The 55052-nt window shown below is 28.5% G+C and overlaps 4 protein-coding genes across 6 annotated transcripts; 1 reads left to right on the forward strand and 3 right to left on the reverse strand.

Annotated features, from left to right (window-relative positions):
- Positions 1 to 25409: 25409 nt before the first annotated feature.
- On the reverse strand, positions 25410 to 25838 carry LOC119688289. The gene has a single exon (XM_038102968.1). It carries the CDS (start codon positions 25836 to 25838, stop codon positions 25410 to 25412), a length of 429 nt encoding a protein of 142 aa, XP_037958896.1.
- A 3690-nt stretch (positions 25839 to 29528) lies between these two features.
- LOC119690012 lies at positions 29529 to 43049 on the reverse strand. 2 transcript variants are annotated; one of them, XM_038104983.1, is made up of 5 exons: positions 42951 to 43049; positions 32912 to 33553; positions 31870 to 32044; positions 31598 to 31811; positions 29529 to 29736 (listed from the first exon to the last, which is right to left on the reverse strand). In XM_038104983.1, exons 2-5 carry the CDS (start codon positions 33548 to 33550, stop codon positions 29529 to 29531), a joined length of 1236 nt encoding a protein of 411 aa, XP_037960911.1. In that variant the 5' UTR covers positions 33551 to 33553; positions 42951 to 43049. The 2 variants fall into 2 exon arrangements, with proteins under 2 accessions (XP_037960911.1, XP_037960912.1); XM_038104984.1 differs by lacking the exon at positions 42951 to 43049 and adding an exon at positions 36632 to 36951.
- Positions 43050 to 50093: 7044 nt separating this feature from the next.
- On the forward strand, positions 50094 to 53146 carry LOC119661905 (spindle assembly checkpoint component MAD1). 2 transcript variants are annotated; one of them, XM_038071415.1, is made up of 6 exons: positions 50094 to 50415; positions 50484 to 50662; positions 50723 to 50940; positions 51497 to 51859; positions 51934 to 52062; positions 52126 to 53146. In XM_038071415.1, the coding sequence occupies exons 1-6, from the start codon at positions 50136 to 50138 to the stop codon at positions 52127 to 52129; spliced, it is 1173 nt and encodes a 390-aa protein (XP_037927343.1). In that variant the 5' UTR covers positions 50094 to 50135; the 3' UTR covers positions 52130 to 53146. The 2 variants fall into 2 exon arrangements, with proteins under 2 accessions (XP_037927343.1, XP_037927342.1); XM_038071414.1 differs by lacking the exon at positions 52126 to 53146 and having other exon boundaries at positions 51934 to 52098.
- Positions 53147 to 54178: 1032 nt separating this feature from the next.
- On the reverse strand, positions 54179 to 54799 carry LOC119661860 (probable 26S proteasome complex subunit sem1). The gene is made up of 2 exons (XM_038071365.1): positions 54593 to 54799; positions 54179 to 54530 (listed from the first exon to the last, which is right to left on the reverse strand). The coding sequence occupies exons 1-2, from the start codon at positions 54687 to 54689 to the stop codon at positions 54382 to 54384; spliced, it is 246 nt and encodes an 81-aa protein (XP_037927293.1). The 5' UTR covers positions 54690 to 54799; the 3' UTR covers positions 54179 to 54381.
- Between the last annotated feature and the right edge of the window lie 253 nt (positions 54800 to 55052).

Below are 55052 nucleotides of genomic sequence, written 5' to 3' on the forward strand. Positions count from 1 at the left end.
TAATTATCAGTGGACAATAAAACTAGATACATCAGTTAGTTTTATAGCCCACTTTAAAATTGCAGTGAGCATTATTAAGTAATAAATAACCCATTTAAATTATATGGTTTTCTTCAGCATAGTACTAAAACAGAATAGATTTGATCATAGCAGTGATGCATGAGTTTCAATTATAACTGAAGAACACGATATTGTATGTGCAGATCAATTATTTTTATAGCCAACTTATTGAAACCAGTAGCAGAACAGTATGTTATTGATGTATTGTCCAATATTGGACACGTTTTCAATCTATTCATTCTATTTTTATGCTGTCGTACAATTTTCAGACAGAAATGGATACCGTTACAATCTATACCATAAAATGCCACAAAAATTGAAGCATTTGCTTTTGAAAGCAAAGTATATAGTTGAAAAAATATAACAGATAGATATAGCAGTTGTTTTTATACTCAACATATACAAAACGCATAAACAGCGGTAATGATATCTATTAAATCATATTCTATCAATACTTTCACATAGTATTTAAACTAAAATACTTGACAGAAAATTTTGACATAAAAGTCATACTCTCACTGTTAAAAGCAGCTCGCAGGTTGCTAACAGTGCTGTTCACAGGGCACTGTTTGCTACATGCTCTAAAAATGGGGTTAATAGACAGCGATATTTGCAGAAAGTGTAGAATACCGAAATCTAGGAAAGCGGTGGAGCAAATCTGCCAGCATTGGGGATAGTAAAACAAAAATAGCTAACCAATCCATCGTTCAGGAGTTTAGATATCGCCATGAAAAATAACTGGCCAAATTGTTAAAAAGTGCCAATTGCTTTTGATTTGGCAACGCTACTATCTTTGTAAATGGACTAGACCCTGATAAAACTGAAACCCTATTTGAAGTGAAAAAAATGAAAATATGTTTACTGTAATGGTTCGAAATTTTGTATAACTTTATTGAAAACATTTATATAGCATACATTCGCAGACCAATGAAGAACCCAAATCAGCTCCAATTGTGGTGCATGACTTCTTATGATCACCATTAATATATAAATTTACGTAAAATCGATTTGTTAAATAATTTTTATTTGTTAATATCGTTGCTAATAAAAGGACGACAGTAAGAGCTACAGTAAGAGCTGATTTAATATAGTCTAGCAAATGAAGACCCAAGAGCTTAAATGGCTAGCATATATGTCTAGAATGCAAGGTGAACTGTTAGTTACAAGAACTTTTAAAATGGTACCATTAGGAAAATACGAAAATGGTAGATTTTAGTGAAAGTGGAAACATTAAGTACTGAATCACCGATTGCAGCTTTATATACAAAGCTAGTGCAGCGCATGAAACGTAGGGGATACTGGTGAAGAATGCTATATACGGCCAAGGCTGACATATGACCGTGGCAAATTAAGTAAGTAATTAAGTAATGAACGAATGAAGATTCATATTCGTGGGGATATAGTTCACGCTAAGAGTAGTGATATCAAAAATTCGTAACAAATTCAAAAAAATTAATTCCAAAAAATAGAAAAATACTGTATCCTAAGAAGTTCCAGTTCAAATGGGCCGCACCGTTCATATGTATGTATAAATAATTTTGTGTGAGATAATTTACTTTATTTAATATCGTTTCAATTTAATTCGCGTGAACGTCTGTTACTAGACGTTTCTTAAAATTCTGATACACAAGTTCAGAAAATTTTTATAAATAAATTTTTCACTGATTAACCGCGTGTCAAGAACAAAAGTAGGCCCAACATTATATTAATTTATATTTTTTTCCTGAGATTTTTCAGAAAAAATTATCTTATTTTAATATTCCACCACTTTTTTATATTTCTTATTTTATTTGGTTTTTTTTTTTGTTTTGCATATAAAAATTTTACAAGAATTTTCCATTCTACGTGATTCTGTTATCGTATTTGTTTGTTGTTGGACTATTTTGTTTTGTTGTTTATTTTTTTTTTTTGTTTTTTTTTTTGTTTGTGTTGTGTTTCTTTTAACAGAATTATGTTTGGTGAAATAGTTTCAATGCTGTGGGGTGTTTTTAATTCTGTGCCATTGAACTCATTTCTTTTGTTATTGTTTGCTGAGTTTTAATTCTAAAAGTTAATGAATTGCTGAAGTGTTTCATTTTTGTATTGAAATTATTGTTGTTTATGTTTATGACAATTTGTTAATAATAATATTTTATATACAAAAAAAAATTAATCTCTTATACTGTCACCTTGTTTATTGTTTACTTTTTCATATTACATTGAACAAGTCAATATGTTTTTCTTTAACAACAGATAAACTTGTTTTCTAAAATAAATTTTTAAAGAGTGATTAAGTATTTTTTATAAACAAATTAAAATATTTCCATTAAAAAAATTTCCATTAAAAAATAATTATAAACAAATCACAGCGAAGTTACGTGATCTAGAAATATTAATTAACCTTTTTTTAATTCATTTTTTTATTGTATTATTTATGTTATTAATGCTAAAAAGAATGATTGAGTAATTGCTATTTCCAACATTTAAAACATTTAACTTTATAATAAATACTAATAATATAGACTTCGAGTTGCTTTTTACATACACATACATATATTTATCTATTTTTAATTTAAAATAAGTTTGTAGTTAAGCTATCTATTAGTATTTTCATGCGTCGATAAGAAAGATCTTTCACTGATATACTATTGAATTTTCAAGACATTTAGACAAAAAGAATTAAGGTTATCGCTTCATTTACGATATCGGTGCAAGCTTTTTGGAGAGAATCTATTACATATCCACAATACGCTTTTCTTTTAGAGCAATTTTATGTTCCGATAGGTTATATGCTTCTCTGATGTACTGTTAAAATCACATGACATTTGGGTAAATAAAAGCATTGTTAATGCTTTTGAAGTAACAGTTCTTCAGGATGTCGGTACAAATTTTTCGGATAGTATCTATTGTATATCTACAAAACACTTTCATTTTATCCGCTAATTCATTTTTCAAAAACAAAATAGACGTATTATGTCAATTTAGATAAATAATATTTGATTATTCACCCAAAAATTGAGCGCAAGGACCGACCACTACACACTTTTTATTGACCTAAATACGGGATCGAAATACAAGTAATTGATATTGTAATTGGCATCAAAAACAAAATAGACTTATTATGCCAATTTAACAATAATTAGTATTGTTGAAATGTTCAATACTAATCACATAAACTTCAATGAAACTGTTTACTGAACTTTAACGAAATCATACATTGCTTGAGTGTGATTTGTGATTATCATGGATTTTGATTGGCAGCATGTGTTCCTCTTTATGTATGTTCCTCTACATTATGATCCTTACAATCTAACCATTTTTTGCCATTATTGTTTCAATGATTACTTTTCTCGACCAATAAAATTTGGAAATGGTTCTGATTTTGCAACATCTTCAACTTTCAATGGTAGTTGTCCTTGTCAAAATTGATCTACGAACAGTTGTATTCAGTGCCAACACTATTCACAGTGTAATGTGTTTTCAACATATTTACTTCAAAAATGGGCACGATAAAGAACCATGAACACATATTATTATAAGGATGTACTGTCTCATTTCTTGTATAAATAAATCGTGATTACAATCGTAGAACATAAAAAGATTGAATGCTGTTGGTCATTAGAATACAACTGAAATCACTTATAGTATACAAAATGTTTTTACGAATGCATTTATCTGAGCATAAATAAGAGACCTCTTAGTGAATATGAAAGATGATTCAAAATGGATTTCGATAAAGTGAAATGCAAGATATATACGAAATGGAAGAAACAAACACTCATGAATTCATTTTCATACATAATTATAGTATATAATTACTAGATAAATAAAACTGATTAACTTTGCTAATCATCAATTTAAGGTTAGAAACAATCAATTCCATTGCATAAACTTAAGAAACTTTTTAAATTTGTCAACATTTCGAAAACTTCTTAATTGTAATTTTATTGTAGATTATCTGATAAATTAAAAAAGTTCTTGAAAACTTCTGACTGTTCTATTTATTTTTTTCTGATAATTTGTTCAAGTATCACTTCAGAAGTGTTTCATTGAAACAGAGCAACTTGTCAACATTTCCTTTGATTAAAATCATTTCTGTTATTTATTATATCAAAGATGAAACTGCTGATTAGCGATTAAAGAAGTCTGATATAAAGTCATAAAAACCCAAAAAACTTTTGAAATTATCAGATATTGAAATAATCATTTCAAATTTCTATTTTAAAACAATCAGAAGATTTTCATTTTATGAGAAAAATAAATTTGCTTTATGTATTCTACGCTGTAAATGGATTATTTGGCATTCTGTATATACATATGTATGTAGTTTAATTAAAATGTCAGCAAAATGTTTTATAATAAATTACTTTTTAATTATTTCTAATGGCCACTTTAATCTTATTTGGTTTTTTTTAATATTCGTACTAATTTTTATTACATCTTATTTAAAAATACTCGAAATACTGATAACCAAATAAATACAGACAGATAATTGTATTTAGATAGATAGTATATGCCTACTAAGTGGATGATCCATATATGTATGTTTGTATATCTAAATACATATGTATGTATATGTGTATTTAAATTGATAAGAAATAAAATAGAGTTGAAGAAATGATGTGCGAATTTCCATTAATCCGATTTACGGACTCTGAACATTCAAAACTGATACGATGATGACGGAGAACGCGACTGATAAACAGTCCTAGGGCTGTCATTTGCTTATTTGCTTGAGCATGCTTTTCGCTGTTGCTGTCTTCCAGACAAGCACGCGTTCAGTACGTGGTTGAATTCCGCCTAATGAAATCAAATTCAAATTAAACATTTAAATTATTATAAATATAAACATTAAATAATATTTTAAAATGAATCAAATTAGAAAAGAACAAAAACAAAAATTTAATATTTTGCGACTAACATTGCTGCGAATATTGAGAACAAAGCTGTATTTCCTTTGAACTTCTTACCTTTTCTTTAGAATTTAAAATTATTTAATTTGCGTCATTTTTTTTTTTAATTCCAGTTATTAATTTTATTGAATTAATTTTAATTAAACTAGATTTAAATACAATCATACAAATACTAAAAAAAAACGTAAACAATAAAAACACGGACAAAACCGTTAAAACAAGCATTATTCATTACTTTTACTTTCTCTTTAAAGAACAAAAAACCTAAAAATAAAGACCTCATTCAGCATGTGAACATGTTAATACGACTAATTTGTGCCCTACAAGAGAGTATATACAAAGTATCTATCATGAAAGTATATAATATACTTTGTGTTGTTATAGAACAACAAATAGTACATTTTCAAACCCGAATATTTAAATTTTATTGATCTTTAAGATTTCTTTCGTTCTAGAGAACAAAATAATAAATCCTATAAAATGACTATAAATAAATATTTAAAAATTTCAATCCGCTACGTTAATCACAGAATATATTTTTTATAACAGAACTTGATCTTCAATTACAACTTACCACATTACGCCAATAATATTGTTCTAATAGTCTAGTTTGTTCTAGTTTTTATTTTCCACTCTCCTACTCCTTTTGCACTATCAATTAAAAAAGTATTCTTTGAGAACTCTAACGCAAGCGCTTTCTAAAATCAATCGAAACAATAATATTCCTTGTGCTTTAAGCCCCCCTTTTGGTTTCACAGGCACGTCGCTTTGATAAATTGTTTCAGTAGAATCAACTATTTTGAGAAATATTTTTCATGGTATGCAATCAAAAACTTTAAAAATTTCTAAATTCCGTTTTCATACATAATTGAAGAAAACACTTTTTAAAAGACTAGAAATGTCTTTTGATCAACCGAAAACACAAAAATTAGAGTTAATTTTTAATATAAAAATAAGTGTTTTTTATATAATAATATATTAATAATTGGCATTATCATTATGTTAGGTATGACAGTTCATATCAAACAAGGATATATTGCAATGAATCATTCATTCATATTGTTATAAGTACCAGAAAAATTTTAAGTCACGATTAAATAGATAAAATAAATTTTGGGTAAATAATAAATTAAAAACTCAAACCATTCCTTTATAAACTATATATAAAAGTATTTTGATATTGATGCAAATAATTAAGTTCCAATTCTCATTAAATTATATGAGCGTATCTACAAGTTTTCATATAGATAGTGTGATGACCGAATAAGTTCATATAAAAGAAATTGTTATAAAGAATTAATATGAAATTGCTCTTATATTGTTTTCTTTCACACATAAATAAAATCTAAATTACTATTTATTAATATTGAAGAATTTTGAAATTGATGCAAATAACTAAGATATAATTCTCGTTCACTTTAATAAGAGTATCATTAAAATACTTTCTGTACATAACGTGGTGTATGAATATATTAATGTAAAAAGAATTGCTAGAAAAATGTTAAACGTCGTATCAATAAAATTAGCTTAGGAATGGATAATAATTGTTTAATTTTTATGATTGATTTTTGGGGTAACCTATATTGAGCAATAACCAAAAGTAATTCCCAATTAATTGCGAACGCGAAAATACAAGTTTTTGTTGCGATTTTGATTTCTCAGGCATGTAGAGTTAATAAATGATCTTAGTAGATTTAGCTATTTTGCAAAACTTTTTTCACTCCTCACTATATATCGATATGACCTAAATTAGATTTCAAATTAATCTCGACCTAAACGAGGTTAGCTTTTGTATGGTAAATTTGTAATTAAACAATTTGTACTTAAACCTCGATGATTGCTTTAATCTACTGTTAATCATACAATGTAAACGTAGTATAACCATATAATAAAAATCAAAATTGTGAACGTTTTACACTGAGTACACTAATAAAAATACAGACCAACTAGTATATGCAATCTATATATTGATTATATAAACATCTATTTGTATTTAATGGTTTATATATAAAAATTTATAACTTTAAACCAGGATATTTTGAGAACTAAGCGATATTGATACATATCGTAATAGAAGTTGTTTTTAAAGAACTTCTGAAAGATCTATTATCATTCATTAAATTAAAAACAATGCTGTTTGAGCTTAATAGACTTTTGATATGACGTTAATATAAATTAAAATAAAAATATTGAATTTAATTTAGCCTAAATGCGTATACATCGCTATAAACCTATTGCTCAAACAATATAATACGAATGGAACTGTGTCTCCCACCATATAAAGTGTAGAGTGCTCAAGTGCAAATCGTCACAAAAGCAAAAACAGCTGATATATTTATCATTGGAACTTTTTGTTTTTATTTGATTTTGCTTTTTTAATATATATTTTTTTTTGTTTTTATTTTTCAGCTACTGTTTTCTTTGTTTACATTGTTTGTAGTGATTAGAAATCCCAGCAAATTTATTTTTTCTTTATCTTATTTAACTCAAATATACGAATGTATATATGTATGTATGTATGTAAACTCTTTATATTTATTTGTATACATTATTTTAAATTTATTTTGGATCAATATTGTACGTGTATATCCATTGTTATGTTGAACTTGTTTGTTGCCGTCTCTATTTTAGGAATTTTAAAAAATAATTTGTATCTAGACTTTGTTTAAAAAACAACAAAATAATACACATACTTAATTTTTTCTCTTTACTTCTGTTTTTATTTAGATTATATCAATTTTACTGATGAATACTTTGTTTTATTTTGTAATTTATAAACAAAAATGAATAGTGAACTTTGTGTCTATAAGAATTTAACAAAAATCTCATTTACTTCGTATATGTACTATACATATCTATATACATAAATTATTTATATCCCATATACAAATTTCTATTACAATGTAATATTTAATACCTCAAAGTAAACTCCTCTCAAAGCCACCCATAATGTCAATAAAAAATTTATACAGTAAGAGATTTTTATTTTTGCAACTCTCCGGTTTCTATTATCTCTTCTCCTGTGTAGACCATTTCAATCATTTTTAATTCTTCGCGATACGCCGTGGACTCTGCTTCCTCATTACGGTACCAATGACCCACACGCGACAACGTTATTTGTTTATACCCCTGCCAACGTCGCACCCATCACACGATCAGTTAATGCCGTATGGCTAAATCGCATATGAGCGCACGAGTTCACAAAGTGATCGCATTTTTATGAGTTATTTTGTCATTTTTATGGTTTGAAAAAAAAAAATTTTTTTTCAGTTTCATTACTTAATTTTTATTTTTATTTATATTTATATTTATAATATATTTTAACGACTTAAAATATAGAACAATGTTTGTTTAATATATTTAAATAAAATATATTCATACATATAATTTTTTTGTGAGCTATTTTTTGCTATTAATCTGTGTCTCATAAGCATGGGACTATTGTATGTTTCAGTTTCAGTGTTTGGTAGCTGCCCTAATTTAATAAAAAAAATATAGGAAAGTAGTTGTTGTGTCTAATTGTTCTACAGTGAGTTTGAAAAGTTAACGTACAAAGTAGAAATTATTATTAATATTATGTAGTGTAGAAGTACACTTCTAATTATTAATTAAATTTAAAAAAAATTGCTGAAATGGAGAAAATATATAAATAAATATAAATTATAAAACCAGGAACTTAAGCATTGAAAGTGGAAAACAGGGAAAGCCTAGGCTACTTGTGGAAAACACGATTAGTCATCGCCTCTAATTTGAGAGGCACAAGTTCTAAGCTTGTCACTTGCAGTCCAAACAAATTATATACGGACTATAAATTAATTAAAATAATTCGAATATTTCCTTAGACCACTGATGATGAATACTTGGCAATACTCGTAACAGCGTTATATCGTCAGAAAAATTGCAATAAATTAAATAAAATTTTTGCCCTTGTTTGTTCTTTGTTATTCGAATCCGTCTAACTTTTAAATAGTTTCTTTTCGTCATAAAGATGCGTCATTCTTGGCAAGAAAAAATTCACATTAAACATAAATTATGTTCAGTAAAAGTTAAGAAAAACATTTAAAGATTAGATATACTATTAGATTAAAAAAAGATTGCAGATTTGTTTTAATCTTTTGATTATAATTCAAAAGCAAATAATCGAAAAACGTAACTTGTCAAAAAAAAATATTAAATAAATAAGATGAGGTAACTATACCAGCACTCTCATAAAGTTTTTTTAACAACATAATGACTTGCCCTCGTATAGCCAAGTATTTTAAACCACCACTAACTTTTCCACTTCGGATTAAAAAAATGTGTGTAACTTTTGATATTACAAAATACCCTGTTTTATATCAAAGCTTATTATTTAATTAAGCAACATTTTTGCAGACAGTGCTTTATATCTTGAAATGTAAAAATGTGTTCCTATATGTCTTCTGTAATATACAGATATTATTATTATTAAGTTTAAGTATTTCGCACTACCCCCTAGTAATCTATTTTACCTTTCTCATTGATTCAGAATATTTCTGAATCATATTTTAGAATTCAATTTCTTCAAATCATTCTAGCATCAAACCTACTTCATCGAGCCTTTACGGAAGTATTTCTTTTGTTCATGTATCAATGCATCAAATTCAAGCCATGTACTTCAAACCATGTACTTTCAAATTTAAATCTATTCCCAACAAACCCTATAAGTTTAATATGACTACAACTACTTTAAGTTCATATATTTTTAGTTTTTAAAATCTATAAACTTTGTTTCTATACATATTTGAATAAAAAAGTTTTTAAGATACTAAAAATATTTTCCATTCAACCGGAAACACAAAAATTATAGTTTATTTTTAATATAAAAAACACTTATAATATATTAATAATTGTCATTATCATTATGTTAGGTATGACAGTTCATATAAAACAAGGATATATTTCAATGAATCATTCATTCATATTGTTATAAGTACCAGAAAAATTCCAAGTCACGATTAAATAGATAAAATAAATTTTGGGTAAGTAATAAATTAAAAACTCAAAACCGTTCACTTATAAACTATATATAAAAGTATTTTGATATTGATGCAAATAATTAAATTCCGATTCTCATTAAATTATATAAGCGTATCTACAAGTTTTCATATAGATAGTGTGATGACCGAATAAGTTCATATAAAAGAAATAGTTATAAAGAATTAATAGGAAATTGCTCTTAACTACATACTTTTCTTTCACATATAAATAAAATCTAAATCATTATGTATTAATATTGAAGAATTTTGAAATTGATGCAAATTACTAAGATATAATTCTCGTCCACTTTAATAAGAGTATCGTTAAAATACTTTCTGTACATAACACGATGTATAAATATATTAATGTAAAAAGAAATACTAGAAACATGTTAAACGTCGTATCAATAAAATTTGCTTAGGAATGGATAATAATTGTTTAAATTTTATGATTGATTTTTGGGATAACCTATATTAAGCAATAACTAAAAGCAATTACAGTAGTTCCCTTTTAATTATAAAAACAGAAATGCAAAATATTTGCTGCAATTAAACGGAAAATTAAAAAACCGAGTATTCGGACAATTTCAACCACGGTTGCCACTTGAAAATTTTTTTCTGTACCAAAATTGATTTAAAAAGGTACCATTTCTGTAAAAAAAGGTCCAACATTTTTTTGGACCTTTTTGTTTTTTCGTTCTGTGTTTTTCATAGTGTTATAAATGAAAAAAATATAAAATAGTGCAAAGTTGCATTTATAAAAAAAATTAATTGGAAACACCCACAATAAAGTTGGGTCGTCAAAAATGTACCATTTATTGAACATGAGTACCAAACGAAAAAAAAAAGTACCAATTTTGGTACTAAAGTACCATAAGTGGCAACCGTGATTTCAACATTGTTTCAAGTAACCTAATACATAAATAATTGAAACAAAATTTTTCGCTCAAGTAGTTGCTGGCTCTCAGTGGATGGATACTGACACAGGAGGTGAATTATAGTTACGTCCTCGTCTGCACAACTACAACTTAGACAAAAGTCGTTGAAGGGTAGCCCACGTCTTATTGCATACCTTCCTATTACTCACCGACACAAGAGTACTGGGTTTTTCCAGTTAAGTTAAATCAGCTGACTGGTATGAATTAAATCCCATTTGGATCAAATTACCTGTGATGTTGCAGCAATCTGCATCTACGCAGGAATTTCGAAAGAATGTGAATCCCTACTTAGGTCTGTTTTTGAATTTATACTTACATATGATTTGATTGAAAAAAAATTTTTTTTTGTGTATTTTTTTTATAAGTCAAGTAAATATACTTCTTGGTATATAGATGATAGTATATTTGGCAATAACGATCTTTCCACACACAATAAAAAAATTTCTTTTTTATGTGCGTGATTTATGGAACTTAGAAGGTTTCACATACTTGAAATGGTACCAAAAAGGATATTATTTGTATTTACTCTGTTGAATTTCGGACGGACAGACGTTTTTCCGAGTTAGGAATATTTTGGAAAAGAAAATGAAATAGGTCTAGGCTATAATAGTCACATGAAAATGTTAAGTTTAAAAATATATTACAAACGTACACTTTACTTGCATTTTTATTTGAATAGCAGATATGCATTATAAACTGAATAAATACAATATGAAACTGAAAACGTTTCAAAATTAGTGGAATGAAAGAAAACTCTTGGAAAATCAAAAGTTTAAGTTTACATTGCTCTAAAATTTTAATTTAATATTTTTATTATAATTATTTTTTACATTTTTTATATAAGAAGTAAAGCTGTATAATTTAAACTTAAATACCGAAAGATTTGTTAAAAAATTTGATTGCACCGCTATATAGAAAAGGGTATTCTACAGAATATGATAAGTACAAAACAATCTGTATATCATGAGAGGTATCAAGACTATACTGCAGTAGCTTGTAATCAAATTTTTAATATAAAATTAAAAAAAAACTCGAAAAGAAAAGCAAACGACTTAAACACACCTCAACTGGAGTCAAACCGGATCTATTCATTCAGATAAATATATCACAAATAAGAAAAATACATCGACCTGCAATATATATATCAAGAAGTACAGCTTAATGAAGTTTGGCTTGCAGAATGGAACAAAAATGAAAGCCTAGATAATTAACAAAAATGAAATCCACCTACATCAACGAAGTTTCCAATACAAAAAAGTGTGAAAAGGGAAACTCGGTAAGTCCCTTAATCTTTCTTACATTAGTCGACGACAGAAATTAAAGGACCGAAAAATAGTGTGACAAAACTAAAGACAGAGAACTTGAACTACCAGCTAGTATACTGCTAACCGAATTCCACTTGTTGACGAAATTATTCTTATAGCCAATTAAATTTTTATGCGCAATATAATCTAAATGCAGTCTTAAAGATATGATATAGTGAAAAAATTAGAAAACCAATAACCAATAAAACCAACGTTACACACATGACCAAATTTAAAAGCAAGTAACCAATCGAAAGCAATGCAAAGGTCAGAAACTATAGTTTCTTATAGACCCAACATTTTTCTGTGGCCTAGGAAAGAGTAACATTTCCCTGTTCATTAGATGAGGAGAAATTTCTCTTGTGGAAAAGACTTACAAGTATTTAAAACGTGGGTTTACAATGAAAATAAAATTAACTAACATGTATATATATATAGGTATATATGTACAATTCTGCTTCCATAACTCGAACTTCTATAACTCGAATTTCTTCATAACTTGAATAAAAATATTGTCACGTGCCAATAGGAATATGGAAAAGTGTATTCTATAAGTCGAACATTTTTTTTAATGAATCCATTTTGTTGTTATGGGAAGTCCCTTTTTCCAAATCAATTAAAACGTTCATTAGTCTTCTTAAAATCAAGTAAGAGACTTATTCAATATTTTTAATTTTTATTTGCAAACAAATGATACTACAACTGATGATCACTATCCCAAACACTAATTTCTGAATAATTTCCAAACGAAATTATACTACAACTGATGATCACTATCCCAAACGAAATTTGATAAACACAGGCAGATACAAAGACATCAGATCCATCATATTATAAAGCCCCGTATTCAGTTATTCTTAGTGTGACTTAAAACTGTCCACAGATAAAATAAAGTAAAGATGCTGATTCACTAACTCAGACATCTGAATCTCAATATACTATCCCAAACCCTAATTTCTGAATATTTTACTTCACTATAACTTCTGTGGTGTATTTGATTTCAAATAAATAAATAAATATCTTAAAATGAAATTCTAGTTTCTTTCAAAATTAAGAAAAAAATTAAAAAATTCTCTAACTCGAAGTCTCCATAAGTCGAACCTTTTCTTTGCAAAATTTTACATCGAGTTATGGAAGTTTGACTGTATATAGATATAATCTTCCAATTTTTTTTTTGTGAAAGAATCATAAATTCCTATAGTTAATAACTAGCAAAACAAAGTCAAATAAGTTTAGAAATAAGCAAATCAAAAACCTAAGTTATATTCAAGCTCCAGAACAAGAAAACTCAGATGAAGTGGAAATACTTACAAAATGAAGAAAACAAAAATATATAAACTAATATTTGAAACAAAACTGAAAGGAAAAAGACCAATACAAAGACAGGACAGAAGAAGAAAGATCTTCGGGAAAACCGCATGAAGATGGTAGAAACCAAACTGAAGAAGGGAAATGCTTTCTGATTGATATGTGTATAAAGCAAACAGCATAAAATAGACTTAATGGAGGAAAAATTTTTGAAATCCATCCCAAGGTGTAAAAATAAAAGAGGTTTAAAAAAGAGTATTAATTTCAATAATTGTTATACATTGTATACATTGTATGTATACCATATATCTTTGAAAAAAAATTATTATAGTCAACGCTTCATCTTATATTGTCTTGTATAACCATTGAACTCATAATGATAAAGTATATTTTTTTATTTTTAATAAACAAAACAAATTGTATAGAAATTTGTTTTTAAATGCACAGAATCGTTAAAATCACGTTTTTATTTTAAAATGAATTAAATAAATTTTTTAACAAATTGTGAACAACAGTAAAATGCTTTTTAGGTATTTTTAATGGAATATTATAGTTTCTTTCATGAATCTAATCTACACCTAATGTTATGCAAAAATTTATATTAATATTTGATATTAAAAGTTAACCTGCATGTTTAACTCGACAGTCTAGATTTGTGCATAATTTTATATTCAAATGGAGTGAAATATCTTAAAGTATCTGCCGCGTTCGATTCTTGCCCAACCAAAGAAGCCAGTTTCAGTTTCTGTTTGAAATTCGTTGAAATGCGCCTAATCAAATGTTGTTCGAGACCAGCATCAAAGCTGCAGATTTAATGAGACATTATCAATTCATGATTTTATTTATCATAGTTTAATTTTTTAATTAATGAAATGATTAAATTTTGTGCTTTAATTTTAATTTTTTTCAATTCTTATTCCTTCAAACAAATCAAATCGTCGATGTAGTTAACCTTGAATATCTGTAAAGTAAAATGTGGTCTCGGTAATGTTATGGACTTTTTTTAAAAAATATAAAAGAGTTATGCTTGTTGTTTAGGTTTTTATTAAATTCAAGTTTTTCACCGCAATCAATTTAGTTTATTGTTATTATTAATCGTTGAAAATAATCATAAATACTAAAATTATTAACAGTAATTATAGTTGACACGTGAGTATTTTTATACTCAGATAAAGACTTTTATTACCAATTCAAATTGACGGATATATATTTTTTACATAAAATTGTATTTGAATAATAAAATATTGTCGTCAGTGCAATTTATTTACAATTTTCAATAATACCAAATATCACCAACTAATGTTATATCGACACACTCCATTCGTTTAACTGGTACACTTAATTATATATGTATTACTCTTCTCTATCCCCTTACACTATCAAATTTCTATTTAAAGTTTAGCTAGAGAAATGAAAACCTCAATGCTAAGAACAGGAAACTGATATATAACCAAATAATTCGTCCGTCACTTCTATATGGTTGTGTAGCGTTTAGCAAAGCTTCAAACACTACTATTCACCAGTTAAAAATTGCACAAAGCCAGGCTCTGAGAAAACTTTTCAAAGTTCCTTGGTACATTAGAACGAATGACATCCTCAGGGACCTCAAGATTGATCCCATCAAAACAGACATAAAGGATAGAGCCCTGAAATTATTTGCGAAATCTGACAGACTTACTAACACCGCGCTATTAAATCTCAGAATGGTTACAGGCTCCTCGGGGAGGTATGCAGATCTAAGGTCAATTATTGCTTAGTCTGATGAAGTGATAAACAATAATCCAGTCAAGGCGCAAAGAGGGGTTTTGAAGAAACCTCGCAGTTAATAGAGAGTAAAAGTTCTCAGGTGCACTGACTTAACTAGCCTCAACATAATAATGATGAATATCGCATTAATGCTAGCTAATACTTACAATAATTATGCCAAACAAAATATTCATCTTCTCACGATGAGAAGAGTACAACAGTAAGTAAATAAGTATGCCCTTTTATCTACCCGTACTTTTTGCTGTAGATATTCCATCACCAAGCGATATAACAATATCACAACCATTTTTTTTTGCTTGCATTATAAAATTATATAAATTAATATTTAATATTATTTCTTTTTGCTTTCCACAAATCTTTTACTTATTATTTTAAATACTAAGTAATTGCTTTTGCTATCGATTTTTTGTTTTAAGGAATATGGAACCCCTTTAATCTTATCACTAAACTAGAATGCAAAAAAAACAGCCACTTGTGCAGTAGATTATAAAGGCTCTATTTAATTCATGCAATAATTTCATATAAATAATTGAAAAAACAAATAATGCTGTGATTATATGAGTACAAATGTTATTGCTTGTATTTAGTTATGTGTTTTTTTAATTAACTATCGTAATTTCCATTTGCCGCACCCATAAAGAATTTCAAACACTTCAACTACTGATAAGACACTTGAGCGCGGTTATCAATGCGAGGGTAGTCAGTAAAGTAGTAAAGTAGCAACGAACCTTTTTTATGGTCTTCCATACCAAATTATTTTGTATTTACATTTATAATAAAACTCATATGACAATGGTCATTATTATATGTACAATGATATACGTATTTGCAATTGCAATTAAAATGGAACAATACTAAGAATAATTACGGAAATAAAAATAACTGACAGGCGAAAGCGCATCTAGAGGCTGACACACTATAATATTTTCAGAATTCTTGATGGATAGTGCAAAAGGGTTATCATTCAAACAGTTTTATTAGAACGAACAGTGATAAAAATTCAACTAAAAATATGGATTATTTACATTGTGAAAATAAATAGCATTTTAAACATTATAACTGACAGTATTTATCAATTTAGAACAATACATTAATATGAATATGAATGGAATTTATAACTGCATCATATATCCGTACTTACGGCTTTGTCAAATACCTTGAAATAACTGCATAAAATGACCAAAAAATATCAACTGTTAATGTTTTTTACTCCAGAATGGAATATTGCTTTATTTAATGCTTTATATGCAACTATAAATTACTTTAATCCAACTATACACAAAGTTTAAAAAATATACTAAATACTAAATTTATACTAAATACTAAATATACTAAATAGTACTAAAAATTGAATGGTATTTTCAAGTGATATTTGTGGAAAATATAAACGCCATAAATATAATATCATTTACACAGATAGATTTGTTACAAATCTATCATATGATAGAAAGTAATAAACTTCTTTCAGTTTAAATCCATTTGACTTAGTTCCAAAAAATTGTGGGTCCGACTCGTCCACCAAACAAATCAGATCCATTATCAATTTTCGACGAAAACCTTTCTTGCGTACATTACATAGGCATTTTTTAGTTCTGAACATGACCTACAAAATCCTTTGTTTCGAACATCAGTGAAACGTTGTTCTTAATGAAACTTCAATATCAACATATTTTTACGTATTTTTTACTTTCTGTCTTCAAAATGTTTAACTGAGCAACCAAATGTCTTTAACTGTGGCGTGAATTTTGTTAAATTCGGGTCATAACATTTCGCTTGATATCCACTTGAGATAACTTCATCATGGTCAGTTGGTTTCAGTAGCAGACCATAAGATAACTTTCCATGTACCTCAAATAGCGATTTTCGCATTTTGCCACCACATTTCTTGCAAGAAACTTAAAGATAAAAAAAATACTGACTAAATCCATTCCGTCGAATTTAGATAATTTATTAGATCTTTCGTCTTTACCTCCCTAAAAACCTATTTTTTCTGAACGCCAAAGCTGAGTAAACACAGAAAAAGTGTGTATTGCTTTATTTTTCCTACAGGTTTCCAAAACTTCTGCAGTGAGGATAATGAGTAATGCATAGTTTCATAATGGATCTCAGATAATTAAAAAACTAACCATCTCTATTTACCGCCAAAGTATTTCAACTATGTGCTGAGTTCTATAAGTTCTTCTTTAAGGATTCTTCAATACTTAATTGATATCGGCTATTACAATCATTTCGTTCACATATACAAGTATTTGGCAGTACACTGACTGAGTGAACAAATATATATCTGGTAGATATTTATATATCCAAAAATGCCGCCCTTCCAATAAATTTTATTTTGTCGCATATTAACATTAATGTTGATATTAGATCCGGTATTTATACTGTTTGTGGATTCTAAATGGTACTTCTTCTTCTATCATTATTGTCATATTAAATTATTCTCTTGTAGTCTCAAAAAAATTATTTACGAATAATTGAATACAAGAATTATTTCCAAGACCACTGATGATGGGTATTTGGGTATATTTGGCTGTATGGTCAGATAAAAACTCAATTAATTAATAAAATAATAAAAATTTTATTGTTCTATTGTAAAAAGTATCCGGAATGAGTAATTTGAAAAACTTTTATAAAAAATAACGTCACAAATTTCTGTTGTTGCATCTTGGTAGAATTGTACTGTCTTACTATGCGAGCGAAATTTGCTACCTAGTGTATCAACATCACTTGAATCGGAAGCTTTTGAGGAAAGAATTTAACGATTGTCGTCGATCAGGACCGTACAAGAGACGGTCTGGTTCTGTCGTATGAATTTTTTCTGTCCTTAGTTGATGTTGATCCTTTTTTTTGAGTCAGCGCAACTGGGCACTTTTACTCTTTGATAGCTGGGGATACTACAGGGTCCCACCCATCCCATTGACTAATTTATGTATTGCCTATAAGCTTCATGATTATTCAGTGATTGATCTAAAGTCTGCGTACCTCCCCGTGCGGAGAGTGATTACTCCAAGATTAGATAGTGGTAAATAGGATAGCCTGTCAGTTTTCGCATATAACTTCAGTGCTCTGCCCTTAGTGTTACAATTACAACTTTTTAGTTGCTAGCGACCATACAAAAAAATGTTCTAAAGAACTTAAAGGCCATATCTCAATCAACCTATAAATACATGATTTATTTCATTGGATCATTGGATTGAATTGGATGAAGTGCTGGCGTAGGAATATTATACTTAAAATGACATATTTTAAAAGCCAAAAAAACTTTGTGTTTTGTTTTTTTTTTTGTGAGTATTAAATAATCTTCTTCAGTTTTTTGTTGTCATATTTCGATTCTTAAAACTTCGTTGCGCACAAAATTTAATTCAATTTACTTCTCAGTTTTTGAAAGTCTTACAGAAATTTATAAAATATTGCGAGAAAGGGTGCTTACTTAAAGAATTGCAATTAAAAGAATTAAACAAAGAGTTTTAAAAATCGGCGATTTCGAGTTATTCAAATTTTTGCAGTTCAATGTAACAATCTCCAGTTGAATGCATTCGGTACTAAAAATAAATTCCACAACGAATGTGTGTCATTGGCACACAGGACAGGAAGAAAGGCCATAGAAATTCAAAACTGAAAGTGATTCTGTCAGTCTATAGTATATATAAATTTCTCTTTCATGTGAACTTATATCCAAATTGAATTATATGTGTTTGCTGGTTCCATTCCAGCACTCCATTCCATATGCCACTTCCATGGCACTTAACATTTTCGCCCTCATATGTAGCAAGAAAGTCGCTATTTTAATTGCTGTGTCAATTAAAAATTGCTTTAGTGAAGTGCCATAGATACAGCAGATAATACACAAATACGAAGGAATCTAGAAAATGCGCTGCATGCTATAATCAGTAACTTGACTCAGCAACTTGAGTGTAAAAATAATTAAAAATACTGTTCGGGACGTAACTGCATTTGTGCTTATCAGCGTGTAAAGCAAATAAATTGACTGCAATTCAAGTGGCGTATCAGTGCGCCGAGATACCCGTCCGTACTTGAAAAACAAGCATTAGAAACGATAATAAAATTTTAGTATTTTCTTTTTCAATGTTTTTATTGTTGTTCTTACATCTGAATTGAAATGAAATTCAATTATAATTAAAATGCTTCATTTAATTTAAACACACAATGCACACTACCATGAGCTAGGAGCTGGTAGTAGAGTGTTAGAGTGATTAATTCCATATTCCATATTAATGAAGAAGTTCAAAATTCTCTTTGCAACATTCCATATCATTAATTTATATAGAAAAGTTCAATTTAATATCTCATGCTCACTGTGTATCGCACTATGTCAATATCTCAGTATCTTAGTATCTCAACAGAAAGTAAATAAATAAATATCGTCATGTACCAAACGAATAATGCGTTGATAGCAAACAAATTGATATGGAATACTTGTACATTGACGAAGTCTTAGTAATGCATTTGTCTTATTTTTTGACATTAATTTATATCAGAATTTGTATATATTATTCTTATTTTGAGTTTTTTCTACTCTTATTTCTCTATTAATTAATTGATTGTAATTAATTGCAAAATTCATTAAAATTTACTCACTCGCAACAGAAGAACTATGAAAGAAAATTCTGCGGATTGTCCCAATTAAATTGCAACTTTCCAGAACGCTCTTTTGTCTTCTTTGAAATTAAATTTTATTAAATGAAAAAGCGAAAAAAAAATTAAAAACAATTAAATCTTACGAAATAATTTCAAATGTTTAATACAGCCCTCTTTAATGTGAACGATAAACCCAAGACATTTAACTTAAGGAATAATCATTTATGATATTATTAAATATTGATCTTGGCCTGCAAAATGCTCTGTACTGGGAACACAACCAGATTTGCATCTGTCTACCGTGCAGGGTGATTGAATAGATGATTGAATAGAAGACGGAAACTTGGCTAGTTGGCTTTTTAGTGTGGTGTATGTAAAAACCTTTTGAAACTTTCTCTAAACATAATATTTGTTTACGTAGAGGTTCAGTGAAAGTTCCAAGATTTTTTCGATTTTCGAAATGGACATTCGTGCTAACCTCGAAGGTACGTTGACTTAATTATCGTTCAATAACAACACAAATCATCTCAAATTGCGGTACTTAAGTTTTTACGAATAGTACTTAACTAACTTTACTTATGAGTACTTTGTGATATGAGTAACCACTATAATTTCATTTGTTTATAATAGACTCAATGGAAAACTTTGGAATTTCTTCTCAGTGATATAGAAGCCCATATTTGGGAACTTTTGTGTTAGCACAGCAGGTTAGGTTAGGTCCGAAAAGCGCGTGCTGACAGTTGTCAGCATTTTTACTCGGAGGCATATATTGCACATTGTGCTGCCCTCAAAAATTTTGCCGGGAAAGGCGAGTTGTTAACCTTGAGAAGATCCGATAAGTTTGCTTTTATTATCTCTTCCAATTCAGTGAAAAAGTAATCGCTAAGACATTGAAATCGCCTTGTCTGTAGTCCTGGACAGAGACACAGAAAATTGTTGATAGATTCTACTTCCTCTTCATCTTGGCAACTCCTGCATAATCCACTTGTTAAAACTCGTTACCGTTGGAGCATAGGCGCAATGGCACAGTGCCCCATTATTGCTCCAGTAAGTACACGAACTGCAGGTTTGCTAAAACCTAAAGCCTAAAAGGCTTTTCATTTTAATTTTTTCCAAACTAGGCCATAAGGTTCTAGCGACCGCACAGTTAGTCCATAAATTGTTAGTCACCGTATTGGTGATTTCCTCTGTTATGTTAAAGAGTTCACATATCGCTATCATAGCAACTGCTTCATTTTTTTAATATCAGTAAAACCTCGTCCTTTATAGCACTTTTGCAGTTACACTAACTTACTTCTATTATTTGAAGTGTAGTTAGTTCAAAAATAATAGGAGTTTCAATTTGGTCCCAGTTCAATTTAGATAAACTGCACTACATATTAAAAATAACGAGTGTGCCTTATAAGCAACTGTTTGTTATATCTATAAAACTGAAATACAAGAAATAAGTTCAAGACCACTGATGATAGGTATTTGGTAATACTTGAAACAGCTGTATGTAATTAACTAATTAATCGTTGTAGTTCTCTGTAAAAAGCTGTATATATATATATTGCATTTGATTTGAGAGAGTACAAATCTGAGTGTTCGCTTTAGATCTTTGATTCATATATGAGAAGTTATGGAAAAAGTGGAATTACCGTAAAAGATTATAAACATAATTTGTCATAGCGTCAATATTAAAGTACTTCCCTGTATAGTACCCTTTTAACTGATGACATTGTTTAGACGGACATAATCAACCCTATATACAAAAAATACGATTGCATGATGTCTTGCATGAAACTAATATTACTATGGACACTAAACTACGGATTTGTGATAAATAAAACCTGTGCTATCCTACCTATACCTTCATGCAATATTTTTAAAATACAATCAAGTGAAACATTTACAACTTGCGAAGTCTTTGAATTTTTATTGGATTATCATTCAATATCATACGACGCACTTAAGTTGCCTTCATGTATAGTTACCACTTAAAACAAATAGTGGACCACAAAAAAAAATTATTATAAGTAATTTCATTAACTACTATAAGTAGATATTTTTAAATATTCCCAAACATTGTTCATAAAATCTATGAAATATATTTTCCAAGACTCATATATATCATATTTACAGGTAAAACTTTTCGAGACCCCAACATATGTTTCAGTTTAAATTCTATGGCAGGTGTTTAATAAACGTGTTAGTCTACTCTAAAAACCTTTTACTATTAAGTTCTCAATAGTTTTGTGGGAAGAGTGCCATAACATCGACAAACACAACGCTAATATATTTTCTTATTAAAATTTTTTTAGTTCTGTATGTTTTACATTTCTAAGCTTATTTATATCAGTACTTGGAATATGAATATTTTTTCCATAGCACGTACTCAAAATAATTTCTTAAAAAATATAAGTAAATAAGTTTATTTACTCGTGAAAATAATTAATTTTGAACTGCAGCAAATTTTCATTTTTAAAATGCAATTTATTGCTTTGTTGTACTCATACATTACCGAGTTTTTAACCCACTAAAGTACAATAATTTTTCTAAATTTTAAATAAACAAAACCAGACTATTATATTATTAAAAGTCATTATAATTTTTTTAAGTGAAGTTTATAAATTTCTTACAAAAAAGTATTTATAAAAGAAGATATATCTAAATATATATAATATTTCAAAATTTTATAAAAGATATAAAAATGGTGTACTATCACAACTTAAAGGGCGACACTAGATTAGATTTAGAATGAGTTGAGAACTCTGCCACCACGTCACTGCATCCTTCGACAAACCCACTTTAGTACCACAGGCGCATAGCAGTTAAAAATGCCATTATGTCTCTAAGAGGAATGTTGCCTAATTCCTTTATAAGTGGATAGGTAGTTGACAAATACCGAAGTGTGAGACTGGCGAGACTTTTCCACTTTTTCATGACAATGTCTGCAACTTTTGTCTCTAATAGATTCTAATACCTAGATTTGTCAAATGTTTTTTGACTCCACAATGTCCAGAAAAAACCCTATAACAAGTCGGATACTTTTCTTGTTCAGCGATGGTAGCTCCCTAGTTCTGGTTTTTAATTGATTTGGTATGTATTCCTGGGATCCATATTAAGTGGACCCTGTTCCTTACAGCAAGACCTTTGAGAATGTGAAGGCATTCTCACACTAGAGGTGAGCGTAAAGCTAGGAGTGCTGATTTTTGTCAGAGAAAATATGTATTATTTTCCCCGTGGTAGGTTTCCCTTTATATCCCCTTTGACATAGTTCAATTACATGTACTTCGGCCTGAAAAACTGAGCTTTCTTAACTGATACTCACAAATATTTCTTCTTTTGGTTTAATCTCATAGACCCACAATCCCACTCCTTCCATCATTTTGGAGCCATCCGTGTACCGCAGATGGTGAATCTCCAACAAATGAGGGTATGTTCCATTCTTAGTCATTTCTGTCTACTATTAGTGCACGGAACTTTTGGTGGAAGTTAAATTTAGGTGAACAAATGTCAGATATGATCGTGCTTAGTCCTTTCTCTATTTGCATTTCCTTATATAAATATAAGTTACCGAGTGATCTTGTTGAAGGTCTTAGCTTCTTGCTTGACAAGTAGGTGTGGTAGTGCGAGCCCCAACAAGATCGTCAATAAAGACTAAAAATTCAATCGACGGCGGATGATCAAAAAATTAGTGAGACTTTTATATAAAAAATTGATTTTATTTAGAAAAAACATACCTTTTGTTCAACGTTTATTATTCAACTTATATTAAATATTTTTTTTAACATTAGCCACTACTGTACAATACAAATTTTAACAATAAAAATTATTTAATTACAAAAATGATTTTGTGTGTTGCATACTTTACGGATCAAAATAAATTTACGTTGATTATGTGTTATTGTTATTAATTTATACAACAGCATTTCTATTATATACCTGTCATCAACAAATAGGTTAATATATGTAGTGATAACGTAATTACAAATAAAACCACAAGCCAATTCCTGACCAACAAGAATCTTAATAAGATTATAATATACCCAGTAGAAAAAGGATGTATCCGCCATTAATCATGGTTCCAAGTTACGACGCTTTCACGGGTGACAAATGTATAAGAAACATATAAAAGACAATGACACCTTCACATAAAGGATGCATCATAAATCACTGACATTGTGCTTCAAGTTGTCTGCATCCAAAAGTTCAAAAATTATGTTTCACTACCATAATCCGTCGTAGTTTGAGAAAAGTCTTTAGTTTAAATCCAATATGAATTATTTACCAATATTGTGAAGCCTTAATACGCCAATTCAGTTATCTTCTTTTGATACATATTGACTTATTAACACTCTTCTTATATCTATAATTAGATTTTAAAAACTTTTATTAAAATAACTAAAACTTCATTTCAAAATATTGTTATAAACATCAAAACTGTTATATTACTCAGGCAATTTTCATTACCAGGAAGCGCCGGCAAACACCCAGAATATTAAAGGTAGAAGAACAAGAAATAGATACTCTCAAATACCTAGGCTTAACCTTTACAAACAAACACTCCTGGAAAGCACATTTGAAGTCCAAACGAGCTCAAGCTGCCCGAATATTACACTCCCTTCACCCGCTCATCAGTAGCAAAAAGCTAAACATAAAGAATAGAGTTAGCATATTTTAGCAGATTATTAAACCAGGACTACTCTATGGCAGTATTGCGTTTTGCCAAGCGCCATACTCAACTTTAAAAATTCTTCAAAGAGGGCAAAATATTGCCTTAAGAAAACTGGTTAACGCCCCATGGTACGTAAGAGAAGCGGATATCCACAGAGATCTGAGAGTCGATTCAGTCGAAAAATACATTAAAGATCGTGCTCTGAAACTGTTCAATATAATTGACAGTCACAATAATTCAACACTTAACATCCTAAAAATACAGCGAAATTTGATAAACACAGGCAGATACAAAGACATCAGATCCATCATATTATAAAGCCCCGTTTTCAGTTATTCTTAGTGTGACTTCAAACTGTCCACAGATAAAATAGAGTAAAGGTGCTGATTCACCAACTCAAACATCTGAATATCAATATATATATTATTCGAATCCAAGATCTTCCAATAATAATGATCTATAATAATCTGTATACTCTTGCATTTTAAACCTGTTTCTTGAGGTTTTTTATTAATTTTAATAAAAATCAGGATTCGGTCTTCCAGAGTTCATATAGAAACATAAGAAGTAAAGACTTTATCGGCCAAGAACATTGCGGTAAGCTTTTAATGACAGTCAGAATTGCAGTGTTGGAAAAGTCTGACTTATAAAGTGGCCGTATAAGATAAAATTCCTAAATGCAAAAAGCTTAGTTTTTTTATTTAAACTAGAATAAGGAATTGCTTTGATTGATGTTGGCATACACTTATCATCAAAAAAAAAATTAGTTGCTTTTAATCTCATTGTAAATTTAAGTAATTTACCTTATTTTTGTAATGTAAAATATTTGTTTCTGTTCGCATTATTTAATTTATTTATATCTTCTTTCTTTAACTCCGGGTGCATTAGTCACTACATTGACGTTTAACAATTCGGAAATAAAAATCATAAGCACAAAAAGGAAGAAGAGACTTATCAGTCATCTCTTCAAATACACCACCATGCAAATGGTAAACTGCTTTTGGTCTATAGATGAGGGATAATAGAGGACTACGTGAACTGATGCGTATATTTTCCATAAGATAAACTCCTTTTTTCATTGGACAATTGAAAGAGTAATTGCCTTGTTTGAGTGAAGCGTTTAATATTGTCTTCAACATTGGAACCTTTTTCAAGAAACTTTGTACGTCACAAAGTTTAGTTGTAATATTATAAAGTGTTGTCCCACGTTCTCCATCTTCTTTTTGTTCCAAAGATAGATGTGTTACAGGTGAGGGAATTTCTTTGTTCACCGTTGTAACAGTATTAATCACTCCTTTTGGATGAAAGGTCATGTTGACAACAAAATGTGGACGCCGATCGATCCAGGTTGTATTGATGAATGTAACAATATGACAAGGACTCTATTAGAAATACAAGAGCATTAAATATAAAAAACTTAGGGTAAATGAAAATAAATTATTAATTACTATTGTTTTATTGAAAAAATTTACATACACTTTTGGCACTTGCAGTCAACTGTAGACATAGAAATATGAGTTCAGTAATGTACACCAAACAAGAAAATATTTTAACGTTTTTATTAAACATTGAAATTTTTTAAAATATTAAATATTTTAATAAACTATTTATTTCAGTCAATCCGTATAAACTATACATAAACTAAAAACAATATAAGATAAATATTTTGTTATAATTTTAAACACTGACTTTTAAAAAAATATGATTATAGTAATCGTACTCTTACTGTACAAGCGGTCATATGAACGGAAGATTTTACTTACTTTAATATAATATATTTTAACTCCTTAACACGAGTACCTAAAATGAAACTATCACATTAAAAAGAAATTAATCGAATTCGGAAATAAAATCAAAATTGATAAAATGACTAATTGGCAAAATGTTGACCTGACCCTATTGCTCACTAATAAAGTTGCTATATACACAAAAAAACTGCATCTAATCTGAAAATTGTATATTTAGTGTGGGATTGTGGTAGCTCAATAAATAAAAGCTTTAACATCCATAGTGATTTTGGATTTAAAGAATAAATGGGTCAACTAACGAAGCTCTACCTAATACTCACTAAGTTTTCCTTGTTTCCCTTCACTCTGAAAAAATATTTATATATAGTTTTATTATTTCGTTAATTGTTCTTACACAGGGCATAGGGAATAAAGGAATAGTCCTTCTATCTGTCTCGGTCTCGGCAAGAAGTGGTCTAAATTGCTCGGTACAATTATTCTAATTCATATAGCATGGATGGATATAGTACTTGAAAATTAACTTAAATTATTTGTTAGATGTCTATAAAATATCATATTTAAATTTGATTAAATAAGTAACTCAAAAAATAATTAAAAATTACTACACGACCTTATGTAGCTCCAAAATCAATTAAAATTAAACAAATATCCAATAATTGTATTTGTCGTGTATTGGGTAATTTGATTACTAATACGTTATATTATATTTCTTCATTAAATACTCGTTAACTATTGGTAAATAATATCTATAAATAAACTTATTTTTTGTTTTTATTTTTAAATATTTAGTGTTTTTAATTGAACTGCAGTGAGAGGGAAAATGTTGTTATTAACAAAGCAAATAAATTAATAATTATATCAAGACTTTACCTCCTATAAATATAGGACATCTAAAATTGGGGAAGAGAAAGTGAAGGAGAAAGGAAAAAAAATAAGATAAACTATATCCGTAAATAATGTCAAACTGCTAATTACTATAATATCAGAATTTCTTATTTATATATTTGTTTCAAAGGTTAAACTTATATATATTAATATAATTAACACAATATTAATAAGAGAAACACAATAGTAAACGATATAAAGCGTATGTGTTTCTGTCCTTTTTTTAATTAATAAAGAAGTTATTATGTAAATTCATTATTTTCTTTCATATAAATGGGACACCGTCTGTCTGTCCTAATATAAGTTTTCTGCATATTTATCTAACAAAACCAGCGAATGTATATATATTTCGTCCAAAAACGTAAATTAAATGCCAACGGATACTTACCTCAGAGATGATCTATGAATCTTTATATATATATTATATATTGATGATTAAACGTATGTGACCAACAAACCGAAATAAATATGACTATTTTTACTAATACTATTTCTGGAAAATTTGCATTAGAACCTAAAACTGTATTGTGCCCCTTCATGCATTTAGAGTATTTTTTTCAAGACTAACTTCCTCTATAAATTGTAGTATTGAACGTACATATATAACGGATGATATATTTTTTTTATCCGATACGAGATCTGGCACATGTTTTGAGGCCTCATTCGCTCCCTTATGAAGCTTACAAGTGTGATTAAATTTGGTTCCCAGTTTTATAAAGTGATAGTTTGACCTACAGTAACCAATCAGAATTCATGTAATGATACACTCATAAAAATAATTTGTTTGATTAGACCTGATTTAACTAAATCTCCGACTAAAATATTCTAACTCGTCGTATTATGTTGGTTCAATCATACAACATGTTAGTTTCCATATCTTTTTTACCACATCAACTAAAACTTAGTTGCATTGAATCCTTAAGCCGTTAAAGATTGATTTCGGCTGTGATAGCCACGGTAGATTATGCCAGTGGATAACTTTATTTTTTTCTCTCCTCTTCTTTTGAGAAAAGGTGAAAAAAATTACCTCCTCCAAAACCACTTAACGATTCCGAGCCTTCATGCAGGTCCTTATATAATATATAACATTAGAGATAAATATTTTTTATATACATAATAGAATCCAGATACATTCACGCTTTACTTTTGAAATTTTTTCGCTCAAGGTTAAGACTTTATGTGAATAGATAAATTAAGAAGAAATCGGGCAAACACCTAAAAGCGTTTTTGATTTTAAGCAAGGTCTACTATGATATTTTTGTTTATAGTAGGGACCACAAAGTCTAAGAATAATAAACTGTATGACTACTTTAATATGCTTTATGTATGTCTGGTATAATGTATAATGAATTATATGAGCGCTATGTGTGTTATATGTTATAGGCTATAAAATAGGTATATAATAACTTGAAAATTTTTTGTGCTTATTTTCTAATATGAAAGGTCTCAATAAACAAACTTTAAACTATGTATCCTTACCTGTTAAATTTGATTTATGGACCATTTGTAACAATCTTGCGGACCACCGGTTGCGAACTACTATTCTAGAGGAACTCAGTAAACTACAGAACCTTTCCTAGTCTAAATAGCATCTTAGACGTTTTAAATAACTTTATATAGCAGGACAATAAGATAATAGCTCTACGCAATAAATACTTCTATGTATTTACTTTTAAATATTTCTATGTTCTATATATAAGACGTAGAAGTCATTACTTAATTTGTAGATTCATTATTTATTCATTATATAGAATATCAATATGATTTCTTAAAAACAAAAAAGTCAAAGAAATATAATTTCGAAATTGATTTATATTATCCGATGTATTTTTATAACTATATTACTATTGCGGGGATTTTAAAACATTTTTCTAACAATGTTTTAATTAACATTATTATCCGTGATCATCTTTTTTGAAAGTATGGAATGGTTACTAAAATTTACTTAATATCTTTGCAGATTTTAAAATATAGTTAATGCTGAAATCATATATAATTCCTCATCATATATAATTTCCTAAGTACACAAGTGACCGGATCTGGACCTAATATTAATGTTATTAACTAATATTAAACTAAGAACAAAACCGTACTTATATAACTACTTAGATTTATCATATCATACTTTTCAAGTACATATGTACCTACATACGTACTTGATACATATTATTGGTAATATAAGAAATTTATTTTTATTCATAAAAAATCTATATTTAATCAATATATATATATATGGTATATATAAAGCATATTATTCAGTTTCTTATCATCACAAAATATATTTAAATAATATAACAATATAACAATAAAATTCAACATAAAAGTAATAAAATTACTTTAAATTTTTAAAAACATTTTTAAATATATCATTTAAAATATATTAAACTTTTCTGCCAATGTTAAAATGTCTTTAGTTTTATTTGATATTTCTGCGACGCCACTGTTTTTATTAAATATACTAATATCCAAGTCCTTAAAATCTTCCGGCAAGGTGCTACTATCAGCTAATATAATTTTGGTCATAAAAAGTGCATGAGGAATCTGTATGTGGCCTAAACCATTTACTTCTGCCAAAAATCTGGAAAGAAAATATTAAAAAATAATTAAAACATAGAAAGTAAATTTAAACGAAACATTGATTTTTTATAATTAGTGAAAATTTTTCATTAATATCTACTAGATAGTGCTTATAAATTATATCCAATATAATAATTTATAACATGTCCTTGTATTTATGTATACATACATTTGCATACTAGTGGGTATAAGGATGTTTTCTGTATATTTCTCGTAAAATCCTATGCTAATTTCTATATTAAAGAAACGAATAAAATCTTATAGGAGGAACCCCACTTTCAATATTTTCCAAGATACACGATATTAAGTCTAGATAAAAATTTTCTATATCTTGAAAATGTTTCAAAGAAATAACATGACTATCGAGTTTTATCCATTCAATTTTATTAAATTTCCTGCTTAATACATCTATAAAATAAAATAGGTTTAAAAATTTCAATAGTTTAAAGTTCTTTGAATTTTTCGAAATGTTTGTTTTTTCAAATTTTTTTAAAATAGTTTTTGATTAATATATTTTTCATATATCAAGAACTTAATATCTTGCAAACATATTCACCGAACAATTTCCCTTCTATCACATATAGTTTTCTTACAATCGTTATTTAAATCTCGGCGCCTATTATGTTTTTTCGCTGGATGTTATGGGTGGATGAAAATAGGCACCCCAACACGATTTTGTTTGGTTCTTGAATCAAAAAAAGCTCAGGAATATAAGGGAGGCAAATTAGATTATATCAGAAGTTGAAATACTTGGTTCTCGACTTCTGGCTGTACTTCACAAATAATACATAGACAAAATATCGATATATTATCTGATAGTCAGACTGTGATTAAAGTATTGATATAAAATTATATTTAAGCTGAATGAAGAGATATCCAGTATATTATGTAAACTTATTACAATAAAAAAGTGTATATATTATAAAAGTTAGTATACACTAAAATTCATGACAATGAAATAACTGATAAGCCGGACTTTAAAATGCATAAACTGACAACGTAAGGAACAAAGATAATGATTCCAGATATTGCATAGCAAATAAACGATTGATCCAAGACAATTTAGCATTATTTGACAGAGCTATAATTCTGAACATTATAAAAGTGACTTAACAACATTAATTAATGAGAATCAAATATATAGATATTATATGCTATGAAGGAAAAACAATCAATTGCATTATAGCATAATAGGTCAGAGTAGTTAACTAAAGTAAAGATCGCTCAAAACAGAAATGGATTACGGAATTACGGACTAGAAGGCAAAATATCTGCGCCTATGATATTGGAAGACGAAAGTTTAGAATCAAGATGATGGAGACACTACTTCCAAAAGGCAACTTACAGAGTTATCTCACCAATGATTATGATAATAATAAAAATTGTGAAATGGAACTTAATACACCTCCTACTGATATTGTTAGAGTATGTTAAAAGGAAAAGTACATGCAAAAAAATCCTAGAAAATTACTATTTGTCATCGAAAGAATAAGGTTAGAATTGAAGAACTATTAGTTTCAACAAATTATAGATGTAGTGCACTACTAAACCTATATTATCTTATCTTGCAATAGTTTATGAAAATTATCAGGAGCTGTGTTTTATTGCGAAAACAAAAAATATTTGAAATCAGAAATGTTTACATCATTGAAGCGCAATTTTTAATCTTGTATTGATAAATAAAAAGAAAATGATTGCATTCCAATATATTGTTAACAATTCTACTAATTAATTTCATATTTGCACATCACGTTTGATAATAAAATTTATCAGGAAATCAATGTTGACTGTGTTATTGACAAACAGCGGCAACTACTACTACAAAAGCACGAATATTTAATTGGTAATCAAAAAACACTTACAGATCGTAGGAATACTGAGTAGTTGATACATGTAACTTCTCCAAAGTTTCAATAAAGGTGCTATAGTATAACTGCAAAAATTCGTAGTAACATTCGGATAAGATTTTAGTGTCTACGCTGGAGAACAAGAAAAATATAATGTCGTGGACTAAGGAATCATATTGCGCTATTTGAAAATCAATAATTTTTAATTGACTAGGATGACCATCCTTATCTGAAAAAAAAAATTTATATTAGTTGAATGTATATCATTTTTACATTAATTTTCATACCATATTGTACCATTAAATTATTAATCCACATATCATTGTGCATTATTGTTGTAAAAAGTCCATCTTTTTTATTAGGTCCAGCTAAAAAGTCATCGTAAATTTCCATTAGTTTTCTTACACGAGCAACGGTCTTTTCATTATTGTTGGTGGAACGTTCTACTTCCTTATATGTTTCCTTAAAATAAAATTATTTATTTATTTTTTAACTTTAAAACAATATATAAAATAAATTAAAATTTTAAGTGTACATATATTTGTATTAATAATATAATGCAGCCTATCTTTGAGCTATGACAAAAGACGACCTTAACAGTTTTATTCGACAGCTTTCGAAGGTTCTAGACTATTAAAAAAATTTAATTGCTGTCGTAGGTTACTTTTATGCAGTTTTTGGAACTTAAATTAACAGACCCTAGATATTTAGTGCTATTTCTAGTCCGAACATAACTAGTTTTATACATGTTCTAATACTTCCTGATCACCACAACAGACTCTACAGGTCATCGGTATCTAAAGCAATTTTTTTAGGTAATATTTAAGTTGACGCTGGCTTGTCATTAGTTTAGTCTTTAATATTTTCTACTTTAATCCGTGTAGAGTTTTTTTGCTTGCCGAGCTCCTTTTTGGGCTTTTCGGAAATCAATAAATATATTTTCTTTACTTTCGGGAATTACGTGGTTTTTGAAACTATTGTGAACTCCGCACTCCGATTAAAAATTGCTTTCAACTTTTTTAGTTGAACATTCTTTTCATTACCTTTGCATCTCTTATGGCTTGATATGTACATTTTACATCCAGTTCTTTCTGGACAAAGTTTGTACAAATTTGAGTCTTTCGTAATTCAATTTCAAGGTTCACATCTAAACACAAGTAGAAATAATACTTATGAACTCTGTATTTATTTATTGAACTACATATTGCATTACATTCATATTGTATTGATATGTTACTCGTCTTCTATATTTTGACAAACATCGGGAGTACTATATATCTGTTTATGTATTTAATTTATAATTTTCTTTTTATATTAACTTTAACTTACTTCATTCATTTCTGCTCTCGCTTCTGGTGCCATTGATTCATTTATATTAAAGCGATGAAAATATGGACGTACATATTTCTCGTAATCCTCTGGTTTCTTAATGCGCAAGGCTATTGGCAATGCATGAAATTGTGCCATATTCTTTAAAACCAACACTGTATGTGCCAAATCAAATGCCTGCTTCCTATTACCTGCTTTAAAGCCAGAAATTTGCACATTCTCTTGTACTAAAACAGCATCTCGATCTACAACAGTTGCTTCTGGATTCAATGAAATCCGTGATCCATAATAATGTGGAAAACAATCGAAAATTTCATTTTCTTTAATTCCAGCCCCAACTTGCAATTGTCGTATCATGGGTTTGGCATATTTGTAAACAGCATTTTCTGTAATGCAGGTTCGTTCCGGTTGAAATATGTTCCAGTAGAAATCATTTGTTAATGGCGGTAATTTTGCTATTAATGGTAGCTCTTCAATATTTCCATTTTTACGTTTAATGGTGGCTCTTACTGATAACATAATACTACCATAATTTTCACCAGGTTTAGTAAGATAACGGCTGGTGTAAGATAATATTTGGTCACCATTTAAATGTGGTTCTATTACACTTTCTAAATCAATTATTTTTGGTGGATCCATTTTCTATCAAAGATAAGAATTATTTAAACTTTAGTTTATTGAAGATATTAGCAAATGGTTAAACCGATATTTCTTAGCAAATAGTTAAACCGAATATACTGAATTCCTAGTTCTAGAAGTTAGAAGTTAAGTTAACTGTGAAAAAATCATAAAAATAAAATAAACAATTTAAAATGTTTAACATTTTATCTGAAGTTTTTCATCAAGATGCATTATCTATCGTTGTTTACTATATGGTTGTTGTTTTCACATTTAAATATTAAGGAAGTGAAACGCTAAAACCAACATTTCTATCAAGACGACCTAACAAGTGATCTTATTTTAATTGCGAAAATTTTGTGGAACTGAAATAGAATTTAATGGATTAGTTTAAATGAAAGTTAAACAACATATACAAAGATAAAGTCGATAGGTACATCATTAACTACAATTCATATTAAAAGTTTTCAATTTTAAAACGCGGGTCATTATAAACACCTAGAAAATCTATTTAATAAAGCAACTAATACGCCAGGAAGAATAATGCCTACATGGCATCCGCCCATAAAAAAAAGCAGTTGATATGTACAAGACTTTGCTTATTATGAGAAAAATCATTAGGTTGCTAAAATAATGCATACAATAATTATATCCAGTAAAACAACTATACAGATCTATAGGGTTTTGCTTCCAATGAAAAAAAAAGGTTATGATAAAGTATGATTTCTACACCAATAGTAGAGAGTTGTACAGAACTTTGATTTAGTAATTGACTAATTTAGTAATTTCGCAGACAACCATAAGTTATACATCATAAATCGAAGAAGTAACAGTAAACTAGTAAGGTAAACTGAGATACAATAATTATATCCCGTAAAACAGCTATACAGATCTATAGGGTTTTGCTTCTAATGAAAAAAAAGATGCATACAATAATTATATCCAGTAAAACAGCTATAGAGATCTATAGGGTTTTACTTCTAATGAAAAAAAAAGATTACAGTAAAGTATGATTTCTACACCAATAGTAGAGAATTGTACAGAACTTTGATTGTAACTAATTTAGTAATTTCGCAGACAACCATAAGTTATACATCATAAATCGAAGAAGTAATAGTAAACTAGTAAGGTAAACTGAGATAGTAAAAATATGAAAAGATTATTTGACTTACATATTACATACCATATAACGCAATGAATATAAAAAAGGCTATATAAAAAAAAGTTAGCTATATAGTTTCTATGATCATTTGGCGATAAAAAAAAGACCCTTTATGAAATCGGGTACTACGTTTTGTTGTTTCTGAGCGCTGATATGCAACCATAAATAATATGCAACCAAAGTAGCCAGCTAAGCTAATCATAGGAAGCCAATAGAAGCAACTAAAGACGCAACAGTATTTTGAGAAAAAGTGAGAACTATAAATATGGATTATAAAGTATTTAAAGTATGAAATCACAAAAACAAAATGGACTCACTCAAGGAAACAACAAGTGATCTACATACAACGTAAGTACTACTATTGTACATATAGACAACTGATAAGCATGGTACTTGTGATTGTTCCTAAAGTCGTGTTATTTCATATAGCTTATCTTCTACTACCATAATCTGTTCAGAAATTCTAAAAAGTTGCTCCGAAAAACTTGATTCGAGTGATGAAGTAATCGTTTTAAGAAAATTTATTTTGAATGTCTCTAAGCATAGTTCTACGAGAAAAGTGTAGAAATATTTTAATTGCTTTAGAGTGAAATATATAGATTATATATAAATAGTAGAATATATTGATTATTATATCAGATATTTTTGCTCAAAATCATGAAGTTTTTTTATGACACACGAAAAGCTTTTCTGCTTATCTGCTTATCTTTATCGGCGAATAAAGGAGAGTTGCGCTTTTTTAAATATCCATCAACATTGATAATTAATATAATTTTTTTTATATTTATTATTACACATTTTCAAATAAAAATTTGTTATAAATATTGTTTATCATTAAAAAAAAAAAAATAATTACAAAATTTTATTTTTACAAACTTTCAGTGACTTTTACTTTTAATATATAATATTTGATTTGTGATTATCAAACTTAAGTGAGATTGGTTTCATATGCTTGATAATGCAAAAACCTGCTTGTCATCCTGATATGAAATGTATGAATAAAAAATATTTTACTTTTTAATTGCAATGTTAAACAATATTTGTAAAATGAAAAATATATATATAATTATCGCTACACGTATATCTATACAGCTGGCCTGAATATTCAACACTAATTAAAACTGTTTTTTTTTGATAAAGAAATATTTTTTTTTATATGTAAAGGCTTGTCCTTTAGATAATAAAAGTGATAAAGATATTTTTAAAACTTTTTTAAAATTTTGAGCATATAGATTTTAGAAGTATTATAGATAGGCAAAGAATTAAATAACAGATATTGAACAAAACATATGTTATAAGAACAAATACAACAAATATGGTTTAGGGATTTAAATATTTAAAATTCTTCGCAAAGGGGCTTGAAAACTGAAGAAAAATTTCAACTAAAATTTTATAAGACATTGTGAAATAGTTCAAAATGGGTACATAAACGTTTTAGATAAGTTTTCTTCAATATTCACACATACTACATAAGTATAAGATTGTTCGGAAAGAGTAATTTCTTCTTCTTCTTCTTCTTATAGGAAATAAATATTATAGGGAATAAATATTTTTCTATACTCCTGGTAGTAGTATGATTTCACGCTTATAAAAGTTTTGTTCTTTATTGGTAAAAAACTGATTCAAGTGATTTTTAGCCACTCCATTTGAAGCAAAGTTTGACCCGTTTAAAAATTATAGATACCAGTAAATCATAATAATGAACACATGTGAAAAATATGTTGGTTATGGCAGTACATTTTTATCAAACTATAAAAACTTTTCGCAAGTCGTATAAGGTCTTGCATATCTTAGTGAACACTATATGTTTTTTGAACCATCTTGGCCGATAGAAACTAAAAAAAAATCATTAAAATCCCACTTAGCATGTAGCACCACCTTTATTGTTAAGAATATCGATTTTCGAGATGGTTCATTTTGAGCTGGTACATATTTTTTACCTTGTATGAAACTCAGTTATAGACAACCAATATTTTGTCTCCAGTGATAATGTTTAAAAATATTTCATGAGAAGCAAGTCCCAAACGCCGTGGCAGGCATAATTCCTTCCCGTAAGAAAAACTTTATAAATGATCCCGAACGATTGAACTCACCGGTTTTCATTAATTAACACTTTATTGTATTGTATATTTATTCATTTACTTTAACTGAACGGAGCATAATTATGCACATCTGTTTTGGCAGTGTCGTTCTGTCAATACATATTTTCCAAACACATTTTTTTTTGTGGTTCTATAGCATTTTTCTTCTTTTACTTTCAATATTTGAAAAGGCACCAATCAAAATCTGCTCAATCGAATTATTCAGAAGCAAGCTATCAAAATATATAATAATTATGCGCCTTTAGTCTGAAGCTAGTTGTCAAAAAATAAAATCCACTTTTAGGAAAAACGAAACTACTTCCCAAATAACCCACTGTACTCAATTAAATATATTAACATATTTGGAACACAATTAAGGAGATTAGAGATTAACGAGATCTCGGAAACTATCTTCTTATTTATATTCTTGATCATATTCTTTTTACAAAACGAAACAAACCGATTCTTTTATATTTTTCCATCAGAGGTACAAGATACTAGAGTTTAGATGTACTCATGAAACTTCTTCCCCTTGAATAGATGAAGCTTTCTTAGATTCACATTCGTACAGTATTTAACTCGTTTGGCACTTGAATCAAAGCCATAGCTCACGCTATAGCTGGCCATATTCCCTAGCTTCCAAGATTTCGAAATGTGGTTTCCAACATTTTTTTTGTCTCTGCTAGTTAATATTAATTTCAAAAAAAATACAGCTTTCTGGAAAGTTGTAGGTCAATGAAGCCACCCTGTATATTATAAAGCAAATATAAACTTTTCGTTTGAAAAACTGTAGCAATTTAGGTTTCACCTGAGCACACTCGACAACGAAATTATCTTATACGTACGCATCGGTATTTATACAATATTTAATAAACTTTAAAAAAACTATTTGTTTATTCGTTCGTTTTTTATAATTTTACATTTAATTTTATTTTAATTTAAAAAATTTAATTTTTTCCCTAACAATGCATTGCATAATTTCAAATTTATTAAAAAAATGCGGAATTTTAATTAAATAGCCTTGTCATGCCATTTAGTTGGTTATTCATATTGTAATGGATGTGAAGAAGATAATAATAAAACACAACCGATCTACTAAGAGCACGTTTAGAATGCAACTACTATGTAACGCATTGCATTTCCAATATAATGATGTCAACAAAGAAAACAACAATAAAAATTACAAGTAATTATAAAGGTTCTTTTTTTTTTTTTTGTAAATACATATAATAAATATTTGACGTAAGCTAGTATAATTTATTATTAACTTATTAACAATAGCAATTTATAATAACAAACAAACGGGTTTGACAGTGATGAAGTAAATTTTAATTATCAGAATAACTTTCGAGAATGTTATCAATTTCATAATTATATTTTAGTGATCCATTAGAAGTGCTGTTAAAATGCCCATACGAAATAGGCTCCTAGGAATGTATATTCTAAAGGAAGAGGCAATAAAACTCTGTACAGTAGGTTCTATAGTACTTTTTATTGACGCAACAGGACTTAGAGACCTACTCTAAACCCAGAAGAAGGCACAATAGACCCGAAGGTCGCGGTACTATATCTCCTAACAATAATAATAATAATAATAATAACTAGAAGTAGTTATTGAATACAATTAGTTAATGAGAAGAAACACATTAAGTTACTTAAATATATATTGAAAGCAAGATTATATCTACCCAAATTGGAATAAATGAAAAGAAATATATTAAGTTATTTAAATATGTGATGAGAGCAGGATTAAATCCACTCAAATCAGAATAAATATTAGCATAACTCACGGCACTAGCACCGTTTTTGCTTTGATATATTTCTGTCCTCCATTATTATTATTATTATTATTGAGTAAGGGATCGTGCACTGCGACCTGAAAGATCTATTGTGCCCCTTTGTCGGGTTAGAGTATTTCTCCAAGTCCGATTTCTTCAATGAAAGACAGTATGGATCCTATCTTCCCCAGTCTTGAATCCTTATGATCCATGAAATACCCTCCTAGGTGTTTCTTTCGCTTATGCATCAGTGCCGGGAACTCCCCAAGCACATGGTATGCCGTTTCTCTCTGTTCCCTGCAGTATCTGCAGTCTGAGTTGGATTGAATTCCTAACTTCGATAGGTGATTATTCAATCTGCAGTGACCGATCAGTAATCCCGTCTGTCCTCCATAGAATTAAATAAAAAATTAATACAGCTTCTGAAACTTCACATAAGAGTCAATGCTGCATAGACTCCACACAGCAATACCATATCCACTTAAGATTCAAAAATTTCTGAGATTATTCAAGACAAACTTCAAACAGCAATATGCAATTTTATTGTCTAGAAACCAACAATCCTATCCAATTTAGTAAAACCATGACTATCTGAAGATACATAATTTGTATACTGCAGCCCAAAAACCATCTTCGCTAGCTGTAGACCTAAGAAATAACAGCACTCACTTTTCCTCAAATATTTTTCAAGTATATCGCAACATATCTCAAGTAACAATTAATTATTTATTATAAAATACTATTTTTTTTTAAATAATTGTCAACATCTTTCTTCGCATAAGGAGCTATCCAAATAATTAGCAACTGCAACTACAATTTAATCATTCCCTCAATGAAGTCCATAGAAATTATTGATTAATTATCGACAGCAATCCAACTTATGTAGATCACAAATGTGTATGTTAACTTACAACCTTATCACTTTATTGGTAAAATAGAACTCTTTCAAAACTTTGCATAATCGGTGTGAAATCACCGATTATACTGGCATCGGCGATCTTAAGGTATAAAGTGATATAGCAGTAATTCTGATATTTTTCATTTGCCATCTAAGCGTAAAAATTTAAACAATTCTTAAAGATAATTCAACTTGGCTTTATACCGTTATATATACAGGCCAATAATATTTTTAGTGATTAGGACTAATCGATCTTACAGATAATGGAGAATATTTTATAGAGGATAATCACATAGAAGTTATATTTTACTCCTGTCAATGCTGCACGCTTGTTGAGGCATATTATGCGTTTCTGTTAGTCGTCTAAATGCTCTTCATGCTCCTATGTGTACATTGCTTAGTATAAAGTTCTGTAACTGATTAGCTCAATTTCTATATTTCTCTATCTTAGAGTTGTAGGAACGGTACAGTAACATAAATGTGAAGCATACTTTCTTGTTACTCTTCATTATTGTAGTTTTGGTAAAAGATATAATCTAGTACAATTCAGATTGGTAACATGACTATTAATTAGATACTATCTATCCTGTTATTACTCCAGTTTTAAGATGAGAATTCTACTTTAACTAGATTATTGTTTTTTGGGCTATTTTTTTTTAGGGTATTGGTATTCTATACGGGTATTCATTTCAGCGATTTTTTTATGGTCCCAAATTTTAATGAAATAGTCAACTTACATTAGTAAAGTTATAATTGATCATGCAAATCGATTTCGAACTCTTCCGAGAAAACCCCTTAAGATATATTATTAATAAAATATAAATATAAACAGTTATTAATTTTAATTTATTTAGGGCTTCAATAAGAAGCAACGTGTTATTATTATTGTTATTACCTTTTAAAATATAAATATTTAGGTAAAAATTAAACAAAACAAAGTATTTCAAAGAATTTTAGTATTTCGTCATATTGGAAGCCAACATTGAAATATAATTGGTGTAGAGGAAGCGATTAATGATAACCTCGGTTATTGATGAAATCATTTCTAATTACACATTCTTTGTTACCGCAAAGCAATTTGTTATAAATTTAGCTTGCCTTGGTTTCAGGTTTCAACTCAACTTTTCAGACTCTATAGATAAAAAAGTTTCAATCGATAAATTACATGTATGAAGATCTAACAATACTCTTGTGTTTTAATTCATTCTCTTTAAGCATCGATAAAAAAATAGTTCCCGTCTTCATTAAACCTAAAAATTCTACAATGTTACTACAATGCAAAGCAATTAGGTATTTCATATACTGCTTAAGCTGTTGCTTTAAGTAAACGAATTTCCTGTAGATATGGTAGGTAGAATAAAAGGATTGCAAAAAGTATAGGTAAGAATCGGTATCACAATAGCTTCACTTTCAGGACCTAAGTTAACTGGCCCTAAATTGAAATATGTTTCTTTTTTCTAAACATACTTCAACTTGGCGAGAAAATCAGTTTATGAGTATGTATTACAAAGAAATTGTATTCCATATTTCAGAAACCTTCACAATTTTTCATTTTTGTAAGTTGATAGCACTGTACTATATTAACAAGTGAAATTAATCATAATTTGTCTTCATGAGTTTTTTCCAATTATACCTTTAAGTGTACTGTGAGTGTACGAAGTCATTGTTGTGTAAGAGTTTTTGAGAAGGGAACTCAACAAATGTTATTAATCAACCAAGTACTGTAGTCGTATAACATGACGCCATGGGACTTGAAACTAAACTTACTATTTCAAGGTAGACCTTACAGATCAATTGTGATCATATAAGTAAATTTGCAGTAGGAATCACTCTACAAACAAATTACTAGGGATTGAACCAACGTAGCCTAGTTGTATTTCACTCAATGGAGCCTACGTTAAAGGTTGGATGAAAAAAGTTGTGATTAATAAATAATTTTTTGTGTTTTAATTAATTATTTTAAATACTCTTCTTAAGCGTTCTACTTATACGGTTCTTCTGGGATTTGAATTGAAAAGTATTTAATTAGGTATGTATTCTGTTGACAAAGCACTTCAATTTAAGTGAGGAGAAATTAATTTTCTATTAAAACATTCATTAAAAATTATTTCGACATACTTTTTTGATTATTGAATTAAAAGAAAACAATATCTTATTTGATTAGTGTCATTTCAAAAATAAAAAAAAACTTGGAACTTGAGCATTGAAAGTTTGTGCAGTCTTAGCTATTTCTGGAGAAACATGATTAGTCATTGTTTCTAATTTGACAGCCACGAGTTCTAAGCTTAGCACTTGCAGTTCAAACAAATTATATACTAATTAAAAAATAAAATTTGAATATTTCCTAAGAGCACTAATGATGAGTAGTTGGTAATATTCAAAACAACGTTGTATGATCAGCCAAACTTCAATACATTAACTAAAATTTTTGTTGTTGTCTTTTAATTTGTATTCGAACTCTTCTATCGTTTAATTTCTTTTCGTCATAAGACGCGTCATATTCGAAAAAAAGTATTAAAATTTAACAATTAAAAATAAAAAATATAATTAATTAATTCAATTATTCTACAGCTGTTTTATGATTTTGTTCTGTGAATTTGTTAATAAAACTTTCACAGCAAATTAAAAAAACTCTAAAAAAATGTGCGAACATGAAATTCAAGTACGGCTTTGGGTCAGTTGGTTAAGAAGCGCTGGCTTTGAGCTTTAAATTTGACAGGGCACGAGGTCGATTCCTTGTACTTGCAGTCTCAAAAATCATTTACGTATAATTAAATATAAGAAATAATTCCAAGCTCACTGATGATGGGTATTTGACAATACTCGAAACAGTTGTATGGTCAGACAAAAATTTAATTAAATAAAATAACATAAAGTAAATTTTTGTTGTTGTAGTTTCACTACTGTTCAAAAAACCTCTTTGTCAATGTAGATATTAAGAAAACACTTATGTGTGTAACTTTTAATACAGTTATTCCTTTAAAAATCTGAATTTTTAAATTTATAATAAATGATGAACACACTGGCCTTTTTTCATATCAGAGAAATTCATTCATATGGTTTCTCACAATATTATTAGGTAAACAATTGAAATCGTTTGGTTTTTATTATATAATATTAATATATGATAATCACTTTGGACAGCTTGATAATTAATTAAATTATTATCTTTCACATTTTTTTTGTAATAAACAGGTTAATAACCTCTTCAGAATTGTTAATAAATAAAATCAATACAGCTTAACAACTTCAATAACTCAATTTAATAATATATTAACTCTTTTCTGGGAACTCATTTTATTTCGTTAATTAATTCATATTAAGATATTTATTATTGCTACTCACGACGATTAGTTAGTTTCACTTAAATTGAAATATTTTACTTAATTGATGCAAATTCTGCCAATTGTATTAAATATAATTATCAGCTTCTATTTATTTATTATTATTTTATATTTTATATTTTATATTTGTATTTTCATTTTGTTTTTTTACTACTCACATTTGTCTTGATTGATTAACTATTTTTGTTTTTTTTTTGTATTAAGTCTTAACTAAAATATTTTTAAAACTTAGACGTACTGAACCGCGATAACGTCCAAAAACGACTGAAACCCAAATCAACCGCGAAACACTTTTCAAATCAATTTCAAAGCAGCAAAATGATAAGCGGCATGGAAACGGTAACAATACTATCTCCAAACGGTAGAGGGGCAACTTGACTAATTTAACAATTTGGAATTGAAAATAATAATCATAAAAAATTTAACAATTCATGCATATATCGCCAAATATCTGACAACACAACACTAGAGAATTATAGAGAATTAGAGAATTCAAGTAAAGGCAAAAATTATGGAATAAATTAGAATCAAATTCTAATTTGATTCGTGGGTAAAAATCTTTCAGGAATTGGAGATAATTGGAGATATTTAAAATAGCTATAAAATTTAAATAAATTAAAACTACCTCAAGCTAATCACAATAGGTAATAGATGTCTTTGAGTTGAAGTGATGCTTGTATTATCTCTCGCACCTTAAACTGAATTTATTTATAAAATAATTAAATTATTAAGGATAAAATTAAAAATCACCAAAGTACAATTAAAGTTTTTTCACAATGCAATTTATTTAGTTGCATTCACGCAGATATAGATAGAGAATTTCCAGAGAAACAAACTGACAAAATAACATTAAAAGACCCAAACCATGTTTATCACCTAAAAGTCATTACTCTGCTTTATATTTGAAATTTATGGATCCAACACAAAAAATGTACAGAAATATAGAAACAACTGTCAACAAATAAATCTTCTGAACGTCTTGGGACCCACGTTACTGCTGACAATTATAAGTTCGAAGTTATGAAAGACTTTGTTTATTTGTGTATCAGCGTAAACACCAAAAAAGACCATAGCCTAAAGATTCAACAAAGAATCACTCTTGCCAACAGATGTTACTTCGGGCTAAGTAGACAATTGAGAAATAAAGTCTCCTCCTCTCGACAAATAAAAATTGCTCTCTACAAATCTCTTATTATACCTGCCCTGTTGTATGGGGCAGAAGCGCGGACAATTATCAACAGTGATGAAAAGCGGTTAGGAGCATTCGAGAGAAAAATTCTTCGGAAAATCTATGGTCCCTTACGCGTTGGCGATGAATATCAAATTAGATAGAACGATAAGCTGTATGAGCATTACCGCGACATTGAAGAAGAAAGTGCTCCGACTAAAAAGATGTTTAATGAGGGTATTGCGGAAGGTAGGAGAGGTATCCAACTCTTGGCAAAATTTGGAAATGATAAAATCAATAATATATTCTTTTTTGATTCACGAGTTCTTGAACTTTTTATAGTTTCTGATTTTTAGTAAATTTGTTAAAGAAAATATTCAGTCTTTTGTGTGATCACATATTGAATATGTGATCAGTTTGATCAGCGGTGCATGGAATTCTATTTTCTTAATTGAATTATACTCACATATGAGAATAGTATTATGTTATTTCTAGTTCTATTTATTTATTAATTTTGTTTTTGTATATTTTTTATAGTTACTTTTATAGATTCAATCGGACATTTTAAAACTTACTCAGTTTCGTGCAAAAACACAAGTTGTTTTTAAACAGACTTTGGAAAAATATTTTTTTTTGTGTGATAAGACAAAACATATGCAAATGGAAATGACTAGCAAAATATGTGACAACAAACTGAAATAAATCAATTCCATTTGGAAAAATTATATACAAAATATACAATTAGTCAGTTCCAATGAGTCAGTTCCGCAATTAAGCTCACGCTCACGCTCATAAACTACGTGAGCAGCTTAACACCTTCAACGACGAGTTTCAACACTAAAAATATTTAAAACAATTTTTTTTATTTTATTCTAAGGACCTCACACTTATCGAATGATAATGATTCATTAATTAAATATTGAAACAACGTAATTGAACGTGTTCTAAAAGAAAATGTCGTAAAAGATATTTGCTTTTAAGACAAATAGTCTAATCTAATGTCTAATGTTGAGTCTTTTCCGAGCTAGTGCATCTGGGCACTTTTACTCTTTAGTAACTGGGAAGTGTCTGCAGCATTCCACCCATGTCACTGATTAATTTGTGTATTCCTCATAGGCTTCGTGATTATTCAATGACTGATCTATGATCTGCGTATCGCCCCATCCGGTTAGTGATTACTCTGAGATTAGATAGTGCTTAACAAGGCAGCCTGTCGTTTTTCGCATATAGCGTCAGGGCTCTGTCCCTTAAATATTTTTTAAACGGATCTATTCTAAAGTCTCTTAGTATGTCATTCGTGCAGATGTACCATGGCACTTTGAAGAGTCTTCGGAGAGCCTGACTTTGAGCAACTTGCAGTTTCTGGATAGTAGAGTTGGCAGCTTTGCTATACGCGACATAATATTAATTTCAAAATTTTTGTTGATCTCCTTTAAATTGGATGGGTCTATTAAATAAGCATGCACAATGAATTATTAAAAACAAATTTTTAAAAACTGGTACCTTATAAGTAAAAATGCATTGGATCTAAGAGGCCGAGAGCTGGACACTAAATGTCTAGAATGTCAAGCCAAATTTGTAAAATCATGATCAAATTGATAAAATTATTGGTCACTGTGTTGTTCCTTTTTTTTTATTTTTTAATACTATCATAAGAAAACTTTACCATGCCAATGATTCTATAAGATTAAGTCACTTAAGTCTTTATGAATTCTATAAGAAAACTTTTCATCCTAATCTTTCCAAATTCTTAATTTGCCACTGTTCTAAATAATGTTTTAACAGAGACTAAAATAAGTTGAATATACAATATGTTGTTATTGTAGCTCTTTCGAAACTACTAAACCTAGAACATGAGGAGATTACAAAACATGCATACGGGATAAAATGGGATGCAAGCCCAAATTAGTGAAATATACATATTAGGGTAATATAGTGTATATAGGGCAAGCACAGATAGAAACACTGTTGATAAGGCGTTTGCAAATAACCCCGATCAGGACAAAAAATATCTTATTACTTTAAATTCAAATATATCTTTATATTTGCTATCCTCTCTATATCATTGATTTTATTTTTTATAATTCTTTTCTATTTAATCTACTTGTTATTTCATTAAACTGAAAGGAGTTCTGGAAACTAATCTGTTCTACAGTTTAACTGTTTGGGATAAAACAATAATAATAAAAAGTTTAACTAAAAGTTTTTAAACTGAAACCAATGGATATTGTATTAATATTATAAATTTTTTTATAGGAGTGGTAAAATTTCATCGATTACATCAATATCACTTCTAATAATTAATAAAAATGTTAAATAGAGTACCACAACATTCATTTCGGGGTCTCACACAACAAATTACAAATTAAGAAGCCTTGAATTCTGAATCCTCAAATTTCATAGAATTTTCATTGACATTTTTGTTAAACTCAATGAATTCGCAGGATTTCGAAAGGGTCTATCATCAGACATTTAGAGCTTTAAAACAATTTATATGTTGAATTTCTTAAACTGTTTTTTCAAAAACAAAAAACAAACCATTTTGCTTGCAGATTTAATTATTTAATTTATTAAATAAGGGAATACTTCAGAAAATAACAACTTGAGATGTACTTAAGTTGTTTCTTAAGCACATGAATTGAATAGATTTCCTCAACTCTAAGTGCTTTGTTATTTGCAAAAATTGTTATTAAATATTATTATATAATATATTCATATTTTAATAAACTATTTAATGAATACTCACCAATTTTAGTTTTCTCTTTCCTGATAGTAAATCAGGAAGACAAATAGTAAATCAACTAACTGCATTTCATTATAGAATTCATTATATACAATCTTTATACTTATGTAGCTTTAAGACATATTATATATATCAGTATATATATGTATTGGTCGTAATTGATACATAATTATGTTTCGAAGTTAGCTGAACTTATTTTGATTTTATACATTGTATCCTCTTTTAGGAATTGACTGTTTTCCAATATAAGACGTAAAACATATATCATAATCAGATAGTTTGTTTATTATTACGCTTCATGTTGTATATTGTAGCTATAATTATATATTAATTATCAGTATTACTTTTCGAGTGCGATTTGAAAGCATTTTATTTACATAAAAGTTTGAACTTTAAACATTCGTGTCCCAGTAACCCAGTAGCCTTCTAAAATATAAGAAGAAGAAAATTAGTCATTTAAAAATATCAAACTATAATTATTAACATTTCAGAAACCTTTAAAAATTCATGTACACATATTGTTTTTATGATGTAAAGAATAACATAAAGAGATTTCTACACTAGATAAGATAGCCAGATGAGATCCTTAAGTATACCCTCCTTAGCGACGGTAGCGTCGCTACGTTACCTACTAACCTACATTATTAAGCCAGTGGTAGACAAATGTCTTTTTATTCTATTTCCTGACAATTCTTTAAATCCGCATGTGTGACCACAGAATGATTGGGAACGAATTAAATAAGTCATGTCTGATTCTGTTCTGGCTATACAATCAGCTTTTTTATTAGACAACATTTTATGTTAACTTAAACTTTATTTTATTTTGTTACATCAACAGAAATTGAAAGATGTGTTGCAATATAGAAATCAAAGAGTTTTTCTTAACCAATAATTTAATTTCATCAATGTTGTATGTTCAAAATAGTTCAAAGATATTCGGGCTTCTCTGACTGTTGATTTCTTTATGTGAAATTTTATATTTATCATACTTATAGCAATAGCGTAAACTTTAGCACCATATAATGTGTAATCATTGTGGAATGACTCTAACCTTATAATACATACCACCGAAACTTCGTATAAATTGAGCTTTAAAATTCTAATTCAAATGTATGAATAAAACATATATATATATTAATTGTCACTTTTCAAATTTAATCTATATAATAATTTATTCCTCGCAGGCATAAATTATTCGTATTGTATTAATAGAACTGAATATTATCCATTATTTTAATTTTGAAGATTTATTGTAGTTAAGTTGTTGTATAAGTTATTCTTTGCCGTTTTACTTTATTAAGCAGAAAATGTAATAATTGTAAATAACGTATAATATCTTCACCAGAACAATAATTTACAATGTATTTTAACTTCCATTTTAAGTATTAACAAATTTCAGCAATCTCGTTTATTTAAAATAAGCAATACAAATTTAAAATCTATCAATTTTAATTGCTGTTTGTTGTGTATTTAATTTATACAACTCTCTAAATATAATTGAAGATATATAAGCAGTAGGTAATTACTTAAGATAATTATACATCATAGTCATTAAAAAACGTTTCCATCACGTACTCCTCAGCAGCTCTGTATACCACTTTCATTGTGGTGAATACATTTTGTTGAATCACGTTATTGTATTGAAACTTCAATTAAATATTCATTATAACTAAAAGAAACAATAATTAAATAACTAATTTAAATAAACTATATAAATATGTACAAACCCAGTGCTCATTAGCCAATGGTCAACTATATTTCTGAGAACGAATTTTGGCAAGTGATCCAATTACTACAAGACTTTTCCAATGTTCGTGATTTTTATTTCACGTTCTGGCCATTCTTTATTCTTATATGATTATATATATTTTTTTACAAATATAAATTGTTTATCATCTACAGGACGTTTCTTCTTGTCGTTCTATTCAAATAATGTAATATTATACACTCTATAGCAATTAGAGTACTCATATTGAATATATTGAACATTATAATAACAATATAACGAAATTTATATTTGTCGTTAATTTCTAACAATTCCTCCAATATGTTTACAATTAAACGTATTGTTTTGACAGCCGTCGTCTTCTTTTCTACAACAAAAACTGACATTTATATTTAAAGTGTTCGGAAAATGTTCATAAACGTCAGAAATTATTTGACATATAGCATCCTCAAGAAAAGTAACAGCCGTCTGTCCCTCAAAGAAGCTGGTCAATGAAGAATTGTTAATTATCATATGGTATATATTATTATTGCCTTCATTTCATTTCACAAATGAAATTTAATTTTTTAGACAAAGAGTTTTAGTGTTTTTTAACTTAGTTAAAAATAAATCAAGGGAAATTACTAGAGGCAAGAACTTTTTAAAACGTTTGCTGTTTATAAATTAAACATATAATTAATACATAAATATATATAAATGAGTTCATATTACAAATATATATTTAATATAATTATACAATATAATAAATAATTGAACAAAAAATATTTATTTCAATTGAATATTAACTGAAATGTAAACAAACAAAAGCTCTTTAACAACTTTTACAGAATATTCAAGTTCATACCAGCTCTTTCTCTTGCATAAATCAACTTAAGTCAAGGAAAACCACCAAATTTTAATTTGATTAATATAAATTGAATTAATTGCAATGGAAACATTCTAATAACTTATATGATACCATAAAATTAATCATAAAAATCAGAGACTAAATCCTATTATTAAAGCAATTATGACTGTGTACGAGTTCGAGTGAATTGATGGTAAATTGAGGGAAATAGTAAATACCAACATAGGTATTTACCAGAATTTAGAGTAGGGTCAATTATATAAAAATTAAGTAATTTAGGTATTACCATTGTGAAAATTTTATAAGATGTTTAATAAATATATATGTAAATAAATTTGAAAACTTTTAACCAAAAATAATAAATAAGTGCAATAAATAAATAAATAAATATTTTACATAAGTGCAGTGCAAAAAATCCCTAGGAAATTTTAATTTACTTTACCTCAATGTACATAACATTGAATGTCTAAAATTTTTTCAAGCATTTCATAAATTCATGTATTTCTCATCTGCTTTAGTTAGACAATTAATATAGTAATGTCACAAAAAGAAGAATTGCAAATATTTTTACCATATTAGTTTGTAATAATTATTCTATTTCAAATTATAATTGCTTGCACAAATGATTTTTCTGTTCGCTGAAAAATTATATCCAAATGTGTAAAAATAATCTTACACACTTTGCGAACACGATTTAGGGTAAGCGCCAAGCCATTTTCATATTTTAACTGCAACCTCATAGAACGCGATAAGTTATTGTTTTCATGTTTGTGTTTATTTTGATTTTTTTTTAACTTTTTTATTAAGAAATTTTTTAATTAAATTTTATTTAATAAATTATAATATAATTTTTATTATAATGAAAAATATCGATAGTTGGAATGAAATATTTCCGGAGGTAAAATTGCGTGAAAGTGACCTAACAAATCCAACACAGAATTTTCTTATAAGGACATTGGTGGCTTATTTTCGGCCGTTTGGCATTAATGTGGACCTTCCGAATGGGATTCGGATTGACACTCCTGACAACGTTAAGGCAAAGCGTTTATATTTGGCAAAGCTGACGCGGTTAACCACACGAATTTTGAGAATCACAGATAACTCATACATATTTACATATTTCGATCTTATTAAACCGAGTAAGCTTCGCTGACTTCACTGACTATTTAACTAGAAATTATTGATGCATTGCATAAAAATGTTCTAGCACCCAAGAAGACAATGCGTGTATTGGACATTTTATTGAATTATTTATTTTATTTCAACATGTACAAAAACGAAGTTTTTGATTCGACCTGTGAACTCATTGAGGTGCGCGCAGTACTGGAGCGAACAAACCAAGAGACTAGAGCAAAAATGGAGGAGAAAAGAAATCATATCGAAATGGTATTTGAATTTATATTAATAAAAATGTGTTTATATTAAATAATGTATTGTATTGTTTAGATTAGAAAGAAGATTACATCTTTAAATAATGTGCAGATTCCAAATGCAAGAAAGCGCTTACATAAGCTGAAAACATTAAGAAATAAAAAGAAAGCCCTTTTAATACAACTCGAATTCACATTAAATGAACGACACACGATATTATCTGAATTGAAAGCAGAAGGACGTATGTTAAAAAAGCAAAGTGTTTCTGATGTTGAAGCAAATGAATTGAAAAAGTAAGGCAAAATATATAACGCATAAAATGCTAGCATCCCATACAACCCCTGCTCCCTTACTATGCACCCTATACTAATTGATGTATTCATATTGTTATCCGTTTATGGTTACTGCTGCAAAAGTCATCACGAATTGCAACCACCAGATGTAAAGTGAACATGACAAAGATAACATTTAAGTTATGTATTATTATTTTAAATTGGTTGGTTGAAGTGATGACTCAGTCCATGAGTTTAATTACTATTTTCGCACCAGTTTGTTACCACATCCTACTGGTTATATGTTTGTGGAAGCGGTTTTCTCTTTAGAACAATTCTTTGGTAGGTCCAAAATTTATTAATGGTGAAACTATAAATGCTATGCAACCGTTAAGAAGAACTGAGCTTATCATTTACCGGTATAGAAACATTTTATTTCGAATACTCAGTTTTCTGTACTATGAAGGTCTAAATATGTAAGGTTTTAAGTTGCCCGTTGTTTTCTTCTCTCTTATGTTATATGCTTAGTTATTTCACATTGCTCAACCATATATTTTTATATTTTAAATATATTAAGGCACATTGCAAGCTTAGAAGAACAACTAAAACATCGCATGGAACGAATATTCAACATGGAAAGCATTTTAAAACAACGGAAGGATACAATGAAAACAGTAACTGAATTAACTAAAACGATGGACAAGATTATTGAAAGGCTACCGCTTGATGTCAACTTTAGAATTTTTAAAGAAAGAAATAAAAAGATACAAGAAAAAATGACTTTGTGCAATGAATTGGAAAATAAAAGATACTCCATACAGAAAGGCATCAAGTTCGATGAAAAGGCTGCAAGGACTCTAAATGGCAGAATTAGTACTGCGAAGTTGAAATCAGAGGAAGAAATTAAGTATAGAAATAAATTAATTGAGGAAAAAGAAAAGTAAATTCTATTAATGAATATTTGGATTTAATAAGTTTTTTTTTAATTTGGTTTTCTTTCTAATTTCATTGTAGTTTAATACAGAGCAAGAAAAGAGCAAAGGACGAAATTAATGAAGTGATGAAATGCTTGGAGTGCGAAACATGTGAACAACAAGATGTAATGAGCTATATACAAGAGCATGCGGATATTTTATTCCAAAAGTATATAAGTTTTTCAAATGTATTAAAATGATCAAATTGTAGCAATAATTAAATGTTTTCTAGATAATTTTTTATAAAAACTTGGATTTTATTACAAAGAACCTAATTTCGTGAACGTTTAAATTTATAACAAAATGAAAACTTCTATAGAACACATCTTTCACCCAATTTTCAAAATTTTAAATTGAGGTTGACAATTTTTATAAGATCAATTTTTTTAATCGATGTTTTGAACACCCTTCTTGAATATGGAGCGAGTAGTTAATATTGATTGATTGCACAAGAAAATTTTCACTGTACAACGATGGAGAAAATAAAAAACCTTCAACTATACATTATAATAAGAACAATACACACAAGAAATGAATGCATCGCTCTTAAAGAACTTGGCTAAAAATGTTAATAACACAACATCTTTAGACTTTAATTGTTACAAGATTACGAGAGAATAACGATTATAAAAATGACAGAATTTCTTTCCTGGATCCACACAAGTGTGAATACGTTTTCAATAAGGTGTTGAACTATTACACTAAGAAGACTATGTTCTTTCCTAGAGATATCCAAAAGCAACTGGATCTACATTCAGGACTCATTCGTGAACTATAATAACCAAGCGGCAAACTGCAGAACTAACCCCCGTGACGTCGCCCATCTGTTCTCGTGTCCCAACAGACATATATAGACCTTAATCCAATCGACTATGAATCCGTCTTATAGAAATGGCAAGGTTTCTTCGTCTTGAACCTGTTTGACTTCCATTTAAATTCCACCTGCACTTCGTGACAATAGTTCACTTCATGGTATCTGCTTTACAGATTCCCGCGGGCTACAATAACAACATTAACAGGCGCTGCTCACTACTTCCACAGACTATACCAATAATACTAGCGGCGGTTTGTTCAGCATATTGTCACACAATTATCAATTACTTCTTATCACATATTAAAAAGTTTATTTCAATTGTATTTTCATATGTGTATGCTGCCTCACAAAGGTGGAATAATATTCCTGTGTGTTATATTCTTAATGTCGTATCCTGGTTATAAGCATAAATCATTATTGTAGTTTGATGCATTTAATGTATAAATTATTCAATACATTAATATTGCAGTATTTCATCAAAATCTAAATGTTTAATTCAAAGCTTTTAAATATATTATTGATTGTCATTCGTTTTTATCTTACATATATAAAATATAAAAGAATTGTTATATATATACCTGAGTTAAAAAAATATCTTGTCTATTATTATAATACAAATACATCTATAAAGAACTAATTTGATCGCATATATTTGTCTTTGTATATCTCCTAGCACAAAATTTATCTAAAAACTGAAGAAATGTGTTTTATTTACAGTTGCAATTGCTACACTATGAAGAGTATTATGAAATTTGAGTTTTAAGTAGCGACTGGTCTTACGCCTTGGATTCACGCATCTCTTCAGACGATCAAGTACTAGCGTTTACACTTTCTAACAGAAGCTCAATTAGCAGATATACGCTCTTTAGCATGATAGATAACATGAATATAAGCAACAATACTACGATCTTGTAATATCTAGGAATATATGAGTTAATCTCTCAGTAGCGTTCGTCTTTTCGGACGATATGTGGCTATTCTATCATTTGTTTTCAAATTTAGATTTACACGTTATAACAACAACGACAATGATCTTCTTCAATTGTAATGTTATTTAAAGAACGATAATCCAGGCTATCATAACGTGCCATAACGATCTCAAGTGGACTTTGGGTACAAGGCCGATGCTTCTAACTAACTTAAGGCGATTTATAATGCTTCTAAACTAATCTTTAGTTACTATTTCCGCATTAAATTTTTTGTGTTTGTGTGTGTTTTGTTTGATTGAGTGTAAAAGTAGATTATATCAGATTCTGTGATAGCAAGATTTCTGCACCTAAATTGATATATTAAAGAATATATGTATGTCAAATGAGCCTGCTCCGTTCGAGTACATTTTAATATAAAATTTAAAGTCGAGATGTCCTTCAAAAGTCAAGATTTAAATTTCATTCCACTTAACTAGTATGAGAAAAAGTTATGAATTATTATTTGTTCAATGAATTTATTTTGAGTTTGTTTTTCTAAGTTTCCATAGTTTCCATAACTATTTTAGAAATGTACCTACTTCACGCGCGGCACACGCAAGTTAAAATGCACAATGTCTTTATACTCAAATAAATTATTACACACACAAATACTTTTAGAAAAGCATTAATTTTTATGTATTAAAGTATATATATAAATATATGTTAAAATTATATTTTCTATTTTTTTTTTTTTAATCAAAAGCAGTTAACGTGAGTCTCCGACTTGCATTTCTAGAGATTGTTTTACTAAATGTGCTTTCAACTGTTGGCTGAAGTCGTCTTCAACGTTATCATCATCCCAATTGTCATCCCAGACATTTAATATATCATCTTCTTCAGTGTTTATATTAAAATCTAAACACAAACAATTACAAAGTTAGATTCCATTATTTTTAATGAACGCATCTCTGACTTACCTTCTGGTGGGAAATCTTCAAATTCATCGTCCTCCTCCAGCATGAAGTGGTCACTTTTGTGACTAACTTTATCTTCTTCTTTAACAGTAGTGCTCATTTTTGTTTAAATTAGTATTTTTCTTATACAAGAACTTCTATACTTTACCAAAATATGCTTAGCGTTTACTGAATTTATCAAATGCCGAGTCATACGTCAAACGCCAAATGTCAAAGCACATTAGTGTTGAAAAACGTTGAAAAAACAAAAATTATTTTGTGTCGATCTTGTTTTATTTACCATAAGTCTCCAAATACGCACTTCACCATCATAAATGCGCAATCGCATTTTATTATTCGATTTAACGCAATAATGAAAAATTATTTGATAATTAAAGAAAACATATCTATCTGCTCTATAATAAATAAACAAATAACTTAAATATGATAAATAATAAAACTAATAAGACATATATATATATAT

This window comes from Teleopsis dalmanni, chromosome X (assembly GCF_002237135.1).
Source record: "Teleopsis dalmanni isolate 2A chromosome X, ASM223713v2, whole genome shotgun sequence".
NCBI classification, from domain to species: Eukaryota; Metazoa; Arthropoda; class Insecta; order Diptera; family Diopsidae; genus Teleopsis; species Teleopsis dalmanni.

Excerpts from the sequence above, each read along its gene's own strand:
- LOC119688289 (XM_038102968.1), bottom strand. The coding sequence starts at position 25,838 with ATGACCTTTCATCCAAAAGGAGTGATTAATACTGTTACAACGGTGAAC.
- LOC119690012 (XM_038104983.1), bottom strand. The coding sequence starts at position 33,550 with ATGGATCCACCAAAAATAATTGATTTAGAAAGTGTAATAGAACCACAT. Across the intron at positions 31,812-31,869 it reads TAATTTAATGGTACAATATG|ATAAGGATGGTCATCCTAGT; the intron begins GTATGAAAATTA and ends TTTTTTTTTCAG. Across the intron at positions 29,737-31,597 it reads ACTCAGTATTCCTACGATCT|ATTTTTGGCAGAAGTAAATG; the intron begins GTAAGTGTTTTT and ends TTTTCTTTCCAG.
- LOC119661905 (XM_038071414.1), top strand. The coding sequence starts at position 50,136 with ATGAAAAATATCGATAGTTGGAATGAAATATTTCCGGAGGTAAAATTG. Across the intron at positions 50,416-50,483 it reads TTTCGATCTTATTAAACCGA|CACCCAAGAAGACAATGCGT; the intron begins GTAAGCTTCGCT and ends AAAATGTTCTAG. Across the intron at positions 51,860-51,933 it reads TTAATTGAGGAAAAAGAAAA|TTTAATACAGAGCAAGAAAA; the intron begins GTAAATTCTATT and ends ATTTCATTGTAG.
- LOC119661860 (XM_038071365.1), bottom strand. The coding sequence starts at position 54,689 with ATGAGCACTACTGTTAAAGAAGAAGATAAAGTTAGTCACAAAAGTGAC. Across the intron at positions 54,531-54,592 it reads TGAAGATTTCCCACCAGAAG|ATTTTAATATAAACACTGAA; the intron begins GTAAGTCAGAGA and ends GTTTGTGTTTAG.